Source organism: Silene latifolia, chromosome 7 (assembly GCF_048544455.1).
Source record: "Silene latifolia isolate original U9 population chromosome 7, ASM4854445v1, whole genome shotgun sequence".
NCBI lineage: Eukaryota > Viridiplantae > Streptophyta > Magnoliopsida > Caryophyllales > Caryophyllaceae > Silene > Silene latifolia.
In genome coordinates this window covers 87701517-87773605 of record NC_133532.1, presented here as the reverse complement: position 1 = coordinate 87773605, position 72089 = coordinate 87701517, and the positions used below count along the sequence as shown (strand labels likewise).

At 39.0% G+C, this 72089-nt stretch overlaps 1 protein-coding gene and 1 non-coding gene across 2 annotated transcripts; both read right to left on the bottom strand.

Annotated features, from left to right (window-relative positions):
• Positions 1–33447: 33447 nt before the first annotated feature.
• LOC141593651 (small nucleolar RNA R71) lies at positions 33448–33554 on the bottom strand. Its single transcript, XR_012521724.1, has one exon. It is a non-coding gene; the product is annotated as a small nucleolar RNA R71 (small nucleolar RNA).
• A 22422-nt stretch (positions 33555–55976) lies between these two features.
• On the bottom strand, positions 55977–63224 carry LOC141590333 (uncharacterized). Its single transcript, XM_074410931.1, has 4 exons — positions 62887–63224; positions 62069–62628; positions 61451–61933; positions 55977–56233 (listed from the first exon to the last, which is right to left on the bottom strand). Exons 1-4 carry the CDS (start codon positions 63222–63224, stop codon positions 55977–55979), a joined length of 1638 nt encoding a protein of 545 aa, XP_074267032.1.
• Positions 63225–72089: the final 8865 nt, after the last annotated feature.

Here is a 72089-nt window from a genome sequence, read left to right as displayed (position 1 = left end):
AATCGCATTGTTGGCAAATCCCGGAGCTTGGAAGGTCGGATTTTATCTTTCTTGATACCGTTGTGATCCTTGCGTCGAGGGTAAGACCTATATACCATTTTTATAGCATTTCATTAAAGTTGGTTAAACCCTAATTTGGGGATTTGGGGGTTTTGTTGTTTGTATGATTGGTAGTGATTATATGTTTGTATATTAGGAGGAAGATTCGTAGAGGAAGCATTTTGATATCAGCTGTGAGATCGTCTGATTGTTGTGCTTTCCAGGTAGGGTTTCCCTACTCAGTATTAGTTACATAATGTGTGGTGATTGTGCTGTAGTTAGTGATTGTTGATTGATTCAGACGGTTGTTGATGTTGTATTGTGATTGTGATTGTTTGTCTCTGGTTCTCGAGATGCGTTCTCGGCTGAGTGGAGTCACTTGCGGGAGTGGCTTCACGCCCTAGTTTCGCCCTTCGTGGAACCCGCCACGAAAGGGGATGTGCACATTAAGGGGACAGGGTTATCGCTCGGTATGATGAGCGGGGATTTGGTGGGTACGTGCAGTGCGGTCCCCATCGCAGGGTGGTCCGGTGGACGGTCGGTGACGGAGATTGATTGGAGTGGGTGATTGCGTGTGACTGCTTGAGCTATCTTGATTACTGTATTGTTGGTTATATAAATTGTGTGAATAGTACTGACCCCGGTTTATTGTTTTAAAACCTGCGGTGATCCATTCGGGGATGGTGAGCAGATATTGAGCACGTATGAGTTGAGTACTGGGATAGCTGGCATGTGTCACGATCTGATGATAGAAGTCTTCCGCTGTAGCTTAGTAGTTTTCATAAACATTTCAGTTAGATCAGTAGACAGTTGGTTTGAGAACATGTATACGTATTTTTGGTTTGGTTTTTGGATTGTAACCTTTCACTAAAGTATTTCTATTTAAACGTTGTTTCATTATTGTTTATTTGATTATCATTGCCTCGGGTAACCGAGATGGTAACATCCTTATACCTGGGTGGTCCTGGTAAGGCACTTGGAGTATGGGGGTGTTACACTTCCCACTCATCTTCTATATCAAAGGTTTCCTTCATGGGTAATTTGATTTCCTTCATTTGGCCAATTTGATTTGCCAACTCCTCACCATGGGTAATAATATTTTGAAGAACATTGTCTCTACTTTAGCTCTCCTCTAGCACTTGTTTGAAGAAGTTTTGTTGATCTCCCATTAATTGGGGAATCATACCTTGAATGTCAAAGTTAGGCTCATCGTTTTCTTGTGGGTGGGTGTGAAAGTGTTGTATTGTGGTGTTTGGAATTTATTGTAAGGCGGGCCTTGGATGGGTGGTTGTTGTAGATTATGGATGTGGTGATTTTGGTGGGGAAAAATTGGGGTAGTGATACGTGGACTTTATATAGTCTTTTTGGCCTATTTATGCACGTAATTCTGTGCTATTATCGTGGTTTTATGCTACGAAATGCCCCGAATATGCTACTTTGGTTTGTTTTGTCTTATTTGCAGGTATGAACCTAAAAGTAGTGAAATCGAGCCTTTTATCGTCCGTTTTGCATGCATTTGGAGGAAGAGTGAATTTGGAACGGAATTATAGCTATCTTGGGATGCGTGAAGCTGTTTCGGGAGCTAAAAGGACAAGTCAAAGCTGAAAACTAACGAACAAGTAGTTGCTGGAGTCATATTTCACTCGATCGAATACTTTACTGGTCGATCGAGTAGTTTTAGATCAAATAATCAGTCGGTCGAGTACTTTATATGGTCGATCGAACAGTTGCTATTTAGTGTTTACTCGATCGAGTGATACTTTTAGTCGATCGAATGGTTTGAGCTCGGATTTGCTCGATCGAGTGGTTCTAAAGCACTCGATCGAGTGGATTCTCTCACGGGCTTGGGCTTTTTAGTTTTATTATGTCATTAGGTTAAATAAATCCTATTTTCTTATAAATAGGAAGGTAGGACGTCATTTGTAAGACACCACCGTACCACACACTATCAGACGATGATTTACCACTGTTCTCTGTTTTCTCTCTTTCCGGATTTATTACTGTAACTCTTTCTCTTCCTTTTCTCCTTAATTTATTTAATGTTTATTATTCTCCCTTCCCTTGTTCTTACTCTCTTACTTATGTCTAGCTAATTCTCTTGCTAGGATTAGGGAAGTTAATGAATGAATGTTAATTGCTAATTAGGTTTATAGATTCGTCGTTGTTGTTTTAGTCTATGTTGTTAATCGCTGCTATAACTTTATCCTGCTAGTTGATTCGAAGCAATTAGCCTTTTAACTTTGGTAAGCCTTGACCTAGACCGAAAGGTTGGAAGGGGTAAGACCCGCAGTGAACAATAGGATGCTTTAGTGAGGGCGAAAGTTAAGCTAATAGCATTTTAGGGTGAATTGAGACCGAAAGGAGATATTCGTTGCCCCTTAGACCGACACATCGACTAATCTGTGACCTTAGCTGCAATTGACTGACATTCATTGATGACCCGACATCCTAGTTCCCTTCTCTTACTGTTAATTTCTGTTATCTTTATTTCTCTTGCCTTAGTCTCAGTAGCTTAGTTAAAACAACTAAAACCCCCATTAGTAACATTAGACAGACCGAATTTGACAAGTAGATAGTGACCGCCTCCCTGTGGAGATCGACCCTATTTACCGCTGACTTCTGTTAGTAGTAGCTAGGTATTTTATTTTTGGTACAGAAACGACCGTATCAAACTTTGGCGCCGTTGCCGGGGAGGCAACTATTTATTTACTTGTTTTATTTGTCTGTTTTCAGCCTCAAGGAATTTATTCCTTGAGGCAGTTCTAATCTTTTTCCTTGAGTGCTGTTTTGATAGGCCCTACAGGTCCTACCTAGACAGTTCTAGGTGAATGATCGTCAAAGGGAAGGCTTGAGTACCTTTGACCCGTCACCTATGTCCCATTATATGGCGCAGCAGGTGATTTACTGCGGGAGATGTGGTGTTGCTGAGCACAATGCAGCTTTTTGCATGGCAGAAAATTACGCGGTCTACGAGTTCAAGCTTTGGGGACGAGTTAGCCGTTCCTCTGCAGTTGTGCCGCCACATCTACCCTATCAACGGGACTATCAAGAGCCCCGTTTGTCTGGCCACCGCAACAACAAGTTTCTCCTTATATACGGAAAGAAGAGGTTGCGGAGCTGAAATCTTTGTTGGAAACACTTGCATCCGAAAGGCAAGAGTGTGATAGACGTATGGAAGCTCAACTCATTGAGCTGGAGTCTCAAATAGCTCAGATAGCTGCTGAGTCGGATAGCAGGCAACCAGAAGAGGTGTACTTTACCGAGAGCGGTTTTTCCCATGAAGAAACCGTGTTGCCCAATGCTGAGGATGATTTTTATGACTCGTATTACGAAGTTCTATCATATTTCAATACCTTACACGAGGATTTCAGCACTGCACAGCAAGAATCACTCGATCGAGTGACTTATATAAGTCGATCGAGTGAATTTCCAGAAAAAACGTTCGATCGAGCAGTTCAAAGCACTCGATCGAGTGAAAATCAGGAAGAAAGCTCTCGATCGAGTAGTAAGTCTACTCGATTGAGTAGTCTGGCCAGCGAGAGCATTGATTCGTCATGTGCGTTCATTTTCGATGATGATTTTGATGATGATAATGGATACAGTGAATCTCCCCTATTCAAAGCTGTGTTGGATGCACTTGAGGCTGCGATTTACGGGCTGAAATCCACTGAGGAGGGTGACGAGGAGGCAGCTGAGTCGGTAATTGCTCCTAGCACGGAAGAGGTAATATCTTCCTTTGTCAATGATTCCGTCATTGAGAGCGACCAACCCGAGGTAATAAACGATAATTTTATTATTGTTTGTTTAAATAGTGCATTGCCTCATTTGACTTATGCTTCGCATTTTAATGCTTTACCCCTTCCCAGTTGGTCATATAATTTGACGATTTTTCACCGTCCTTATCATTTCAATTTCGTTAATCTGAAACGGGACCCTACTTTTTGTCAATTGCTCCTGGGCTCCTCTATTTTGTGGATAAATTTAGGAGCTCTCATAGGAAATTTGTCAGGCTTAAACGAATAATTATTTCAATTTCCTATTTTATTTTTATATCATGGTGCTACTTATGCTCTTGTGTAGCACATGCGCAGATGTACGATCCCATGTTAAGAGCTTTGAGCTGTTTTGATTATGACTGATTGGAGCAGCTGTTGAAAAAGAAGGTCGAGCTGGGACCTGACTGAAGCTAGCGCTACCCGGAAGGCAATCCGGAGATTTATTTTTAATTGTTCTTCATTTTATTTCAGTTTTAATTGTAATAAATGGTCTTCGTACCATAGACTATTCAGTTATGCTTGTTTTGTTAGTTTTGCGGGCTGTTTTCATTACGTCTTTGCAGGAATTTACTGAGGTTCACTCGATCGAGTACTTTTTGTACTCGATCGAGAGCTTTTGCTGCTGTTTTACTCGATCGAGCACTCTTATTCCACTCGATCGAGTACCTGCAAAGAGAGAACAACTCGATCGACCACTATTCCTCTCGATCGAGCTGTTTTGGATGCCCTTTGACTTGGATTCGCTTCCTGTGATGATATTTGGGCTATTTAGCGACCTCCCACATTGCTGGCTGGTTTGGGGAGGTCCCTTATTCGCGCAATCTTGTAAGCTTTCCGTATTTACACTCTTTCTCTTTTAGTTTGCATTTCCTTTCCATGTTTTGGTACAATGAGGGCATTGTACGGTTTGGTTTGGGGAGGTTATGCATCCATATCTGTGTCTGCATCTTGTTGTTTATTGCATTTCTGTTGTCACGTTTAATTTCAGTATGCATTGTTGTTTATTTTCATAAAATTCAAAATCCCATAACAAAATTAAAAAATTGATAAAAGTGAAAAAAATTTCACGTTTATTGTTGCATATAGGTTGAGTCGGAACGGTGGATTTCAGTGATGAAATTGCACTGTAATTTGTCTTTTTGCTTAAGCCTTGCATTAAACTGTTATCTTTTAGCTATGTCTTATTGCATATCTACGAGTTAATGTTAAAATTTAGCTAAACGAATAGACTTGACCTGAAATTTTGGCGAGCTACTTATAATTTCTAAGGATTAGAGCCGTATAAACTGGTGCCATTTATGACCAGTTTCATGTAGGATTGTGAGTCGTTACTCCTTGCATAGCATGTATCATCAATTTGCACATATATGAAATTCAATTGCTTTTTGCCTACATACATTCGGGTTAGTGGTTGGTGTCACATGCAGGGAGGTGCTTACAATTTCCCTTTCTTTCATTTTTACCCATTTAACTCCACATTAGCCAAATTTGTCTTTTGACCCTTAGCTACATTCCAAATTTGGCCTGCCTTGCCAAGCTAGTTTAGTGTATGTTTATGCGGTATATATTTCATTGTGCCAAGTTTGGCTTGTATCTGTTGATTCGGAGTTGGTAATTTATGAAGAAAAGGAGGTTGATGAAAAAAAAATGTGAAAAATGAAAAAAAAGAATTCGAAAAAAAAGAAAAAAAATGTGAAGAAAAGAAACCGAAAAAATAGAAAAAAAAGAAAGGAAAAAAAAAAGAGTGTGTATTGTTGACGGTTTCGCTCCTATGCTTTATATCATTTATTGAGGAGTATTTTCGGTTCGGTTTGGTGAGTTTTGTGCTAAATGAAGGGCACTCGTGCTTAATTCTATAATTGAGTGAGAAACGGATGTTGTCATGTGGTTTTGTTTAGGTACTAGCTTGGCCACCTATACCTCCACATTCCCATAAATGTTTTGGCTTTTCTTACCCATTGCCTCACTTTACCATATTTTTGTAAGCCCTCGGCTGTGACAAGACCTTGTTTGGTTGGAATGTGTGTACGGTAGCTAGAATTGTCTATCATATCAGTTGCATGCATGTTTATGTGGGTCGTAGTCTAGGTGAGCGACTATTTTTCTTTCTCTCTTACATATATATGTTCACCCTTTGCTTCATGAGAGAAGAGTGACCCGTGAGAGTCCATCATTAAAGGTCTTGCAAGGTTGACAGTTCAGCTATTTTATAAACATCTCACAACTCGTTTGCATTTAACTGCTTTGCTATAAGTGTTAGTTTGCTTGCATTAAATTGGTTTAAGTGGGCATTTGTAGCTAGCTCTGAGTTATCTTTTCCGTTCCATTAGTTTGCATTTAGTTTACTCGAGGACGAGTAGAGGTTTGGTTTGGGGAGATTTGATACGTGCATTTGATATAGTCTTTTTGGCCTATTTATGCACGTAATTCTGTGCTATTATCGTGGTTTTATGCTACGAAATGCCCCGAATATGCTACTTTGGTTTGTTTTGTCTTATTTGCAGGTATGAACCTAAAAGTAGTGAAATCGAGCCTTTTATCGTCCGTTTTGCATGCATTTGGAGAAAGAGTGAATTTGGAGCGGAATTATATGCGGGAAGCTGTTTCGGGAGCTAAAAGGACAAGTCAAAGCCAGAAAACTAACGAACAAGTAGTTGTTGGAGTCATATTTCACTCGATCGAGTACTTTACTGGTCGATCCTGTAGTTTTAGATCAAATAATCAGTCGGTCGAGTACTTTATATGGTCGATCGAACAGTTGCTATTTAGTGTTTACTCGATCGAGTGATACTTTTAGTCGATCGAATGGTTTGAGCTCGGATTTGCTAGATCGAGTGGTTCTAAAGCACTCGATCGAGTGGATTCTCTCACGGGCTTGGGCTTTTTAGTTTTATTCCGTCATTAGGTCAATTAAATCATATTTTCTTATAAATAGGAAGGTAGGACGTCATTTGTAAGACACCACCACACACTATTAGACGATGATTTACCACTGTTCTCTGTTTTCTCTCTTTCCGGATTTATTACTGTAACTCTTTCTCTTCCTTTTCTCCTTAATTTATTTAATGTTTATTATTCTCCCTTCCCTTGTTCTTACTCTCTTACTTATGTCTAGATAATTCTCTTGCTAGGATTAGGGAAGTTAATGAATGAATGTTAATTGCTAATTAGGTTTATAGATTCGTCGTTGTTGTTTTAGTCTATGTTGTTAATCGCTGCTATAACTGTATCCTGCTAGTTGATTCGAAGCAATTAGCCTTTTAACTTTGGTAAGCCTTGACCTAGACCGAAAGGTTGGAAGGGGTGAGACCCGCAGTGAACAATAGGATGCTTTAGTTAGGGCGAAAGTTAAGCTAATAGCATTTTAGGGCGAATTGAGACCGAAAGGAGATATTCGTTGCCCCTTAGACCGACACATCGACTAATCTGTGACCTTAGCTGCAATTGACTGACATTCATTGATGACCCGACATCCTAGTTCCCTTCTCTTACTGTTAATTTCTGTTATCTTTATTTCTCTTGCCTTAGTCTCAGTAGCTTAGTTAAAACAACTAAAACCCCCATTAGTGACATTAGACAGATCGAATTTGACAAGTAGATAGTGACCGCCTCCCTGTGGAGATCGACCATACTTACCGCTTACTTCTGTTAGTAGTAGCTAGGTATTTTATATTTGGTACAGAAACGACCGTATCAGGTAGTAGTTAGGATTTTCATTGCATGAGTAACAAGGTTGGTTTGTGTTGACTTGCTCCTCAAACTCTCCATACCCATACCCATAGTCATACTCAAAAGATCCAACATACACTCTGTATGTCAAGTCTTGAGCCATCATTGCTAAGATAAGGAAACAACTACAAGCATGAAAACTACAATAAAATGGTAAGAACGAACCTTCAGGAACAAGTTCCTCAAGGTTAGAGAAAAATTAAAATAGAAAAACAAGTAAGAACTTAATCACATAACACCGTCCCCGGCAATGGCGCCATTTTTTATGTAGCGGGTCGTTGTCCGCCATCAAACACATTTATACCCAACTACTAGCATAGCAAGCAAGTCGGGGTCGATCCATGGAATGGGGGTACTCAAATTGTTTAATCTAATTGTAGTTGTGCTTGGGGTTGTCACAATTGTAATGAGTTGATGATTCTAATCTAATAGAAGCAATGGAAAGTAAACAAGCAATAAAAGGAAGGATGTAAACACATGACTAAAAGTGCTAGGATATCATGGATTCATAGGGGATTCATGGGAGTTGATCATACAAACATGTTCTCAATTATATGCAAGCACTTATTGTTGTGATGGGATCGAGTTGGTGTATAAGCTTACAATCCCTAAGAAGGTTTGGGTCCCATAGCCGAATCGATTAGATTGTACAACACCTACAAGTCGACTTAGTCCTTCCTATTCAATATTATGCATGGTCTAATGGGACTCGTGTAACACCCGCGAATTTTTCATTTTGACATTTAAAATTTATTAAACCGTTTAATTATTTTGTTATATATTTTTGAATTATTCAATTTAATTAATTTTATGTCAAACACGATTTTTATAAAAGTAATATATAAAAGCTCATTTATATAAAAATACGTATTATTAAATTATAATTTTGAGGCGTAAATTATATAAGAATAAATGTATACGTATTTTGGTCAGACAATAATAATAGTGAGAGTAATAATAATAATTCCCGTCTTAATTTCCGTATAGCATAAGACCGTCACATTTCACTTTGTACCTACTTTAACCCGGACCAACCAGAAATCGACAACATGCTCACCTACCCTCTTACACTCTACTTTTATATATATATATATATATATATATATATATATATATATATATATATATATATATATATATATTATCATTATTATTATTATTATTATTATATTATTATTATTATTATTATTATTATTATTATTATTATTATTATTATTATTATTATTATTATTATTATTATTATTATTATTATTATTATTATTATTATTATTATTATTATTATTATTATTTATTGTTATTATTATTACCCGCAAATCCACACCCCCCCTGCAATTCCCTTTTCTTTCTTTCTCCTTGTTCTTTCGAACACACAGCAACAAACAACATGGAACCACCATTTTAGTCGACCCTTCAAACTCCGATCCCGCCTTCGTTTCTCAACCAAACTCCATTATTTTTGTACCATTAGCTTCCTCGTCCCTTCCTCGTTCTTTTAAGGTAAGAAAGCTTCTATTTTGTTGAGGTTTCGAAAATACCGTCTTAAATGACAACTCGATTTCTTGTCTTAATCGACTCGTGTTTCCTCCTTTTAGCTGAAGACTGATGAGAGAATCCCATTTTGGACGTTTTTACTCGGAAATTCGTGAGGTTAAAGGTAACGGTGATAGGTTACTCGACAATGAGTCGATATTTTCGCCCTTCCTTACTCGTTTTATCTTTATTTATTGTAAAGCTCGAGTCTTTGTATGTTCCATGAATGGGGGTTGATTTTGTGTTGATAAGAGTCATTTTACACGACTGTTTTAGCTGCCATGGACCGTTTCAAACTGGATTCTGGTTTGGGGTGAGGTATCGGGTTACGGCGTGTGTTGTAACATTGTGCTGCTATGATTTCTGTTCCTCGCCCTCCTCTGAATTTCTTTAGGTAAGCTCTGCCTTGTCCACTTGTGCCCAATGCGCGTTTAATTCCGTCTTGAGTCGAGATAAATATGGTGGCTGGGATTTTGTTTTGCACTTTGGTAAGCTCTGCCTTGTCCACTGTTTTGGGTACAATCAAGTACGATTTTTGCGGCTGATTTGGGTGGTGGACAAGGCTGGGAAGGGGCAGATGGCTGGCTGTGGATTGGTGGCTTGGCCACGGCTTGACCATGTATTTGGGATAGTTTTGCAGGTTCACTGGGGACTGTTTTGGTGCCCCAATAGTACGGTCTTAAGTAGCCTTTTGGCCCTGTTTTGGGGACGGGAGATAGAGTAGTAAAGGATGGTTAGTGTGTATGGGAAACGAGCGTATATTTAGCGCTAGTTTAGTTGGTTCGAAATAATTAAATTTTCATCTCGTGTTTTTATAAAACGTAATTCGTTAATATCGTTCTTTCACATAATTATTTTGTTGGACTCATCCTATTTAGTTTGTTGGGCTCATTTAATTTTAGTAAATGGGCTAGCTATATTTGGTAATTTGGGCTAGTCATGTTTATAAATTGCTTGGTTTATTTAAAATATGATTAACTAACCATCTCGTGTTTTATATAACGTAATTCGTTAAATATCGTTCATTTTTATAGTCTTCTCACATGACTTATAATTTATGAAATACATTTGTTAATGATCTAATTTGTCTATGAAATGACATGTTTCCATGTTAATATGAGTCCAATGTAATTATTCATGCCCTGTGAATAGTAAAAGGTTTATCTTACAATTGAGTCATTTATAATTGAATGCTTGTTTAGCTTATTATAAATGGTTCATTTCCGTTTGTTTGCATTTTTATTCAAGTGACAAATATGGAAGAAATGGGTTACTTATTCATATTCATGATTATGATTTGGCATGAAATGTCTCCCTTGGTTTATCATCGGTTCATTACATGTAGTAGTCTCTTTCCAAGTTGATTCGTATCGCTTGGTTGAGTCGTGTTCGTTTAATAATGCCTTTATGCTATACCGTATTGCTTAACTTATCTTTACGCCTCTTTCGGACTGTCCTGCCGATTGTAGGTTTAGCTCATAACTTCCGCCTCTTTCGGACTGTCCTGCCGAGTGTGGGTTCTCGATTTCCGATTTAGGGTTCGGGTCTTAGATGCGGACTGTCATGCCGCATGTCGAATCGGGAACTGTGCTGTCCCGAGAGTCTGGCCAGAATTAGACTAGGACTGAGTCTTGGGAGTACCATTGTCGTCCTACCAGGGGAATTATATATTTATATATGAGTAGTAAAGGTCTTGCTTGGTTATAGATATTGGTATTTGTCTTTCATGTGTTGGTTGACTTGGTCCTATCGGATACTAGGGGTGAGCTATAAGCCCTCTAGTTGCGATTTGATCGTCGGGATTGATGTTCCTATCCGTTCTTATGGTGAGATGCAAGCCATAAGTATGAATGTGACATTAGTAGCCACGTCCCGTGCAATGTTTGCTAAGTGGCTTACCAAGTAATGGCTACAGTTTCTATTTTTTTAATTTGTATTGATTGATCCATACTTGACTTTTTCACATGATTCGGATTCCAATCTCACGTCTATGTTGTATTTCCTTGAAATGCGTGCTTTGGTGTAGATTACCGTATTCTCGTGTTTCATATTATTTAATTGTCTCACATGAATAGTTTAATCGTAATCATGCTAAGGTTGACTTATCTTGTTCCATCTCATTCAATTGTTGTGTTTAAATATAAACTTGATATTCTTATCTTTTGTAAGTATCCTATATGACTTACCTATTTTAGTTCTTTGTTATGTCCGTTTCGACATTTTATGGCTGGGAGAACCTTGATTTACTCTCCACTGACTGTGGCGTTCATGTTTACATGAATGACAGGTGGTGAAGATGCCTACGTGGGGAAGACGTGTGGGCTAGCGAGAACTACACCATTGGACCTTAGTTGCTAGTTTAGAAACCCCTTATATGTTTATTCGTGGGATATCTTTTTCCCGTTTTCTAGACTTGGGTTGTAATAACCTAAATTTGTCTATTGTTGTATTTGTTTCCTTCCTTTTGTGGCACCCGCGTGCTATTCTTTAACCAGTAATTTTTAAAAGTTTCAAAAATAGCACAAATTTCCGCTTTAATTTAGTAGTTATATTTTCCTCTTTATCGCGGGGTGTCACAGTTGGTATCAGAGCCTATGTTGCTCCCGACGCACACACGTGTACCCCAAACTTAAATTTAAACTTGACCTTAAATAATGAATGAGAGATGAGTAGAAATAAGGACCCAAGTTGGTAGTCTCATTGTGTATGTTTCGTGATAGGTTCTAACATGTTTGTTGATTGTCAATTATCTTTGTGCACGTGGATCAATGACCGTGAGCATACCTATGTGGAGATCAAGTCTTGGTGCCTATTGCCGAGAATTGAAGATTTGTTCAACCTTCGGAGAATGCTTCTACTTCCTCTTCATCGTTCTTGTGTACCTTGCCGTATTCTTTACTTTTAATGTCTACTTCTTCTTCTAAACTCTCTTCTTTTTTTCCTTGGGAGTTACTCTTGTATCCTCCCAACTTGTCCTTTGTTCCTTGTTAATCCTCCTTTAACACCTTTTAGATAGTTTTCTTTCTTTTGTAGGATGTTAATCTTGGTTGGATAATTTGGCTTTGTGGAGTTTGTTCGTGGTTGACCCATAACCCTTGGTTTTGAGAGGCTGTGATGTTAGAAAGACTAAGTAGTGTGATGTGACATGCTTAGTGATCCTTATATCTAGTTCCTTGGTAAAGTGAGTATAATTGATCGGTGCAATTCTGTGTGTTAAGTGTGAGTTGCCTATGATACTAAGGTTATGGAACTTGGCCTTGTTGTTTATACTTGGAAGTTTGAGTTGAGCTCTAAGTTAGCATAGTCGGTATACTTTTATGAGAGTTGTGATGACTACATGAACCATGTTAGGTGAGAGTTGTTGCTAGTTTTGGGATCTCATTTGGGTATCCATTTTGCGGTAATGATGATTAGTAGCCAGAGTTCTTGAGACGTGATTATAAGTTAGGATCGATAGATGTTGAGCTGAGAAGAGTTAGATGTTTTGGGTGGTTGTCTTGTGATTTGGGGAATGTCACCATCTATGCTTTAGGTTTCGAGAGTGTAACAAGACCTCTTTGGGATGATAGATTGTGCAAAATGACTTTTGAATTGGGATTTTGATTAAAGGTCATGCCATTTTGAGAAACTCATAGTTGACATTAGTTAGATATGAATATAGATTTGACCTTGACCTTGTGGAGGTTGTTTGTGGATGTTGGAGAATTTGGAGTGGTGAAATCACACTTATAGTGAAGTACCTTGTTTCATGGAATAGCTTAAGATGAAGTAACACAAGTGTTCTGAGGAAATCTTTGGGAGCTATGTGGTTATAAGTTTTGTGGTTAGGAATCTTTCGGAACAGTTCAGGATGATGTTGTTGTTCGAGATTTGAGTACCTGGCGTTTCCTTGTTGTCTAATTCCCCTTCCTCTTTGACCATAAGTTTTACCGTTCATACCTCCTTTCTTCGCTTCATCTTGCTCCTCCCTTGAGTTAGATGCTAGTGACCTATAAAATCTCTATCTTTGACCTCCTTGTTGATCTTACTTCAATTCTTACCCCTACGATGTTCATCATAGCTCTTTTTGTTGGTTAAGTTTGGACTCTCTTAGCTTACTTAGTATTTATGTTGTCTAAATTGCTTTTCATTTTATACAATATCTAAACTTTCAAGCTATCATTTTTTATTCGTTGTTAAGAATCTATGTTACTCTTACAAACCTTACCTATTTTAAAATTTGAAAATGAAAATTTGATTCAATTCCCGATTTGTTCTTTAAGTATAGACTTCTTAATCATGATTTTAAATGCTAAACCAGAAATTTCTTTAAATTTTATCCAATTTCTGTTAACTTTGATCTATTTGTGATTTCTTTGCCAAGGTGTGATGCTATCTTTTCACAAACTTGACTCCTTTTTTAGTTTAAAAGTGAAACTTTTATTTTTATATTGGCTTTTGTGAAAGAAAATTTGAGTAAATTACCTTTCCCTTTTGATTTTAACGTTGATCGGATGTTAGAACTCGTTATTGGAGACGTTTAGTAACTTGTTCTACGCTTGTCGGCGGATGATTTTTGTTTTAAATCTGTCTTTGACTTGGAAAGTTAACGTTCTTGTGTGCACGACAAGAGCGATTTCGTTCCATGAATGAGACTTACACTTTTGAAAACTCTCCGTTAATGTTTTTGAAAGTATTTTGATTTTTGATTTATGCAAATGATTTAATTTTCGATCGGGTTCTGTCGGAAAAAATTTTATTTGAAACTTTTGAAAGGATTTTGATTCTTACGATAAGTAACCTCTAAAATGTTTTGGTTACCGATTCCAATTCAAGTTTTATTTTTATAACCTTTAATTTCTACATTCAAGTTTCGAGGACGAAACTTTTTAAAAGATGGGGTGATTGTAACACCCGCGAATTTCCATTTTGACATTTAAAATTTATTAAACAGTTTAATTATTTTGTTATATATTTTTGAATTATTCAATTTAATTAATTTTATGTCAAACACGATTTTTATAAAAGTAATATATAAAAGCTCATTTATATAAAAATACGTATTATTAAATTATAATTTTGAGGCGTAAATTATATAAGAATAAATGTATACGTATTTTGGTCGGACAATAATAATAGTGACAGTAATAATAATAATTCCTGTCTTAATTTCCGTCTAGCATAAGACCGTCACAATTCACTTTGTACCTACTTTAACTCGGACCAACCAGAAATCGACAACATGCTCACCTACCCTCTTACACTCTACTTATATATATATATATATATATATATATATATATATATATATATTATCATTATTATTATTATTATTATTATTATTATTATATATTATTATTATTATTATTATTATTATTTATTGTTATTATTATTACCCGCAAACCCACACCTCCCTGCAATTCCCTTTTCTTTCTTTCTCCTTGTTCTTTCGAACACACAACAACAAACAACAGGGAACCACCATTTTAGTCGACCCTTCAAACTCTGATCCCGCCTTCGTTTCTCAACCAAACTCCATTATTTTTGTACCACTAGCTTCCTCGTCCCTTCCTCGTTCTTTTAAGGTAAGAAAGCTTCTATTTTGTTGAGGTTTCGAAAATACCGTCTTAAATGACAACTCGATTTCTTGTCTTAATCGACTCGTTCTTCCTCCTTTTAGCTGAAGACTGATGAGAGAATCCCATTTTGGACGTTTTTACTCGGAAATTCGTGAGGTTAATGGTAGCGGTGATAGGTTACTCGACAATGAGTCAATATTTTCGCCCTTTCTTACTCGTTTTATCTTTATTTATGGTAAAGCTCGAGTCTTTGTATGTTCCATGAATGGGGGTTGATTTTGTGTTGATAATAGTCATTTTACACGACTGTTTTAGCTGCCATGGACCGTTTCAAACTGGATTCTGGTTTGGGGTGAGGTATCGGGTTACGGCGTGTGTTATAACCTTGTGCTGCTATGATTTCTGTTCCTCGTCCTCCTCGGAATTTCCTTAAGTAGCACTATGCGTTGATTACTTGTGCCGTATGCGCATTTAATTCCGTCTTGAGTCGAGACAAATATAGTGGCTAGGATTTTGTTTTGCACCTTGGTAAGCTCTGCCTTGTCCTCTGTTTTGGGTACTGTCAAGTACGATTTTGGCGGCTGATTTGGGTGGTGGACAAGGCTGGGAAGGGTCAGATGGCTGGCTGTGGATTGGTTGCTTGGCCACGGCTTGACCATGTATTTGGGATAGTTTTGCAGGTTCACTGGGGACTGTCTTGGTGCCCCAATAGTACGGTCTTAGGTAGCCTTTTCGCCCTATTTTGGGGACGGGAGATAGAGTGGTAAAGGATGGTTAGTGTGTATGGGAAACGAGCGTATGTTTGGCGCTAGTTTAGTTGGTTCGAAATAATTAAATTTCCGTCTCGTGTTTTTATAAAATGTAATTAGTTAATATCGTTCTTTCACATAATTATTTTGTTGGACTCATTCGATTTAGTTTGTTGGGCTCATTTGATTTTAGTAAATGGGCTAGCTATATTTGGTAATTTGGGCTAGTCATGTTTATAAATTGCTTGATTTATTTAAAATATGATTAAATAACCGTCTCGTGTTTTATATAACATAATTCGTTAAATATCATTCATTTTTATATTTTTCTCACATGACTTATAATTTATGCAATACATTTGTTAATAATCTCATTTGTCTATGAAATGACATGTTTCCATGTTAATATGAGTCCAATGTAATTATTCATGCCATGTGAGTAGTAAAAGGATTATCTTACAATTGAGTCATTTATAATTGAATGCTTATTTAGCTTATTATAAATGGTTCATTTTCGTTTGTTTGAATTTTTATTCAAGTGACAAATATGGAAGAAATGGGTTACTTCTTCATATTCATGATTATGATTTGGCATGAAATGTCTCACTTGGTTTATCATCGGTTCACTACATGTAGTAGTCTCTTTCCAAGTTGATTCGTATCGCTTGGTTGAGTCGTGTTCGTTTGATAATGCCTTTATGCTATACCGTATTGCTTAACTTATCTTTACGCCTCTTCGGACTGTCCTGCCGATTGTGGGTTTAGCTCATATCTTCCACCTCTTTCGGATTGTCCTGCCGATTGTGGGTTCTCGATTTCCAATTTAGGGTTCGGGTCTTGGATGCGGACTGTCCTGCCGTATGTCGAATCGGGAACTGTGCTGTCCCAAGAGTCTGGCCAGATTTAGAATAGGACTGAGTCTTGGGAGTACCATTGTCGTCCTACCAGGGGAATTATTTATTTATATATGAGTAGTAAATTGCTTGGTTATAGATATTGGTATTTGTCTTTCATGTGTTGGTTGACTTGGTCCTATCGGATACTAGGGGTGAGCTATAAGCCCTCTTGTTGCGATATGATCGTCGGGATTGATGTTCCCATCCGTTCTTATGGTGAGATGCAAGCCATAAGTATGAATGTGACATTAGCAGCCACATCCCGTGCAATATTTGTTAAGTGGTTTTCCAAGTAATGGCTACAGTTTCTATTTTTTTAATTTGTATTGATTGATCCCTACTTGACTTTTTCACATGATTCGGATTCCAATCTCACGTCTATGTTGTATTTCCTTGAAATGCGTGCTTTGGTGTAGATTACCGTATTCTCGTGTTTCATATTATTTAATTGTCTCACATGAATTGTTTAATCGTTATCATGCTAAGGTTGATTTATCTTGTTCCATCTCATTCAATTGCGGTGTTTAAATATAAACTTGAAATTCTTATCTTTCGTAAGTATCCTATATGACTTACCTGTTTTAGTTCTTTGTTATGTTCGTTTCGACATTTTGTGGCTGGGAGAACCTTGAGTTACTCCCCACTGACTGTGGCATTTATGTTTACATGAATGACAGGTGGTGAAGATGCTTACGTGGAGAAGACGTGTGGGCTAGCGAGAACTAAACCCTTGGACCTTAGTTGCTAGTTTAGAAACCCCTTATATGTTTATTCGTGGGATATCTTTTCCCCGTTTTCAAGACTTGGGTTGTAATAACCTAAATTTGTCTATTGTTGTATTTGTTTCTTTCCTTTAGTGGCACCCGAGTGCTATTCTTTAACTAGTAATTTGTAAAAGTGTCAAAAATATCAAAATTTCCGCTTTAATTTAGTAATTATACTTTCCGCTTTATCGCGGGGTGTCACAACTCGAGTTGGTGTATAAGCTTACAAGTCTCATTGAACAGATAGGTGATGGGTCAAAAATGCAAGGATTCATAGGCTCGCATTTCATCAAACATAACATGTGCATAAGTTGAAATCACAACAAGCAAGCAAATTAATTATGAAAACATATTAGATTAAGCATGAATCATTCCCCATGTTGGTTTCCCCTAATTCCCCGTTAATCCTAGCTAGAAGACTACTCACTCATTATCAAGTTCAACATGTTAATAATGTTGTCAATCATATTAAGAAAGCAAAACATGATGAATAAATGAAAGTGATTAACAATAATTAAACAAGGATAAATAGAATTATACCTATGAAGATGATTCCAAATAATAAAGCAAAGAATAATAGAAGAAAACTTGATTGATTGATGAAGAGTTGTCAATTCTCCAATAATAACCCAATAATCTTCAATTACCCAATAATAAACTTAAATTACTCAATAATAAACTTGAACAATAATTAAGGAAAGATTAATGTGTAATTTTGTGGAAAGATTAAAGGATAATCTATTCTAATATACTCCTAATCTAATCTAAAAACTTGGTGTCTAGCTAGATAATACAATGGGGTATATATAATGGTATATCATTAGGTTAAGCAAGGATAGATTAGTAAATAACATTGCAAAGTGTTGAGTAGGGAATTGCAAGTCTCTAGGGAGATGCACATATACTTGGACTGGGATGCTCATCCTGAGTTCGGGATGCGCGGATTCACAAACAGACTATGATGAAAATGGCAAAGCAGCTGGGGAAGCGCGGATTGGTCTCAGGACGGGCGGATCCCGAGACAGCTTGTCTATTTGAGCTTGGATTGTAAAACGGACGTCATTTCCTCATCCGGACTCCTATTGTAGTGATTCAAAAGCCTAGACCACTTGAGTTTTCGACGCCGTTTCATCTAGCATACTTTCAAAGCCATAAAATCAAGTCGTTGTTTTGTTCCGAGTAATTTCTTCTTGTAATGGCTCCCTTTTCGTCATCCTTGCTTTTAAGCCTATGATCGTTCTATATACTCTTTATTCCTACATTCTTGGTCATCATTCTTGCCTCCTCTTCATACTAGTCCATCTAAGATCGTCAACAAGCTTCCAAATATGCACGGGAGACGGGAATTCCGCCTCATTGTCCTCTCTCCTACAAGTCATACAAAATGCACAATGAAAGCAAAGTAGAAAGGATTTGACGGATATAATGGCTGCAAAATGTTATAATATTATGCAAAATAGGCTCAATTAGGGGACTAAATGTACGTAAATAAGAGTCACATCACACATCCTTCTCTAAACTCCCATTTTAGAAAAGCGAATTATTAATATCATTTGCCATTTTTCATCAAAATGAAATGTGACAGTTCCTAACATGATTTATCTTGATTAACATCTTCATGTCAATCTATACACTTAGGTACTCTAAAGCTTAAAGTAAATCTACATTTGAGTAACAATTTTTTTGGATTGTAATGATATGGCTTGTATGCAACAAATTCGAATTGGGACAAGGTCATTATACCTTTACTTTCGAAAAATAACATATTAACAATAAGACATGTGTGCTTTACTCCCACTCTATCTCAATAGATTATAGTTCCATTACTTTCAAAAAGTAACACATTAACTATAAGACATGTTTGTGACAATCTACTCCCACTCTATCTCTTAGAAATACATCTATCTTCTTAAGAGATAGCTGTGTGAGTCACAAGCATATATGGTGAAGTAATAAACTTTGTCTAGACTGACGTATTAGCACATAAAAGGACCAGCTCTATTATGGCAGCTTGATCCATGTAATATGCGAGCCTAATCCATGTCATTTGTTAAATAGACTCTCTATTTTAGGTATCTTTTGGTTGACCATTCGTTTATAACGTGTTCGTTTTGGGTTGCAAATTTCCCAAAAGTGAGTTCGATAACTCAAATCGACTCATGTCCATGTTATGTACAAACTTGAAGCCTTAAGTCCTCTCATAGCTTATATGGGGTCTTATAATTGCTGTAGCCAATTGGTGTATCAAATTTCCCTTTTTCGAGTTCAAATAACTGTCTTTAACTTTTATAATCACTCCTTCTTATATCAAATAAGATGTGACATTAAGTCACAAAAGGCATAAGTGAGATTTAAATTCATGGCTTATGATCTAATTACAATGATCCCATCGTTGTAATTCTTTTATGATTAGATTAAGTCAACATAATTTATGTTTTGATATGATAGGTGTACAATGACAAGTTTTAGAACGAAAATTTCCATAAACCGAGTGACTTGGGTTGCAAACTAAGCCACTAAAAATCAAATACAACTTCTTGTTCTTGAAAAACTAAAGGAAATAAACTAATTTCCATGTCCAACTAGGAAATTAAAAGAGTTCTAAAACAACAACAAGTTCAAAATACAACAATGAAACGAAGACTAACATTATAAAGGCCAAGCATCCATAGGTCTTCTACTATGGACGACTACTCTAGCTTCCCTTGAAGAGCCTCCTTAGGCTTACTTGTCCTTGCCTTTGTCTTTGCTCGGATGCCCTTAAAAACAAGTTAGAAAGGGTAAGAATCAAAACTTGTATCAAAATACCAAGGTTGAGATCAAAACATAAATGATAGGGAGAATTTTATTTATTACCTACTGGAACAATCTTTCCAGCTTTGATATCTCCAAGATACTTTGGGCAATTCCTCTTCCAATGTCCTATGCCATTACAATAATGGCATTTGTCTTCGGAAGTAGCACCCTTTTTAGAAGAGCCTTTCTCAATTTCTTTTCCTTTTCCCTTGAAGGGAGTGGGTTTCTTGCTCTTACTAGCACTCCTCTTAAACTTCCCTTTACTCTTATTGTTAGTTGTGAGAACATCCTTGGTTGAACTAACATTAAGACCCATATCTCTCTCAGCTTGCACAAGCAAGTTGTGCAATTCATGGAGAGAAGTCTTCATGTTTTGCATATTGTAGTTTACCCTAAACTGCACATATGCTTTGACTTTGTTCAAGGAATGTAAGACTCGGTCTATAACAAGTTGTTCGGGAATGTCAACCTTTTGGATCTTAAGAGTCTCAACAAGCTCAATCAACTTGAGCACATGAGGGCTAACCTTTTGGCCCTCTTTGATGTTTATTTTGAAAAATGCGGAGGCTGCCTCATATTGGATTATTCGAGGAGCTTGCGAAAACATGGTCATAAGCTTGGTGTAGATCTCATAGGCCGTGCTTATCTTAATAGCACTCCTTTGAAGATCGGGCTCCATAGAGAAAATCAAGACGTTTTTGATAGCGGCCGACTCTTTTAGGTAGGCCTCATAGGCTTCCCTTGCGGCGGTGATTGACCTAGTAGTAGGAGTGGTGGGAGCGGCTTCGGTAAGGTAACGAAGCCTTTCGTCACGTTCCGCGGCCAAACGAAGTTGCGCATCCCAATCGGCGAAATTAGAACCATTCTTTTCAAGTTTGCATCGATCCATAAAGGACCGGAGCCAAGAAGCATTGGGGAGTGGTGGAGCGTTTGTGCTAGTTGATGCGGATGAAATTGGAGTCGTCATTGCAAACTAATCAAAATGACTACTAAATAGAAATGAAGGAATTATAAACATTTATCGTTTTAACAAAACTTTTTAAAACAAGTTTTAACATTTATATAGTGACCTTTACCCAACTATAATAAATGATTCGGAGACCCAAAATTCATATTAACTTGGATGTGAGCCAACGGGCCCTCTACATCTTTTACTAATATAACTTCGGTGTGTTAACCCTCTTAACCGATTCTACAATTAGAACTCTCGGTCAATGATTTTACATTAAATTCATCTTTAGCCCGAACCCTTTACGGCTACGGTTGCAAAATACCTTCATTAAGATCAACCAAATTTTCGAAGTGTAATAATTACTTATTACCCCACTTACCCAACGTCAATAGAAGCACCCCAAAAAATTGTATTGTATTTCTCATGAAATTTAGATTCATAGGCTCCTACTATTCATGATCCTCCAAAATCCCAATGTAGAAATCCTCTTTTGATTGCACCCAAAACAAATTCCTTAAACTAATATATTAACTAACTAGATTAATATACAAGTATCCTTAAAATGATTCTAATATTATCCTTATTACTACACTAGTAATCTTTATTTTTATTAGAATTTTCGGATGAACAATCTAATGTTTTCTAAAACATGTTTTAGAGAAAGTTGTGAGGGAAGGAGGTTAGAATGCATGTAAAATGAATAAATGGAGTAGCTTAGTAAGTAAAACTGAGAACAAAATCTCATTATAAGAGGAGGAAGGGGCCGGGTAGATGAGGCCAAAAATGCCAATGCATGGTATCTCCTTTCACTTTTGTTCTTCTTCATATAGTTGGTATGTAAGGCTACTTAGTGTAGGTATGATTATTCTAATTTTATCACATAAAATAATATCATCCACACTCGTTAATCCCTCCATTTCGGTCCATATGTATAAAATGGACTATTTTATTTTGTCAATTTGTCACTTGTCACACAATATGTCACATGTAGTATGTTACATGTTTTTAATTAATTTAATGCATATTTATCAAATAAATATCATTTTATATATTAATTACATACAACAAATTGACTAGTAATTCTTGATCACATAAATAAAATAGGTCATTTAATTATAATTCACAACATATTGTAATTATAATTAACAATTCATTCTTATCTCAATTGTTTCATAAACAATAATCAATTTTAGAAATATAATATTTTAATTACTAAAATAAATCTTATTTAATCAAATTACAATAAGATATAAATATTCTCTCACACAAATGAATTGTTCAATTTTAAGGAATTGATTAACTTGTATCGCCAAACAATTAATCAATTTGTCTATTAAGGGAATTGTCCTATAGGTGTGACCTTAAGGGATCAACTGATCACCACCGTCAAACGACAGTAATGTCAAACTCTAGTTAGCCAATCAATACTGATTAATGTTGATCAGTTGACTATATAAATGAATCATCCCTTACGTATTCTTAACTTGAGATTTATACATGTGATCGCACTATTGTTGAGAACACATACTCCAACACTTAGCGAGTGGTTCCTTGTGCAACAATTTTGGAACGGTCTATTTGAAGATTCCCGCAATATCCTCAATATGGGATCTAATGGGATGTCTACCGAAGTTGATGACAATCAAACATGGGCCAAAATCGAAGATATGGCGCTTCATAATTCACAATATAGTAGACCTCGAAAGGCTACTAGAGGAGGAAAGCATGAGGTAGATTCCATCACTCAATTGGGTGCTCAACTAAGTGCTCATATTGACACCATTAATTTGAAGTTTAAGAAGGCCATGGCTAAGCTTGATGAAGCTTCCAAATCACCCAAACAACATGTTAATGCTATGGTGGCATCATCCTCAATTCGAAGTGGAGTATGTGAAAGTTGTGGAACTTTGGAACATGACCAAAGTGAATGTAGGGGAACGAGTGAACAAGTGAATGCTTTCCAAGCATACAAGAGTGGGACCCCTTATTCCAACTATTATAATGAGAATACGAAATTCCATCCAAACCGTACATATAAAAGCCAAAATGTTCAAAACCCCCAACAACCATACACCCCACCTCCAATGAGAAATCAAGCTCAAAGACCCTTTTATTATCAAAGCCAAAGTTATGAAAATCAACCTTCATACAATCAATCAAATGACCAAGGGTTTGATGTTCAAAAAGCGGTCCTCCAAATGCAAAAGAACCAACAAGAATTTTTCACCCAAATGCAAAAAGATAGCCAAGCCAAAGTTATAACCATCAACAACATACTAGCCCACACCAAGATCCTAGAAACTCAAATGACTCAATTAGCATCTTCTAGCTCTCAAAGACAAAAGGGGCAATTAGCACCTCAAAGTAATCCCCCAAGACATGAAATGGTTAATGCCATCCATTTGAGGAGTGGTACAAGATATGAAGGGCCGAAGAGGCCAATTGATGAAGATGTTGAGAATGCTAGTGACAAGCAAAGAGTTGTGGAGAACTCTAAGGAAGAAGAACCCACCACCAATAAAGTTTAAAAGAAGAAGAATGAAGAGAAAGCTAAGGAAAAAGAGCCTATCGTGATTAAACTTCCATTCCCAAGTCGTCAAGTTAAGCCTAAGTTTGATGAACAACTTGGAAAGTTCATGGAGATTGTGAAGAACTTAGAAGTCTCAATCCCATTCACGGAATTGATCAATCATGTTCCGGCCTACGCAAAATACATGAAAGATATTCTTACCAAGAAGAAATCCATCCGGAAGCTAGAAACTATTGCCTTTACCAAAGTGAGTAGTGCTATTCTACAAGGAAGTTCACCTCTTAAGCTCAAAGATCCGGGGAGTTTCTCGATTCCATGCACCATTGGCGACACCACAATCAACAAAGCATTATGTGACCTTGGAGCAAGTGTAAGTATCATGCCATACTCGGTGTGCAAGAGGCTAGGAATGAGAGAACTCAAGTGCACCAATATTACGCTTTAAATGGCGGATCAATCAACAAAGATACCTTTAGGTGTATTGGGAGAATGTGCGCGTGAGAATTGGCAAGTTCTTCATTCCGGTTGACTTTGTTATTGTAGACATGGAGGAGGATTCCAACATTCCTATCATTTTAGGAAGACCTTTCTTGCATACCGCGGAAGCGGTGTGATACCGTCGTAGAGTACCAAAGATAAATTTATAATCCAAACTAGTACTATAGCTAGTGGCAGTCAGGGTCGAACCACAAGGAGGCGATGCAATTAATAGTTGTTTAATTTCAGTCTAAGGTAACAGTTTTGAGGGGGGTTTGATTTGAATAATTCTATAACTAAGGGCATTTAAATCGAAACTAAATTAAGGTAAATAAATGAGTAATTAAAGAAATAAGATAAAATCAAATATTTAAAAGGATGCTAAGATGGTCGGTTCACTGTAGTTTCGACGGCGGCAACTCTAAGTAAACTGTTTTGAGCATGTTAGACGGGAAAATAAAAAGTCCTCTCGGTCCAATTTAACAGGTAGCAACCTTTCGGCCTGAGCTACGGGTCCCTAGTCTCATTAATACTAACTTTCGTTCTCGATTAATGATACTTGCCTAAATTAACTTATCTCTCGATCTCATTAATTTAGTCGTCTTAATTAGGTAGTCTATCTCCCTTCCCTATCTTTCGATCTATCGGGTCGGTCAATTCCTAAGCATTTAACTAGTCGCGTGCACTCGATTCGTCAAAAATGGCAATTAAATTAATTAAGTCGAAGCTAATCTAACACGTGGCAGTCGATAGACCTACGGACCCAGTCGATCGACCAACAAAGTCAGTCGATCGACCAGAGCCCGCTGGCAGGTCACCTATCGTCGAAGCCGTCTAATCTACATATCCCCTACATTTTAGCACGAAGGGTTTAGCTACTCATGATGGTAATAACAACAACAATAAAATTTACGAGTAAAGCTATTGAATTCATAATTAAATTAACCAAATAAATAACTAACATGAAATGATAATTTGGCTTTGGGAAATCTAAACTAGCAATTCTAAACTACGGAAAAATTAAAGCAACGAATATGAACGAAGGAACATAGAATACCGTAAAGAAGAATTGAATTGAAAAGATCGAAAACCCAATGCATATGAAACTTTATTGATTAAAACTAATGAAATAATAAAAGGTTCAATTCCTGTGTATTGAACCCTAATTAATTCTGTATATCTCTCTGAAAACATCTGGTTACGTTATATAGATAGTCATACGTAACTTTATTCCTAAAACCTAATTACAATGGGCCTCGGAATTCTAATTGAATCTTGCGCGTAGAGTCGTGGGGTGGTCGATCGACCATACAGTCCAGTCGATCGACTGCTCTCTTTCTTGCAGACTTTTGTTCAGCATTCTGACAGTCTATAGGCCACGTAGGTCAGTCTATAGACCACTGTAGCTGGTAGTCCACTTCTAAATTCTCTATAAATCTATTTCCAGGCTTGAAATGCGCGCCAAGTTCATTTCTTGAGTAAATACTTCATGTCAAATAATATGCCAAGTACTAGGGGACGGATTCGGCTCGATTTCCGCTGGATTCTTCACATTTCTGCAATATTATACAAAAACACGAAAGTAGACGGAAATAGGGAAAATAGTAGCATAATCTACATAATTGAGCTCTGAAATGCGTGTAAAATAAGGTGTAAAACATCATATAAATGACATGCATCAAACTTCCCCAAACCAAACCCTTGCTTGTCCCCAAGCAAGAATTAGACTCGATCTTAGGACCTAATGGAACGAGTTCAATCTCAGAGCGAAATGCAACTATAAAGCCTAAACCAATTTAATGCAACAACTAACAATCAATTAGCAATATGAATCATGCAAACGAGTTATGTAGTCGTTAAAAACTGCTGAACCGTCAACTATAGAGACTTATCATTATGGACTCTCACGGGTCGCTCATATCATACAATGAATATAGGTGAATATATGTAAAGATAGAAAGAAGTAATATTGTAATGACTCTCACCTAACTACGACCTATAAGAACATGCCTGCAGTTTAATATGAAAGTGATCTCTACAACCATACATATGCATTCCAACCAAACAAATGACCATGACACATGCCGAGGTAAATATGGATATGTGAGGTAATGGGTAAGAAGGGGCTAAAATGAATTTGGATATGAGGAGTTAAAGCCAAGCTAGTAACTACAAATCAAAATTATAACAACATCCAACTTCTTGCTCAAGATTCAACAATAAAACCGGTGCTAATGATTAGCACTAATCTCACCATTTCCACAATTAGTCAACTCCCCATAAGATTCAAATACAACATGGGAGCAAATATCACCATTTAATAAAGACTTTGAATTATGCGATTTTGATTTTTTCCTTTCTTTTTCTACATGCTTTTCATTTTTTTCTCCCTTTTATTCTTTTCAATTCTTTTTTTTTCTTTCTTTCTTTCCTCCTTTCCAACATTCTCCCAAACATCTCATAAAGAGCAATATAACCAAAATGAAATAAATACATTCCCACAACTACCAAAACAAGCTCGGATAAGGTAGGCTAAATATAGTATGTAGCTTATGGGACAAAAAGGGCAATTTGGCTATGTGAGGTTTATGGGTAAAATGAGAAAAAAGGACCTCTACCACATGTGTCAACAAACCACAAACCGAATGCATACAGGTATAGAGTAGACCAAGTCCATGCTTATGCAAATTTATGTAACATGCCTCATAAGGAGTAACTCCTCACATTCCTAAATGAACTGGTCATAGATGTCACCAGTTATAGGCTCTAAAACTCAGAATATAATGTAGTTTGCCAAAAATCTAAGTCAAGTCTCAAGTTCAGCAAGATATTTGACGAAAACTCGTAGATATGCATATGTGATTCTACTAATAACATGTCAATTAGCAAGGCTTAGGCATAAACAGATGAAAATACAATGTCATTATCGAAAAACTACCGTTTTGACTCAACCTATATGCTAAAATAAACATGCATTGTTTTTGAATTAGTTTGAAATTTTTCAATTTTTTTTTTTTGAATTTTCTATATATATATAAGAGAAATGAAATATCAAATGCAAACTGAAGTGCAATAAACGTGAAACAGAAATGCAATAAAATATGTGAATGCAATGCAAAACCCTTCCCCAAACCAAATCACACAATGTCCCCATTGTGCAAAATCATGTAATGAAATAAAAGGGAAACGGGAATTTGCGTTACTATAACTAAAATTGACATAAAAGAAAGACTCGGAAACTCACAAGACTTTAAGCGCAGAATGAAACCTCCCCAAACCAGCGTGAGCTAGGAGGTTTCAGTGGCCAGCAGTGCTACCATAGGTACCTGAAAAGAAACAAAAGTACCGCGCGTAATTCCGAGAAAGCAATGTATTAAACGCAAAATTATGTGCAAAATAAGAAAATGGAAGAAAAGAGAAATGAATCGGAGAATAAAGTGGAGAAAAGACTCCCTCAACTCCGCAAATCGACCAAGCACAGCAGGGGAATGGTCGTGAACAGGTACAACAGCAGGAAGCGGTCGATCGACCATACAGTCCAGTCGATCGACCAGGGTGACAGGAACAGAAGCTCCTGGAGTCGCGGCTCAGTCGATCTACCATACAGTCCAGTCGATCGACTGGAAAACCTGCTGTAAGTTTCTGATTTCTTCGATTTAGCTCAATAAATTGAGCTAATGTGGTCTATGAACCTGCAAATACACATAATAACCCGCCCAAAAACTGCGCAAAACCCAAAGTAACAGTCTAAAGTCTTTAAATCCTAAGCAAACTTATTAAAGCGAAGTCTCGCGCACACCAAAGCAATAAAAAGTCTAACAAAAGTAATAAAATGTCTTTAAAAAGTCTTAATCGACTAATAGTTGATCAAGAATGGCCACGGAATGGCCCACTTGCTCGGCTTCTGGCTACAAGAGGTAGCCTCTATAGTGCTCATCTCCTCAGCGGGGTTCCTAACGACTCCAATATCCGCAGAACTCAACGGATCAACATCTCTAACATCTTCCCAATCAATGACCTCGTATGGCTCGTCAAAATCCAAATCGGACTCCGTCACTTTGACTGGCTCCTCATCTGGTTCCTCGTCTGTGCCATAGCTAAGACATCCTAGACCGCCTCTTTGAACGATTGGCTCCTTCACAACTGGAGCAACATGCGGCTCTTCCTTCCCCAAACCATTTCCTGCAATATCCAAAACAGAAGAATCTTCCTCCAATTTGCTCCCAATCTGGGGCGGAGGTGTCACAACAGGAATAGGCATAGGGGTAAGCATATCAGGCAACACAACATAAGATTTAGCTACATTGCAAGTTACTGGGTACATGGCATCCTTCTTCTTATAGGTCTGGGCAAAAATAATGGACTGTTTCCCTACCTTAAATGTCAATGTCCCTGAGCCAACATCTATAACTGCACCAGCAGTGTGCAAAAATGGTCTACCCAAAATGATAGGGATGTGAGCATCCTCGGGTATATCTAACACAACGAAGTCAACTGGAAAAAGAACTTTCCTATTTGCACAGGAATGTCCTCTAAGACTCCTATAGGCTGGACCGCAGAACGATCGACCATCTATACAGTCATGTTTGTGATTGCAAACTTAGTCAAACCCAACTTCCTAGCCAGACTCAATGGCATGACACTAATGCTAGCTCCTAGGTCACATAATGCCTTCTCAATTGAGAAGGTTCCGATATTACAAGGAACAGAAAAGCTACCAGGGTCAGCTAACTTATGTGGAGCAGTGTGAGCCAAATAGGAACATGACTCCTCAGTTAGTGCGACAGATTGCACAGTATCAAGTGACTTCTTTTTAGACAACAACTACTTCATAAATTTCATGTAAGCAGGCACTTGATTAACCAATTCTAAGAAAGGAACTTGTACATTTAAACTACGAATAACATTTTCAAATTTGTTAAACGATACTTGTTCCTTTGTCGGTACCAATCTCTCTGGATAAGGGGCTGTAGGAAGCAACTTAGCCCTCTCCTCTAGGTCTCTCATACCGGCATCAGTGGATTTAGGCTGAAAATCCACTACCTTGTCTTTGTTGTAGCTCGAACCTTCTTCAGACCGTCTCAGGAATGAACCATTAAACATCATAGGGTCATACTTTGGGACCGGAACTGACCCATCAGCATTTGGATCTTACCTCAATAATTTCGGAGTCGTCGTACCCCGAAATAAGTGGTCCCTCAAGTTATCTGGCATTGGAGGACGAAAAGGTTCAACTTCAGCAGCATCTTCAGTCGATCGACCATGTAGGTCGGATCGATCGACCGCTTCCTCAGACCAGAAAGCTGCATCTTTATTACGCGGACTGGTCGATCGACCAGGTATGTCAGTCGATCGACTGATATACCTACTGATCGTCTTTTTCTTGCTACTGTTCATTCCAGCCTTCTTCTTACTTGGTTCCGCCTCATCTTTTCCAGTAACATCCTCGACCATAGCGGGCCCATCAAGGGTAGACCCACTCCTCAAAGTAATCGCATTTAGAGTCTCTTTTTTATCCGGCTGCGACGGTAAATGCCCCGGAGCTCTAGTTGCACTCTTGCTTGCCAATTGGGCAATTTGACTCTCCAACATTTTTGTAGAAGTCTCTCTAGCTAGAGACTCCTTTTGCAACAGACCCGATAAATTCTGAACCATGTTCTTCAATTCAGAAATATCAGAACCATGAAATTGCTGCTGCTGAGGCACATAAGGAGGCTTTTGATATTGCTGCTGCTTATGAGGGGGCACATAGTTCTGCTGCTGCTGCTGCTGTGGACCCGGATTAAGGACATTTTGGTTAGTCCACCTCAAATTGGGGTGGACAGTAGAGGGATCGGGATAAGTACCAGTTTGCCTATAGTGTTGAAAGGCAGCACATGTTTCATTCGAACTAGTACAAAACTCCGAAACATGTCCCTCTCCTCCACATCTTTTGCATGTAAAAGGACCGTCTGAAACTGCGTTAACTTTGTACATCCCACCTTTTTGGGATCCCCCAAAATCTATCTTGTCGAATCTCGCAGTAAGGCCCTCTATTGCAGCTACAGCAGGAGATTCAGTTGATCTTCTCTGATTTCCCCTAGAATTCCCATGCTCAGCTTTATGGGTGGCCAGGTCATCAATGATTTTCCACCCCTTTGTCTCACCGCTATTTTCTTGAAATCTCCCATTAGCTGCAGCATCCAGGATAGCTCTCTGATTATCATAAAGGCCATTATAGAATTGGTTGCACAGAAACCATTTCTCAAACCCATGGTGCGGAATAGTTCGCACCAGTCTCTTGAAACGGACCCATGCCTCATGAAAATCTTCATCAGGACCCTGTTTAAAGCTTGTGATCTGAGCTCTAATCGCATTGGTCTTCGATGCAGAGAAATATTTCTTATAAAATGCTAGGGCTAGCGAATTCCAATCAGTAATCCCATTGGCAGCTCGATCCAGATCTCGGTACCACTCCCTAGCAGCATCACGGAGTGAGAATATGAAAATCGTCTCTTTTACTTGGTCCGGGGTCACACTGCACCGGGTGGGGGTATGGAACAACAATAGTCAATGAATATCTCCATATGTTTAGCTGCATCTTCAGTCGCAGCTCCCCCAAATTGGTTTCTCTCAACCAAGTTGATGTAGGACGGTTTTGCTTTGAATTTTCTTTCCGTCCCGGCTGGCAACGCGAATCCCTTTTAAAGATTCTCAGCTTTTGGCTCGGAGTGACTAGATATACTTGCTTCTTCAGCCATATCTGGAGATGTAACGGTCTCAGCTGAAGAAGTAGAAATAGGAGACGAAGGTGGATCCTCCTCAAATAACTCGTTCTCGTAGTAACTGGATATAGTACTCAGCTCTTCCTCTGTCGGCAATACTCTAGATGATCGTCTCAACTCACGCAAAGTCCTTTCGATCTCAGGATCTAACGGTCGTAATTCACCACCCTGTGACCTGCGCATAAGAGGAAACTACAAGTAGAATATGAGAATAGTTTAAGGAACAGATGTCCCTTAAACTAAGAGAAAGACAAAAATAAAAACAACTAAAAATTTAAACAATTGTTTCCCCGGCAACGGCGCCAAAATTTGATACCGTCGTAGAGTACCAAAGATAAATTTATAATCCAAACTACTACTATAGCTAATGGCAGTCAGGGTCGAACCACAAGGAGGCGATGCAATTAATAGTTGTTTAATTTCAGTCTAAGGTAACAGTTTTAGTCCCCGAATTAGCCTCGTTCCTATGCTTTTTAGTGCATATTTGGGTCATTTACTATCTTTAGTCCTTTGTTTTGCATATTCTTTGAGGTTTTGTTTCCTTGGTAGGAGAGGAGTGCAAACCTTACATTTTCATGGCAAAATGGAGCTAAATTGATCGAATCTAATGACCAAGCATCAAAGAGAAGAGAAGACTAGAAGGCCTTTGTACATATTATAGTAGATGGGCAATGATGAAGAAATCCTTGCATCTCCGACAAGATCCCGGAGGATTATTGGAGGAAGAAAGAAGAAAAGAAGAAAAAGAAGGCTGGGACGAGATCCGCTCGTCCAACCAGGCAGGACGCCCGTCCAACACTGCAAAAATCCGAGCGTCCTTCCCATTGGGACGCCCGTCCAGAAGCCTCCCAGGACGCTCGTCCAACCACCTGAGAATCCGCTCGTCCCGACCCTTGGACGCCCGGATTGTGTTACAGACCCACACGTCTTCTTCTTGCTCCATGAAAGATGCGCATATTTGTGAAAGACCGGCAAAAAAGAGACCCGCATCTTTTTCTGAGAGGAGCGATTCCTCAAGGACTTAATCGTCATTTAAGCCCTTAGTAAACCCTAATTTGTGTACCTAATCCCCACTATAAATACCCCATTAGTCTAATTAGATGGAGCATGTTCTTCTTATCAATCTTTAGTGTAGTTTATATCATTCTAATCTCTTCTTAATCTTGTAATCAACTTCTAATCAAATATTAATACAAATCTCATTTCCTTAATTTATCTTTTGTTCATCTTTTATTTTGGGTAATTGAAGATTATTTGGGTTATTATTGGGAGATTGACAACCTTCCAATCATTCATCAAGTACTTCTATTATTCTTTGCTTTATTTTGGAATCATCATTAGGTATAACTCTCTTAATCCCTTTTTAATTATTGTTAATCATCTTTATTTATTCATCATGTTTTGCTTTGTTAATATGATTGACAACCTAGTTAACATGTTCAACTTGATAATGAGTGAGTATTTTCCTTAACTAGGGTTAATGGGTAATTAGGGGAAACCAACATGGGGGGTGATTCATGCTTAATTTATTATGTCTTCATAATTTATTTGCTTGCTTGTTGTGATCTCAACTTATGCACAGGTTATGTTTGATGAAATGCGAGGCTATGAATCCTTTCATTTTTTACCCATCACTTACCTTTTCAATGAGACTTGTAAGACGTAAACCAACTCGAATCTCATTAGACCATGCATATAGTTGATTAGGGAGGATTAAGTCGACTTGTAGGTATTGTACAATCTAATCGATTCGGCTACGGGACCCAAACCTTGCTAGGATTGTAAGATATAAACCAACTCGATCCTATCACAACAATAATTGCTTGCTTATAATTTGAGAATATGTTTGTATGACCCATTCCCATGAATCCCTTGTGACCCCATGACACCCTAGTGCTTTTAATCATTTGTTTACATCTCATTTTAATCACCTTGCTTGCCTACTTTTATTGCTATTTAGTTTAGTGATCTTCTCATCTCAACCCAAATTGTGACACCCCTAGACACCGCTACTTGCAATCGAAAATCCTACATCAATACCCGTCCCTTAGGATCCGATCTTTACTTGCCTCTTTACTAATAGTAGAGTTGTTTGTGAAGTTATAAATATTGTTTTGGTCTAGGTGCTCCTAACGACAAGTAACCGAAAATTAAGCTCCAAGTGAGTCCGACCAAAAATGGCGCCGTTGTCGGGGACGGTGTTAACTTGATTTGATTTTCTTAGATTGTTATTAGTTGTGTCTTTCTTTGCCTTGGGGAAGTAAAACTCCTCAAGGTTTGTTCTAATTGTTTTCGAGTTGTTTGATATTTTGCATGTCTAGAAGATCACAAGGTAACTTGTTACCCATTGATCACGAAATTGAAAGGACTTTGACTAACAATAGAAGACTTGCTAGAAATACTTCGAGAGGTATTGGTGAGGTTGTAGATATTCAAACAAATACTATTGAGTTCATCAACCCTTTTGCAAGAGAAGGTGAGGAGAACCCAACACAAAATCAATCACAAAATCAACCCACAATGTCGAAGTTTTCATCACATTCCGTACCAATCGAGGAGAACCTACCCAATGGTACTTCCACACCACAACACTTAACCGGAAATTTCATTGCAAAATACGCATTTATCCAATTAGTCGAAAGAAGCCAATTTGGGGGGGGGGGGGGGTGCCTAGTGAAGACCCTCATTCCCATTTGGAAACTTTTTGTGATTATTGTGATGCGATCTCACAAACCGGTGTAAATCAAGACCAAATTCGATGGGTCTTATTTCCTTTTTCTCTAATTGGCACCGCAAAACAATGGTTGAAAAGCCTTGATAAGGCTACTCTTGGAAGAAGTTGGCTTTAGCTTTCTACAAAATATTCTACCCTCCGGAAAAGACTAACATGCTAAGAGCTCAAATTACGGGTTTTAAGCAAAGGGATGAAGAATCTTTGTATGAATCTTGGGAGCGATTCAAAGGAATTTGTCGCTGATGTCCTCATCATGGACTTAGCGAGTGGTTCTTGGTACAACAATTTTGGAATGGTCTTTATGAAGACTCAAGAAACATTCTCAACATGGGATCAAATGGTATGTTCACCGAAGTTGACGACAATCAAACTTGGAACAAAATTGAGGAAATGGCGGTCCATAATTCACAATATAGTAGACCTCGCAAGGCTACTAGAGGAGGAAAGCATGAAGTGGACTCTATTACTCAATTGGGTGCTCAACTTAGTGCTCAAATTGATACCATCAACTTGAAGTTTGAGAAGGCTATGGCTAAACTTGAAGAAGCCTCAAAATCACCAAAGCATCATGTTAATGCCATGGTAGCATCTTCATCAATCCCAAGTGGGATATGTGAGAATTTTGGAACTTTGGGACATGACCAAAGTGAATGTAGGGGAACAAATGAACAAGTGAATGCTTTTCAAGCATACAAGAGTGGTACCCCTTATTCCAACTATTACAATGAAAACACCAAATTCCACCCAAATCTCTCATACAAAAGCCAAAATGTTCAAAACCCTCAACCAACATACACCCCACCTCCCATGAGAAACCAAAATCAAAGACCCTTTTTCAACCAAAACCAAGGTTACCAAAATCAAACTCCATACAATCAACAAAATGATCAAGGTTTTGATGTTCAAAAAGCGGTCCTCCAAATGCAAAAGAATCAACAAGAGTTTTTCACTCAAATGCAAAAAGATAACCAAGCAAAAGATATCACCATCAACAACATCCTAGCCCACACAAAAATGTTGGAAACGCAATTGACCCAACTAGCATCTTCAAACTCTCAAAGACAAAAGGGGCAATTACCACCTCAAAGTAATCCCACAAGACATGAAACGGTTAGTGCCATTCACTTGAGGAGTGGTACGAGATATGAAGGACCGAAGAAGCAAGTTGAGGATGAAGTTGTGGAAGCTAGTGACAAAGAAGAAGTTGTGCAAAACTCTAAGGAAGGAGAACCAACAAAAGAAGAAGTTTCAAAGAAAAGTGAAGAAAATGCCAAGGAGAAGGAGCCCATTGTGATTAGACTTCCATTCCCAAGTCGTCAAGCTAAGCCTAAGTTTGATGACCAACTTGGAAAATTTATGGAAATTGTGAAGAATTTGGAAGTCTCGATTCCTTTCACGGAATTAATAAATCACGTGTCGGCCTATAAAAAGTACATGAAGGACATCCTTACGAAAAAGAAGTCGATCCGGAAGCTTGAAACTATCGCCTTCACTAAGATGAGTACTGAGTAGTGTAATCCTTCAAGGGAGATCACCTCCGAAACTTAAAGATCCTGGAAGCTTCTCAATACCGTTTACCATTGGCGACACTACGATCAACAATGCTTTATGTGATCTAGGAGCAAGCGTGAGTGTTATGCCGTATTCGGTTAGTAAAAGGCTAGGGATGGGAGAACTTAAATATACCAACTTAACACTCCAAATGGCCGATAGATCGACGAAGACACCGTTAGGGATATGGGAAGATGTTCCCGTGAGAATCGGCAAATTCTTCATCCCGGTGGACTGTCATTGTTGACATGGAAGAAGAATCCAATATTCCGATCATCCTTGGTAGACCTTTTTGCACACCGCGGGTGCGGTGATAGATGTGAAGCACGAAGAGCTTACTCTAGAAGTGGGAGATGAGACCATAACTTTCAATCTTGACAAAACCATGAGGGCTCCCTGTTTGCATGAACCATGCTTTATGGTTGATCACTATAGCCGGAAGGATGATAGGAAGAAGTCGGAATTCCAATGGAAAAAGAAAGTTGATGATGATCCATTCAATGAGCAAGGGAATAGCAACAATGAGAGCTTGAAAAGCTCACCCAAATACAACAATGAAGAGGATAGCCTCATTGGCCAAGACAAGAAAGAAGGAGAGTTGTCTCTATCAACTCAAGAAATTTTTAGTGATCAAGTAGACGAAGTTTGCGGTCTTTGGTATGATGAGTTCGAAGGGATATTCAATCCCTACATTGGTAATGCTATAAACCAAGACCATCATGGAGAACAACAAGTGCAAAGATCTATTGAGGATCTTTATCATGATAATGAACAAGCTTTCGACTACTTCTTCAAGGTGTTGAGTAACATCAACAACACCTTGAACATGCCCCCTTGACATCTCACATTGGATGAGATTTGGTGGAGTCCTCCCTAAACCACCATTTGTAAATATTCTGACTCCCTAACTTGCATTTCAATTTTTACATTGCATTTTTGTCATTTTTGGATTTATATTTTTGTGCCTTGATCAAGATATTCATCATTTTGAGAGAAGTGAGGGAGGGACTTATGATTTTATTGATGTGTAGTGCTTTATCTTAGTCTGGGGATAGCAATTGCCTAGGCTATTCATGCCTTTGTAGTGCCCCCACAATGAAGAACACGAGAATTGAAGAATGAAAATGATACGGGTTATGCAATACCCACGGATGGACCTGAATCCGTGTGGTCAAGGAAGAATCCGAGCGGCCAAGAGGAGAATCCGCTCGTCGTCAAGGAATCCGAGCGTCTAAGCTACAATCCGCTCGTCTAGCAGCGCTGCAAAATTCAAAAAACAGGTCTGGCACAAAATCCGAGCGTTTAAATTGACAATCCGCTCGTCCGATCTTGGACGCTCGTCTTACAGCAAAGACGCTCGTCTTTCTGCTGTTGAAATTTAAAGTTTCTCCCTGTAACAGAATCCGAGCGTCCTCCAGGAAGACGCTCGTCTCAAATTGAAAAATCCGCTCGTCCTTGCTGCAAGACAATCGTCATGTGGTGTCTTTTCCTGAGATAAAACACGAAGAATCCGAGCGTCCCGACCCTTGGTCCGCTCGTCCCCTGCTTTTGTTTTCAAACATAACGGGTCTTTAAACCCTCTTCCCTCATTCATTTTCATTTCTTCTACATTCAAACACTACCCACTACCCAAAAACCCCAAAAACCCTCATCCTCTACATCAACAAAAATCAAATTTCCTCAACCAAATTCAACAAAATCAAATCCAAACTTCCTCACAACAAAAATTAATCACTCTTTTAGCAAAAACAATTGATTCAAACACCAAAATCTTCAATCTTTGAGTCGATTTTTAAGATACAAAGCAACATTCTTTCATCTTAAATCGATTTGGGCATAACTAAAAATTGAAGATTTCAATCTTTCTTTGGTGTAATCAAGAATGGCAAGAACTAAAGGAGGTAACAAGGCACCTCCAAAGAAGACACTTTCAAAAAGGCAACAAGCTCTTCAAGCAAAACAATTGTCAAAAGCATTAGTAGTCCATGAGGCAAGGTTAGAGGTTCAACAAGGTCCCCCTATGGAAGCTACAACATCAACAACTCCGGTCATTGAGCAACTATCCAATTATCCGGAGGTAACTTTCACTTCCGACTCTCAAAGGGAGAAATTCATTCTCTTTGCTAAGAAAAACATCATGCCTACTAAGTTTATTTTTGAAGATGCATTGTCAAAATTGGGTGTTCTTGAATGAACCAAAACCTTCTTTGAGTCTATGGGATTGGGTAAATTGTTTACAATGAAGGAATTGACATACCCGTCCCTCACCTTAAAATTTTTGAGTTCCTTGAAACTCACAAGGGTGGAAACTAGAACCCACATCGAGTTTCGTCTTGCAAATGTTGATAGACGCATCACTTTTGGCGAATTGAGTAAGATTTTAGGCCTTAGCGTTACCCCGAAATATACAAAGATCCCCGACAACTATGACCCCGCTCCTCTTTGGGAGGCAATTTCCGGAAAGAAATTTGTGCGCTTTCATGATTCTCGTGCTCTATTAGTCCACCATCCGGGCATTAGAGTGTGGCATAAGGTCATTAGGAATACTTTGATAGCAAGAAATGGCACTAATTATTTTACCAAGCTCGATTGTGTTCTTCTTGAGTCGACCTTGAACATAGTAAGGGAATATACTAAGCCATGTAATGCTCTAAGACTTTTGGTTGAACGATGGCTTAATGTCGATTGTGGTAAAGAAGGCACCGCTTTTATTGTAAATGGAGGACTAGTTACCCATTTGGCCAAGCACTTTGACCCAAATTTCAACAAGGACAACACTTATGTGGCGGTTAAAGGAGGCCATCTCATTGATATGGACACCATGATTCACAAATTTAAGTGGGTCAAGCATGATTCTCTTGACACCAAATATGGGTGGTTAACCAATGAAGCTAGATCCTTCACCTTGCCTTCAAAGATTTGCCGATTGAATGCTTACCGACCAAATTACATTCTTCCAATCTCCGAGGAGACCAAATATATTATTCAACAACAAAGAGGCGAGATTGACGAGCCCTCCTCCTCCATTATCACCCCACCTTACCCATTTGAGTATCACGAATTCAAACCCAAGGATGTCGAGGTAGGAAATGACTACATGACTCTACTCATGAGGGAAATGCACAAGCAAGCTTACAATGATAGAGTGGATGCTTACAAGGCCCAATATCCGCCCCTCCTACATCTAGTCCTTTGCCTAGTTGGGCGGATAGGGAAGTCTTCTTTCCTAGCACCTCTAGTGGTGGAAGACCGGGTGGAGAGGAGAATGTTGATGAAGAAGGCGAAGAAGAGGAGGTTCAAGAGGAGGATCAAGAAGAAGAAGCTCTAGAAGAGGAAGAGGAAAGTGAGGAAGAACAAGGAAGTGAAAGTGGAAGTGGAGACGATTCCACATCTATGGAAGTTGAATATACCTCAAGAGAGGAGGATGATGATGATGACGATACGATGGGTGAAGATTAGCAAACTTTGGAGGCTCCTACACTCTTACACCTCCATCATGGTTTGTCTACTTCCCTTGTTTTTATTTTATCTTGATCATTTAGTTTGTGGAGTCCTAGCAACATGGAGGACTAACACCTTGGCTTCATTAACGTGTTCATTTTTATTGTTCCCAACTTGTAAAATCCAAAATGGCAATATTTAGTTTCATGCATTGCATTCCATGTGCATGAACTACCTCAAAATTCAAGACGTTAGAAATAATGTCTATTTTGGTTTGGGGAAGTCCATGCATATGCATTGGGAGCTAATTTAAATTATGTTCTCCGCCATAACAAAAACACTTGCATCATGTAGTGTAGCTTAGTATAGTTTGCATTTAGTTTAGAAATCATGCATATTCATTGCATAATGTCCTATCGTATTGGCCATTGAGGACAATGCCCATACTAGTGTGGGGATGGGAAATTCTAACATGACTTTTATTCAAAATCCAAAAAAATCAAAAATTTCGAAAAATCCAAAAAATTGAAAAATTGAAAAAATTAAAAAAAAAAAACATGTTCATTTCCTTTTTAGTGTAGTCTTGTATATATTGTTGTATATATTGCGTTTGTTCATGCTTGTTCACATTGATCGACTACGCCACATCTGAGACATGAGAATATTGAAGACCGCATGGTATAATCTTTCCAATCTCCTTTTTCCTCTTTATGTTAATGACTATGTGGCTTTATTTTGATTGATGCGGTATAAACAATGTGAATCTAGGACTTGCATTTAGAGTATTTGGCATATTAGTTGGTAGAAGCATATGCATTAGGATGTATATATGTTTGTTGCATCATGGCATATAGTTTGCATGTTAGAAAATTTTTGTGAAACCGTCTACTTGGGAAGCTTGACAAGTGTATATAGGCCCTAGTAGATGCTTTTTCTTCTTAAGACTTTGCATGTTAGAATACTTGTAAAACACCCTAGGATGTGTCATGCTAGTATCCTTTGACCCATGGATTAAGGCCTAGTCAAGAGTACCTTGTGGTGTGATAACTCCTTGGCTACCGTTTATTCCATGGTGACCTTGGAAACCATGCAACCATCATTCATCCATGTTCTACCACATTTTTGTCATCAAAGGGAATAGGCACAAAAATTGTTCAAAGTTTGAGTTCAAGCGTTGAAATGAAAGTAAAAAAATTTGCAAATTGCATCAAATGAAAAGAGGAGCAAAAATAGACTCCTAAAGCTTCAAATATAAGCACCCTCCCTACAAATGGGGTGACTTTGAAAATGTTCAAAAAGAAATGAAAAGAAAAGTTGAATTTGTCAAGTATTGAAATGCCAAAAATCAAAAGAAATGGCAAGAAATTGTTCTCAAATGTTATATGCCACAAGAAATTGGGGAAAAACAACAACAAAAAGCAAACCCCCAAATGAAACTCAAAATACTATCGATCCCTTTATCCATCGTATACATTTTTGTGCATGGTAGAGAGGGGACGACCCTTCTTCTTGTATAGGCAAGAGGGGGGATTCCGCGATCCTCCAGTGTTTCTAACACCATAGGGAGTCTATTCTTGACAAAAGCATTTAACGATTGAGGACGAAGGTACCCTAGATTGACACAACTTGGAGGTGATTTATTGGTATCCTTCTAGGCTTAGTAGATTGAAGAAATTGCATCTATGAAGGAGTGTGTACCCTTGACTTGCTTCCCCTTTAGATAATTTCCGCCACTTAGATGAGGAAAGTGGCTATTCTTTTGTAGATTCATCCATTACTTGATTTTGTGTGCTTTAATGCTTGGAAGTGTCGCCATTTTGGCAAGACCCACCTTGCCTTGCAAGAAGGCATCCTACCTCATGGTTGTCTTGTTGTAAGTTGAAGGGGCGGAGTGAGACCCGCTAATTGTCTCATGTCGTCTATATTAGTAGGATAATTTAAATAAGGGTCCTAGTTTTTGTCACCTCTTTACTCGGGACGAGCAAAGGTTCGGTTTTGGGGATATTTCATGTGACCATTATTTGAGCATAGTTAGTCCCCGAATTAGCCTCGTTCATATGCTTTTTAGTGCATATTTGGGTCATTTACTATCTTTAGTCCTTTGTTTTGCATAATCTTTGAGGTTTTGTTTCCTTGGTAGGAGAGGAGTGTAAACCTTGCATTTTCATGGCAAAATAGAGCTAAATTGATCAAATCTAATGACCAAGCATCAAAGAGAAGACAAGACTAGAAGGCCTTTGTACATATTATAGTAGATGGGCAATGATGAATAAATCCTTGCATCTCCGACAAGATCCCGGAGGATTATTGGAGGAAGAAAGAAGAAAAGAAGAAAGAGAAGGCTGGGACGAGATCCGCTCGTCTAACCAGGCAGGACGCCCGTCCAACACAGGAAAATCCGAGCGTCCTTCCCATAGGGACGCCTCCCAGGACGCTCGTCCAACCTTGAAGGCCGCTCGTCCAGCCACCTGAGAATCCGCTCATCCCGACCCTTGGACGCTCGGATTGTGTTACAGACCCACACATCTTCTTCTTGCTCCATGAAAGATGCGCATATAAACAAAAACCGCCGTTTTTGGTCTTCATGCTTGCTCCAGTTCGTGCCATCATCAACATGTCATCTTAAGGTATGTATTTCCTCTTGAATCCATTTGAATTTGTTGGTCTTTTGATTGATTAAATCAGGGTGAAATGTTTACCCTTAAAAAAAATCGATTTGGGCGTTTTTGATTGAGCCCATTTCGAGTGAAATTGATGAATGCATTAGGTTAGAAACCTGTTTAGGAGTATAGGGGTGCTTTTAGTTTGCGTTTTGGTCCCCGTTTACGTCCCCTATGCTCGAAAAACGTGAGTGAGGCGAAGAAACCGTCTCATTTCACAATGCCAAGTTTATTTGCTTGGGTAATGGGTCCCACTAGGTTGCATTGTAGTCGGGAAAGACCGTATTTGCCATTGTGGACCTTTGTTGGGTATTGTGGGCAAAATTGGAATTTTTGCCTTTTGTGACGGTCTTATGTCTGACAGAATAAGCGCTTGTTTGGGCTTGAATTGAGTCAGTTCGCCTAGAAATGGACCTCAATGGTAGTTTACGTCGCTTTGAGGCGTGATAAAATCACGATGCCTTGTTTTGGTCGTATTTTGAAATTTTGACCGGTTTGCGCTCAAATTGGCGTAGAAATTGCCGTTTTGAGTCGTAGAAAATACCCCATTGCATCGGGAATGTATTTTGGGTTGTTGGCGGACCTTGCGTGGGTCTTGGGGTGCCTTTTTTGTTGTGGTTCTTTTGACTCGTCTTTTGCTTGAAAAGAAGGGCGAGTCGTTTTTTTGTGCGTTTTTTGTAAATTGTTTTTGTTTGGTTGGATTTGGGCGGGATTGCCCTTGTTCTGCTTTGTAGGTTTTTTTTGGATTTGTCCATTTTACGTCGTCGTAATGCCGAAATTTCGGCTGACATTCTTTGTTTGCAGGAGAGTGTTCGTCATTTATATTTTACCTTGCATTGTATTGAAGGACCTTCTTGGCTGTAGGTGACGACTGCTAGTCATCAGGCTTTGTGGCGGATGGCTAACCGCTGGAGGGCGCTTGCTGGTGACCCGGCTGCGAGGGAGGCTCGGCTTACTCAGGTACTTTTTGTGTGTTATTTCTGTGTATTTTGTGTTGCATTTCACGTTTTTAGACCTTGATGATCTGTATTGTGTTTTGCAGGGTACCGCGGATCCGGCGGTGCTTGCTCAGGTCCGTTCTGAGTTAGATATAGCCAGGTCGACGATCGACGCCCAGGGGTTGGGGATCACTAGTCGAGACCAGGAGTTGAGGCGTCGTAAGGACGTGCTGCGGAGCCGAGTTGCGGAGATTTCCTCTCTCAAGGCTCAGTTGGCTGCGGCGGAGGAGCTTCACGTCGAGATGGAGCACGAGACGCTGGAGAGTTCTCCGGAGAGGGAGTCTGAGAAGATGGTGGTGTCTGCCTTGGCTGCGACTCCTCGTGAGACCGGGACTGGTCCGACGGGAGGCGCTGAGTAGTCGTAGTAGCTTGTTCGTGTCTTGGACTCTTGTTTATACACATTTATATTTTGCGTGAGGGGGTTTGTATATATGTGTTTTTGGATTGTGGTTCATTTTGTGATTTTTGCCTTTTTTGTGTGGTGTTTTGGAGAAGCGTTGTCGGCTGTCAGTTCCCCTTTTGCTTTGCACTAGTTCCTGCATTGTTAGTGTAGAAAACAGGCAACTGGTAGCACGTATGCATAAACGCAAACACGTAAAAAGCACTTCCAAGCGAAAATAATCACAGTGACTCAAAGTTAAAATTGAAATTTGAAATTTGAAATGATATTTTTGAAAATTTCGCGACAAGTCGTCACATTTGGACTTCAAAAGGAATTGATTTGAAAATTGAGCAATTAACTCGTGTCGTGAATTAAATTGCATCGAAATTGTTGAAATTGATTTGTGACTCGAAAAATTCAAACTCAAACCGCCAGGGGTGAATTTTAGAGTAGATTTTTGCGAGTGTATTTGATTTGATTTTTTGTGAGATCAAGACTCGGATTTGTGAGTGCTTGAATTTTTGAGGAAACCTGATGTTGTGTTATCAATTTTCGATTTTTATTTTTGCTAGGAAAAGTGCGAAAAAGCGAAAAAGTTCCGGAATTTCGACTGACATGGAAACGATCCGTCGTGGATCGGGGCGACTAGCCCTTCCCCCTTTTAAAAAAGAAAGAAAAATCCGTATGTTTAAAGCTGCGTCATGGAAACCGTGTCGGAATTCGTAAAACGCAAAAACAAGGAAATGTGAGTGTGAGGAAACACAAAATGTCCTGGGCCATCCCGAAGAGGCGCGAGCATTCCGGCGGTAGGTTTGAGGTGTCAGGAGAAAACAAACTTTAAAGGGACAATTCAAGGTGGGAATCCTTAGAACACGCCTAAAGAGGCGCGAGCAGCTTGGCGATAGAAGCCAGCTCTCCCTTTTTTCTGAAAAACGCGCTGATTATTTTGTATAAATAAGGATGTTTGTGCTTCATTGTTTCATCATCCGAAACAAAAAACATCTCTACAAAACCTCTTCTTCTTCTTCCACAAAAATATTTCATGGACGCCTTTGAGAATGCGTTACGACAATGGTGCCGGGAGTTGTCGCCTCCCGAGAAGTATCAACTCATTTGCAAGGGAGTTGGTCAATTGTTGGTGCTCCGTCAAGTCAAGGTGCAATCCTCATTTCTCGAAGCATGCTCTCGGTTTTGGGATTCGAAACACCATGTTTTCGTTTTCCCGAAAGTTAAAATTTGTCCACTAGCCAAAAAAGTTGGAGCCACTGGTGGGTGGCCGGATTGTGTTCCGGTGCTTCCTCCGACTCGGTTGTTCTATAAAGACAAATTCCGTTCAATGTTGGGTTTGTCGACAAGTCAAGTCAACTTTCTCACTTATCAACATTTTCTTAAACCGATTGGATGCCAATGTTTCGGAGGTGTCTAGGAGAAGGGCTCTTGCCTTTTGCCTTGTCTATGTATACCTCTTTGTTGTTGCTTTGAAGAAGGAAGGGCCGAAATGCTATGGTAGCATGACTCTTGTGCATGTTGTTGAGCAAATGGAGCATGATAGAGATCCATCATGGTTGGTGCTTGGCGAGATCATCCAAGCTTTGGACAAGAAGGGCTCTTGTGGAGAAGCTCTCCCGTTTGGATCTCCAAGGATCCTCCAAGTGTGGGTATTGGAGAGGTTATGGTATGTAGAGCCTCCTGTTGATTCTTCTTCTTATTCCTTCCATCACCTTACCGTGAGGAAGAAGTTGTACTCGGATAGTTTTGCTTCCACCGAGGCCTATTGGGCCGCCAGATTGGCGGAGGTGGGTGGTCCTCACATCCGATGGGTGGTGCCATGGTGGCACTTGAGGTCCTTCACGGGGTTTCCCGCTTCGGGTGCTAGTCCTCGTTATTTGATAGTGGTGGGTTTGAAGGTTGCTTCCTTCATTTATCTCGAAAGGCTCATGAGGTAAATGAGGCGTCAAGAAAAGGTGCCCGCTCAAGATACCCTTGTTCAAGAGAATGTTTTCCGGAACTCCAAGCTTGTGGAGGTCTTCGAAAGATGGTGGGCCACTCGGCCGCTTCGGGATGTACCAAACCACGTTGCCACGACATGGGTGACTCCTGCTTATGTCAAGTGGTCGAGAGCTTCGTCCTTGGAAGAGAGGTCGAAATACCGTAAGGACGAGGTTGTCGACTTGAAGTATCGAGAGGTTGGCAAGGCAAACCGTGCTTTCTTTGAGGATTATGTTGATGGAGTTAGCCCAGATGTGATGAGGCCACCAAAGAGGAGAAGCTCGGGTCCCAAACATGTAGTGGGCCGTGCATGGGCTCGTTTCGGGCCGAACATGGGTCTTGCAATAGACCGGAGGCCGTCGCCGTTGTAGATCCATTGAGGATCCATTCCGAGGAAGAAGTCCATGCTAGGGGGCCAACTAGAAGAACAAGGGGAAGATGTACCCTGAGGGAAAAGGCAAGGGTAGAATGGAAGAGTGAAGACCTCCATTACCCACTTTATTATTATGTTATATTATTGTTGTGAGTTTTTATTATGTTGTACTAGCTATATATTGTGTGTTTTATGCTAGTTTTATTATGTGAGGTATTTTAGTGGACACCTTAGCTTTGACAAGTGGTAGACTCGTCGAGCTTTATTTGTTGTTGAAATTGTAATCCCTCCCATTATTAATTAAATAAGAAGATTGCTCGTGTCGAAATGTGAACGCTTGTTTCTTCCATCCATTTTGTAAAGGCAATTCGGCTTGAATCGTCCTAAACATTTGCACTTGGGAAAGTGGGATTTTTGTGGGAAGGGAGAAAGGCTTCTTTTTTTGTATTTTTTTGGGGAAAGGGAATGTTTTCTCCTTTCTTTTTTCTGATGGAGATGTTTTTTTGTATGTGGGGTTTTTTTATTTATGGGGATGGTTGTATCCTTCTTGTGTAAGAAAGAACTGCCTACGTATCCACCTAAAAAGGTGAAATCAAACCATGCTCGTAGTTCAGGGGTTTTGGCGGTTTTGATTGGGTTTTGTGGTTGTATCCCTCATGTATAAGAAGGACTGCCTACGTATCCACCTGAAGAGGTAAAATCAAACCATGCTCGTAGTTCAGGGGTGTTGTTGCCTTTGACAGATCAAAGGACATTCGAAACGGGCATGGTGCCGCAACTTATACTCGATAAAACATGCAATTTCAAATCCGAATGCGCCGAGGAACTTGACTTGAAAAGGGTTAAGGTGGTCGCTCGTTGTAAAACTAGGGTTAGGTCATTGGTTGCTACGGTTCAAGGATAGTATTTCTTAAGTTGGTCTAGGTTGGTCGGGTTTGTAAATTCCTCCCCGTCTAGGCCACTCAGTCTCACTGCGCCCTCCGAAAGTATCTTCTTGACCAGGTATGGCCCGGCCTAGTTGGGTTTGAATTTTCCCCTCGGATCTACGGGTAATGGTGCTCGGACCGACTTGAGGACCAAGTCGCCTTCCTTGATGTTCCTGGGTTTAACCTTCTTGTAAAATGCCCGTTGTATACGCCGTTGGTATAGCTAGACATTGTGCAAGGCGTTGAGTCGCCGTTCGTCTAGAAGAGTGAGTTGTTCGCACCTTCGACGGGTCCATTCCGCCTGAGGGAGTTGACTTTACAGTAGGATGCGTAGAGAAGGGACCTCTAACTTTACCGGCTGAACCGCCTCCATACCGTATCGGTGTTCGGATGGAGGTTCGGTATCCCCAAAGTGCGAATGGGAGTTTGCTCGGCCAATCGCGATAGTTGTCTTGCATTTTCTTGATAATGGTGACAAGAGTTTTGTTAGATGCCTCCACCGCTCTGTTGGTTTGGGAATGGTAGGGGGATGATCGATTTCGTTTGATCTTGTATTTGTCCAGCAAGGTCTGTGTTTCTGCCCGGAAGTGAGAGCCTTAATCGCTGATGATTTCATGGGGCACCCCATATCGGCAGATGATGATGTTTTGGATGAACTTGGCCACTTGTTTGGCGGTCAAGACTGCATATGACTGCGCTTCTACCCATTTGGTGAAGTAGTCGAGGGCGACGAGGACGAAGCAATGCCCATTAGTGCCTATTGGGTTGACTTTCCCGATGATGTCGATGCCCCAGGTTGAGAAAGGCCAGGGTGATGTCATGGTGTACAAAAGGGATGGTGGTACGTGTTGTATGTTGGGGAAGATTTGGCAATTGTGGCAATGTTTGACGTAGTTACGGCAATCAGCTTTCGTGGTGGTCCAGTAGTAACCTAGCCGCATGATCTTTCGGGTAAGCATCATTGCGCTCATGTGAGGGCCACATTCTCCGTCTTGAACCTCTCCCATGACTTTTTTGGCTTTGTGATGGTCAATGCAAAGGAGGAGAATCCCTTGGGGTGTTCTTTTGTATAGTTGATCTTGGTTTATCACGAATTATGATGCAAGTAAACGGATGGCTCTTTGTCCTCTTGGGTCAGAGTTGGGAGGGGATTCATTTTTGGTTTTGTAGTTGAGGATAGCTTGGTACCAGGGTTCGACATGGCTTTTCTCGTCGTTGTTAATGGCACAAATGTGAGCAGGTTCGCTCCTTCTCTCGACACATAGGGGCATCGATGTCATGTCATCAGGTATATTGATGATTCCGACAAGTTTTGCCAGGGCATCAACAAATTGATTTTCTTCTCGTGGCAAGTGGAAGTAGTCGATTTGGTCGAAGAACTCGGCCTCTTGATTGATTTTCACTCAGTAGAGAGCTAAGCTGTCACTTCGGATTTTCTATGATCCGGACACCTGATTGATGATGAGTGAGGAATCGCCGTGGACTCTCAGTCTCTTGATGCCAAGTGTGATGGCTGCTTGTAGGCCGATGAGGCATGCTTCATATTCAGCGGCATTGTTGTTGACGGCAAAGTCTAGCTTGACTGAGATCGGAACATATTCTCCCTCGGGTGATCGGACACCTTAACTCTCCGATTCAAGGGAGGTAAGGTGTCCTTCAGGGGATTGAGGGGTGTTGAACCATATAGCCTATATGTTTGTGTTTTGATGATGTCAAGGTGTTTTATATTTTATATACTTGTTGCGCGTAATCGTTTGTCTAAGTGTTTTAGAATCAACTTATTACAAGCAAGCAACAATGGAGATTGTGATGATAGTATGAAATGTTCAAGCCTCTATTCAAGATCAAACAATATAAAGATTCATTCAAGATTTAAGTGAAGACGAAGTCCGTCTAAAGATTAATCAAGCTTGGATGATGACGTAGCCTATACTCGAAGATCTCCTTGAAGATTAGAATAGTATAGATGATTATCTCGTAATGATAACCAAGAATGAGTTTCTTGAATTGGTAAAGTTATAGCTTTGCAGCTATAACATTACTAGTAAAAGAGCTCAATGTTATAGCTCCCCTACTATAACATTGAAATGTTGAGTTTATTATACACGACTTATAGTGTTTCAAAATCTTTTTGAAAATTGTTTAAAGTTTATTTTAAATGTTTTGATAAAAGTATTTATTTATTTAAGCCCGGTTTAGTGCGGAGTTCAGTTTTATGTTGAACGTTGACTAGTAGTTGTTTTGGACCAACTTATGAGTTGGACCTTGCTAGTAATTAGGGTTTCAACAAAACCTCTCTTAAAACCTAAATTCTAACCCATATATTGAGCTAGGGTTTGCACGAGTCACGAGGCTTACGAGCCGTGACATCTCGTGTTACCTAGGGTATATTTGGTAAAGATTTTATTCTATAATAATATCTTTACATATCTTATATATCTTACTTAATATATTTGTTTATGATAAAAGATATTCTTGTTTTAGAAAATCTTATCATATCTTAGAATTTATAGTAAAGATAATATTTGAATAGATTATATTCTATCTTTTCGAATATTCTTTATTATCTTTTAAGGCTTTTAGGAAAGAGATAATAGAAGATATGATTTCTTAACATATCTCCTTTATTCGGCCAATTAGTGTTCTTGTAAACTGAATTGCCCTACTCTTTCCTTCCTATAAATACTTTACTCTTTACAACATCTAAAGTAGAGACCTTAAGCATAAAAATTGATTTTAATTTTACAAAGCAAACCGTGTGTTTTCAGGCAGAAAAACCGATTTGTTATTTTTGAAAGGTCGTGTGTTTTAAACTTGTATACTCGTTCTTATTGTTATCATTATAAGATAATAGAGCTTAGTTGATTTCTTACTTGTTCATTAACGTGAACCTTTGCAAGAATCATTAGTACTTTCTTATTAGCGTAAGTTAGTCACTCGAGTATTTAACGGTACTCATTGAGTTACAGCTAGAGTTAGTTGTACGAGTTGGTTTAGTAAATTTGTAATCCGTAGAAAGGTACTAAATTTATTAATCGAGAATAGTGGACGTAGGTTTCGACTTGTGAAACTGAACCACTTCAAAAACCGTGTGTCTCCTCGTTCTTTCGTTCGTTTGCATATTTCGTTTTACATTCAATAGTTTATTAGTTAAAGTTTAATCAATAAACTTTAAATAATCAATTACATACACATAATCGAAAAAGCTTTCAAAAGTTTTAAATCCTCAATTCACCCCCCCCCCCTCTTGAGTATTTTGGATCAATAGACTCTTCAAGGGGTAAACACGGGAAATAACCCTGGCGCATCAGAATGCGGTTGACTGTGAGGTTGGGAAACGGGTCACAATCAAAGGGCGTTTATTCATCGGTTATGGCATTCACAGCTTTAAATCCCCACATTTCATTGTCATATTCCTCGATGGCTTGGGAGGCTATTCCCTTTCTCATGACGGCTTTGATCGGGGAAGCAGGAATCGTGATCGTTTTCCCGTTGAAGGGGACCCTGATTTTCTGGTGGAGAGTTGAAGTAACTGCCTTGACGGCATGAATCCAGGGACGTCCCAGGAGCATGTTGAAGGAGGCGTCGATGTCGACTGCCTAAAAACTGGTTTGCCTTTCCAGTGGTCCAGTTGCGATGGTTAGAATGATAAGCCTCGCGACCTTACGACCAGTGCCATCATAGGCACGTACTCCTTGATTGGTTGGGACCAAATCAGCTTCTTTGATGCCCAGTTTATGAGCCGTTTTGAGAGGAATGACATTCACCACGGATCTGTCATCCACAAGACCCATAGGCACATTCTTTTTGAGGCACTGTACGGTGATGTATTGGGCCAGGTTGGGGTTGGCTCCGAAGGGAGCGATATCTTCGTCGGAGAAGATGACCGGGTTGCTCAAATCAGGGACATCCCTTGTCATGTGTGCCACCACTTCTTCCGGGGAGGAGTTAGAGGGCACAGTCAGTTTTCCCAAGGCTTATAGTAGATCTTGCCGATGCTCGAAGGATGTAGCAATCAGTTGCCAAATTAAAATTTCGGCTTTTTCTTTCTGCAGTTGTTTGAGGATCGAATTCTCGAAGCCTTGGGTTGAGTATCCATGTTCGGGATAACTTGGTCATTCGTTGTTGGAGCGACCGTTAAATTGTTCGGGTTTTGATAGGGGCTTCCGGACAGGGTAAGATGACCGATCTCTTTCACCTACTTAACCTTCCCTGGGACGATATAGACATCTTTAACATCATCTCTCCAAATGCCATTGATTTCGGGATACCGAGGGTACCTTTGAGGGGTATTTCTCGGTGGGTAGTTTTTGTGAGGGAAATTTTTGTGAGGGTAGTTTTTGTGAGGTTGATTATTGTGAAGGTGATTGTTGTGGTTATCGTGAGGTGCATGCAAGAATGGTCGCGGGAGCAATCCATCCTGGTGAGGGTAGTTTTGGGTGCTCGGAGGACCTTCCCACGAGCGTGGTGTTGGAGGATTGAAAATCAGTCGGCGGTAAGCATCGTCAAGCTGGGTAATCCTTTCGGAGAGACTGGTTATAGCTTCCTCAACTTGTTGGAACATGGCAAGCATTGTTGCGGCACTGAACACAAATACCCCGTCCGAGGAATCTTTCTCCAGGGCATTCACCTCGTCATCAATTGGTAGGATGAGGTGTGAGCATTCCATGGTCGGCTCATCATCGAAGATAGCATGGATTCCCAAAGGGTTTGTCTTGTTATTTGGTTTAGTCGGTGGAGGCAAAGGTAATTCCCCTTTCTCGATCATGTCTTGGATGATGTGTTTGAGCTTGAAGCAGGTTTCCGTGTCATGACCTTTCCCTTGGTGGTATTGACAGTAGGCATTAGGGTTCCAGAAGCGGGATTTCTTAGCATCAGACGGATCCGGGGTAGGTCCGATCGGTTGTAGCTTCCCCTGGTCTATAAGCCTTTTTAGGGCGCTTGCATAAGTTGACCGTATATTGGTGAAGACTCTATGGGGGCGCTTAGATCTCTTGGCGGTTGGTTCAAGGAGGTTGACCTCATCAATCTTGTTCGTCTGACAATAAGGGCGAGATCCGGTTGATGTGGATCTGTGGTAGCCTCTACCGGTGGTTTTGGCTAGGACACCCTTTCGGAGGTCATCTTCAATGCGTGTCCCAAGGATTTGCAGGTCTTGGAAGGTCTTGATGTTTTGGTACCTTAGTAAGTTGGCGTATACCGGGCGTAGATTGTTGACAAACTTTTCTACCAAGGTTGACTTACTCGACTTGCTGACCAACTGAGTGCTTACCCTCCTCCAACGGGTTAAGAACTCGGTGAATCCTTCCTTGTCATTCTGGGTTAGGACCTCAAGAGTACGGGTATTGGCTTAAATTTCGACATTGTCGGCATATTGCTTAGCAAACTCAACTGCGACCTCATCCCAGGTATTAAGGTTCTTCGGGTCAAGGGAATAGTACCATTGGCGAGGGATCGGTTCCAAGGATGATGGAAAGATCCGGGTTAAAAGTTCATGTTTAACCCCTTTTATGGCCACGTAGTCTTTGAAGGCTCGAATATGATTGAGTGGGTCCCCCACTCCCTTGAATATGGGCACATCAGTCAGGGTAAAGTTCTCGGGTAGTTGATCTCCAACAGGTTCAAATCTTCGGTTGTTCTCAAGATGGATATTGTTACCCCGGGCTAGGAGTTGTTCTTCCAAGAGCTTGAGCCTTTTCTCAGTTTTAGTTAAGGGCGGAGTGTTGTGCTCTCCAGTTTCTTTGTTTTCCAGGGTGTCGATACGGGTCTCGACATGATCCAGAGTGACCTTAAGAGCAATGAGTAGGTTGGCTAGCTGAGCAGTTGTGACATCCCTGTTGTTATCATTGTTGTTGTTGGACGAAGTTGAAGACGGGGCCATGGTTCTGAGGCAGAAAAACGGCTCACATTACAACTCAAACCCACATGGTTCAAAGACTGAACGCAGACAACACAAGGGACGAGACAAAGAACAGACTCACAAGACGAGGATAACCGTGTGTGGTACCTCGGTGCTGACTCGATTTATTACGTGACGGTATTGACCAAACTTTTGACACGAGTCCAACGTAACGGCGTGACGCCATTAGACGAGTCTCATGGTGAGACGACTCATAAGTAAAGACCCATAAGTACGTTTGCTTCGACTCGAACGACACGAGGCGGAATTGGAGTGGTGGACTGAAGTTTTCGAAAATAGAGATTTTCAAAAAGATTCATTTGTCGTTTTATGGACGGCTTCCGAAGATAGGGATCTCCGCAAGTCGGTCAGTTGAAAGGGTTGACTTAAGTTTGTTTGCAAAAGACGGTTTTGAGTTTGAGTCGGCTCGGAAAACAATGTATTGTTTCCCAAGACGGTTTTTGAAATTCAAAATTGCATGTTTTGAAAATCGGGTTTGAAAAGTTTGAAGAGATCTCGAGGACGGTGTATGGTCCTCGGGATCCCGAAAGTGTCTCGATAAAAGGGTGTGTGCTTTTCTCGGGTTTTGAAAGAGCAATTGTCGGCACGAAAAGGGTTAAAATTCGTGTCTAGACGCGGCGATTATAACGACGTAAAAAAGTGATTTGAAATGGTTGTAGAAAACCGAGTTTGAAAATCGTCATTACGACGGCCTAGAAAGGCGTGTTGAAATGGATATAAAAAACGAGTTTGAAAATCGTCATTACGATGGCCTAGAAAGGCGTGTTGAAATGGTTATAAAAACCGGGTTTGAAAATCGTCATTACGACGGCCTAGAAAGGCGTGTTGAAATGGTTATAAAAACCGGGTTTGAAAATCGTCTTTACGACGGCCTAAAAAGGTTTACAACGATCGGGGAAAGACCGAGGTTTGAAACGGCCATTATAACGGCGCAAAAGGGTGTTTTTTGAGAGTTTGAAAATGACACGGAAGTACTTATGATCAAGTAGCACATAAGCACTCACAGTTTCTTTATATTATGCATTATGCTGACACGGGTTTTGCCTTAAAAGGAGGGTGCCCTAGCCTCGTGCTCGAAGGTGATGAAAGCTCTTTGATGGAACAAAAATGTGTAACGTCAATGGTATGCTTGACTCAATCAGGATTCGAAACGCGGGGATGAGAAAACTCACGCCGACGAGACGAGGCAATTGGTCGAAAAGGGTTAGGTTGTGGGCCCGGACAAGGAACCCGACCGTGACCGTAATATCAATTAATGCATTCCAACCAAGACCTCGTTCGAGTCTCACCATCTAGGGATCACAAAGACACAAGTGTCCTAGTTCTCCCCAGCGGAGTCACCAATCTGTGGACACAGCCACCTACACGCCCAGCCAATCTGTGGACATACAACGGTCTTTTGAAAGCCACGCTCAGCGGCGTAAAAATGCTTTTGACCGGATAGTTTTAGATCGGTCGGTTTTGTCTCGGCAAGGGTCTCGAAACGATTAGAGATGTTTGGAGTCACCACCAAGCATTTGTGGGATGCTTGGAACCCGTTCGAATCCACTTTAGCCCTCGGTCAAACGAAGCACAAAGTAGTGTTTGACATAGGTACTAAAGATAAGGAATCGTCCCTCTTTAGCATCCTCTCTCTAGAATGACTCTCGTACGCCCTGGATAAGGTCGTCCACTATCCAAAGTTTCTGAGTAGGAGGTGAAGGTATGTATTGGGAAGCCCTTTAATCAGACACCCAATCCCGCCCGGGGTAGCGGCCTCTACTGATCGATCTTGGTTGGTTGAATGCAAAAGTTGATAAAACGGTTTAAATGCATGAATGCGCATCCAATAGTTTAAACCTAGCATATGAGAGCTTTCTAAGTTGATTGATTTAATCCAAGTATCAAGTATAAGATGTCGAGTTAGATTTATGATTGATTTGCATGCAAGACGGAAATTAAACATCCATTTACGGAATTAGGTTTATGGTGCATAACGTGATCCATTTGTCTTAGTAAGGCATTTTGGAAATACGATTTTTGAATGAGCAAGTTAGTCCTCTGATCCATCCTATATCCGGGTTAGCCGGAGTCGGGATCATCCTAGATTAATGCTGGAAAGGGAACATACCCTGCACCAGGCAGCCAGATGAGGCGCGAGCCTATTGGCGATATAAGGGGGTCTCCCCTGGTTTCAAAATAGGAAAAGAAAAGGCCTGTTTAGGCGCGGGTCAGTCAACGGTATATGACGTGTTCTGACCATTGAAAAACGTTTATAAAACGTGGTGAGAAATGGGTATATGAACCCGTTTTGGTTTGAAAGGACCGTTTAGGCCGTAGTTGTGTTGATTTGAAGAACATGACTTGAATAATCATCATTGTTTTGACGGTATTCGATGTCGGGTTCGACTTTGTAAGCTTGACATGAATAGTTTTGAAAATAATTATGAACTAATTGTTTTAAGTTCATTTGAATATAATTAGTCAATACTCAGCATCGTACTCGGGTTAAAATCCGACATGGTATGTAGAACCAAGGATGACTTTGTGTTGGTGACTAATACATTTATTTTGAAAATGTAAAGAAATGATGAAAGGCTTTAAAATACATCCCAAAATGTAAAGAAATGAAATAAAAGGTTTTAAAATAACTTTTAAATGTAACTAACCAAATATTATCACCGAAACACGGATTAAACCGTCATGGTATTGAGAACCAAGGGTGAAAAATGTTTTATGGTTAAAACTTGTGAAAAATGGTTTGAAAATACTTGAAACGGTAAAAACCGATTACAAATATGAAAATGAAAAATAGAGGAAAAGAAGATACCAAACACGGATTGGACTTAAGGCTGGGCAGGGTGCTTTAGGCGCGAGCCTATGTGCTACGTAAGTAGCCTCTGCCTCAACCAAAAAGTCCGGTTTGTCTCATTCTTCCCATGTTTTGGACCATGTTATGCATGATTTAGCATGTTATAGTCATGAAACAAGTAAATACATGATAAAAGAAGGATATTTACACCCTCATACTTACATGCTTGGCTTATGGCGAGAAACCGACGTAAGTGTATCAACTCGTTTTGTCAGAAAAGACTCGGTTTAAAACCGTTTTAGTATGTAAAAAGAGTGTTTTATTAAGTTTAGTGATGGTGTAGTGGTCGAGATGGTCGGTCAAGTGATTTAATGCACGATGACGGTACCAAACAATGTGTAAGGCTTGTGTTTACGATCGGTAGGTCGTAAACACGTGTCGGATTATTACTTAGGAAGTCGAGTCTAGAATTTTAAGGGAGAAAAGAGGGGGCGGACACTCGCGTAAGTTCTCAAATGGTGGCAATTGAGGGGTATTTATAGGAGAATGAGTGGTTGTGTGAGTTTTGAGCGACGTGGCCACCTGGGCTGCTCAAAGAGGCGCGAGCCACGTCGCACGTCCTTGAGGTGTCTTGTCGCTTTCACACAAATGCAATCATGATTTGTTCTATCCTAGGATTTGTATGCACATGTTTGATACTTGACCATACATGAATCCGGGAAATCTTAACATGGAAGCATTTGAATGGTTTGTTTTTTGTGTTTGACTCGGTTTGACTCGTTGTTGGAGTCGAGATTTGAATTTTGAGTCGGTTTTTGGTCCAATGTCGGTTAAGACTCTAGTTAGTGTCATTGCAACCCCGTCATCATGCATTAAACACTCCAGGTACTTTTGAAAAGTTTTGAAAAGTTTTATTTTCGAAATCGTTTTAAGTTTTCCGACGTAAAGTTGTACACGAACTGTCGATCAAACGCCGCGATTCCAAAGCATGTTGTAGTCCGATAATCATCGGGTGTTTGTTGGAGTCTCAGCAGATACCGGGTATCTACAAATATCCGTCCCTTGGGATCCAACCTTTACTTACCTCTTTACTAAGAGTAGTTTGTGAAGTTATAAATATTGTTTTGGTTGGTAGCTTTTGACGATGAGTTTAAACCGAACCAGTCATAATCTGGCTGGACTAGACCCTCAGGCTAGTCAGATGATTGGTGATGTGACGGTGTTGGAGAATTGTGTCTGTGTATTGTTGTTGTATATCTTATATTGTGTATGCAGTAACTGTCCTCGTTTAGTTTTTTAAAAAACTGTAGTTGGGCAAGTATGATTCGGATGCGCGAGGGATTAGTTGGGCATGAGTCATCAAGAGTCACTTAGAAGTCTTCGCTGTTATGTCGAACATTTATTTTCTTTATTCGGTTTGGTTTTTGGAACAGTTTTATCGTACTTTACAGTTTTGGATTTTGTCATGTAATCACTTTAAACTTATTTATTTAAAGTACATTCTTTGATGGTCTATTTGATATATATTTCCTCGGGTAACTGAGATGGTAGCACTTTCATGCATTTGGTGGTCTTGGTAAGGCATCTTGTTATATGGGGGTGTTACATAAGATGTGGGTTCGACGCTGTCACATCGATCTCCTGCCAAGTATCAATGATCGTCAACCTTTATGTATTGTATAAAATGAAGAAATGATTCAACAAATAGGAAAATGCTCACCACAATCGGCCAGTAGGCCAACCATCTCTGCACAAACTCCGAGTACTCCTGGTCTGGATGGAACAGAGCATCACCACTTGACCCAGCCAAGTTAGCCACTCTCTCAGCCTCAGTTGGATCCCTATGTAACACCCCCTTCTTACCTGGCCAAGGTAATGGAAGAAGGTTAGCATCTCGGTTTCCTGAGGCTGTGAAATCGAAGTTGCAATTAAGAAACAATTAAATATAAATAAATTATTTAGTGAGTTACATAACCATGAATGAATAAACAAAAGAATACAACTCATGACCACTATACATAACAATCGGGATGGAACAAGTCATCGATAATGCGACAATTTTACGAGTTAATTCCAAATTAAATCATAAAAAATAAAATGACTTCAAAATAAAACATTTAACATTTTCGAACATATTCCCATAGTTAAAAATCAAAAAATTTCGAGCCAATAAATTCAAATAATATTTATTTGCAAAATAACCATATTTACCAATTTTTATCAAACAAAAATCAATTAACTAACTAAATTAATCACATTAATTTATAATAATTACACTTCTAAAAAATATAACATTAATGTGGTTATTTAAAAATAAACATGCATAAAATTAAAATGCAACTTAATTAATTAACTCTTAATTAAAATTAATGCATATTTACTCAATTTTACGCAATTTTATGTGGTAAAATTTAATATTATCCCATAAAATTTTATTAAAATCAAATTTTCGACGCATATCATCATACGATCAGATTATATACATGCAAGACAATATTTTGTGCAGAATCTAATTTTAACAACAAAATATTCATTTTCTATCAATTTATCTTATAAACTTAAAAAATCGTCTTTAGACTACAAGCATGTATGTAACAATGCTCTGATACCACTTGTGAGTATTTAGACACTCATTAGACTCTTCTAATGACAATAAAATTAGTAGTTAATTTATGTGTCTGTCTAAATCTACATGCATGCAAGAATATAAGAAGACAAATTCCTTACAATGGTGAAAAAAGGCAATATAGGGCACCACAAAGGTTTCCTACCTTTGTAGTTCTTGAGCTAAAAATGATAAGGATGATCCTCTAAGCTTTAGTACCCAAAGTTGAGTACCTCCTTTGATTGCACCCAAGATTAGCACAAATAATACTAATTTTATTAACTAGATAATATTAGTATAAAACCTTGTTGTATATAACTACCAATATTATTACACTAATAATATTTGATTTATATTATAGTTTGATATTATTTTGTGATGATTATAAGATGAAAATATGAGGTTATATTGAGGAAAAATTTAGTATTAAACCCCAAGTGATGGACCGGCCAAATAGAGGTGAATAAAATAAATTTTACATCAGTTTTTTATCCCAAATGATGTTGCATGAGGTGGGTATTTATAGAACATGAAATGTAAAGAATTGAGTAACATTTCATGTGCTTCTAGTAAAACAATTTAACAATTGTTGGACATAAAAGTCTTTCATAAAACCGGTCCATATGGACCTTATTTGGTCCATTTCGATTTCCCACATTTGTCGCACAAATGCTTATAAGTCTTATATTTAATTATCTTATATAATTAAATATTAATTTGATTATTTAACACTTAGATAAAAAAAATTAACAACTAATGACCCCTTAACTATTAATTAATTATTAGACCATTTTATCAATATAAAACGTGTCTTAAGAACCCTTATTAGCTAATTGTACAACCGCTTGTAAATATAGTAGCTAATTACCTCCGCCTCACAACTTACACACATACCGTATAAAATTAATTAATTAAATATTAATTAATAAATTCTAATTAATATTTATTAATTAATTATCATATAATTAAATAATAAATCTCCTTGGCCCGAGTTCGTAACTTGTCATCAAATAATACATTCACATGACTTATAACAAGTCAACTAATATAAGGAATTAATTAAATCGTATCTCATACAAATAATTAGTTTTTCAATTTGGGCATCATCCTATAGGTGTGATCTAATGAGATCAGCTGATCACCGCCGTCTTAAGACAGTAATGTCAAACTCTAGTCAGCCAATCATTACGGATTAACGTTGACCAGCTGACAAGTATATAAAACATATAACCCGAATATTTTTTTTATGAGATTTATTGAGTAGACGCACTATTGAGGAGGACAAGACTCCAACAGGTTAAATGTCACATAACTGGTTAGAATGCATTATAACATTTTAGGAAGCAATTACATGAAAAGGGGTGAATTAATGAAGGATTGAGCATTGTGACATATTATCCTTTGTGTGATTAGATGATTATTCTTGTTGGAAATTAATTGTGTTGTTGTTGTATTAATTAATTGGTATTGGGGGATTCTGGAGTATACTTGGTTGTTGTTTTTGAAACGAAAGGCGGTTGGAAAACCGTCTTCCGCTTAAGTCACCTCTTGGAGCTTCCCAGTCCAAGGGGGACGTGCACATTTAGTACTTGATATTTGGAGGGACTCGTGTGATTGAGACACGATGTCTGGCAGGGGACTCGAGTCGCTCTTGGGCGCGGTACCACGGATGTGTTCCGAGTACCTAATGTTGGTATGTGTTGTTGTGGACGTATCACTGGCATCAGTGATGTGGAGGTGAGAACTTGAAGTATGATCTTATGCATTTCATACATAGGCAGGAATCATGGTTGGTTGTCTTAACATTTATTACATAATCATTTCGTCCTTCTTAGTAGCATTCATTGAGCATTTGTATTATTAAGTTAACACTTGGGTTTTAAAATATCTGTGGTGAACCATATGGTGATTTTCGCCCATATGGGGAGCAGTGTCTGACAAGTAGCATGCATATACACGGTTGGAGGCTTTTGGAGAGCGATCTCACTTTTTAGATTGTCGACACATTAGCTAATCCTGTTTTCGATTCGATGACTCATTTTATTCTTTTGGTTGTACTAATTTGGAGGGCTTGGTACCTCCCTTAAACATGTAGTATTTGTATCTTTTAATTTAGCCACTTATCTATGTCATGTTGTTATTAACTAAGTATTGTATTAAAGTACTCTACTTCGTTTGTTCGCGCTACAAACTTGTGAAATCAAGTCTTTTGACACTCCCATGCGTTTGGGTTGCCTTGAGGAAGGATCTCGACTTATGGGGGTGTTGCACCCTTACACAACATCGAACGCGCCATGCGTGACCCAACGTACCACTCTTGTGACACGTCCACACGGTCCTCGTCTATCCCCTTTTTTATTGGTATCCCGCCCTTGCATTTTGCCATTTTATATCATCCTCAGCATCGTCAAAATGTCTTAATTGCAATTTAGGAGTAAGTAAAGCACCTTGCTTCATTCCTACGTTCATTTTAAAGTTCTTGCTTTGAACATTTATTTTTTGCACAATTTTATTCGAACTATGTTATGGGTTTGATTTTACCTTGACGGTAAATACGTAGCCAATCCTTTTGCTGGGATACAACCCAATTATATTTATTTTTAAATGTGCAAACTGAAGGACAAATACTTTTATATTTCAAATTCGAAAGAGTAAATAAGGACTAGATGAAAGCTTCTTAGCTAAAGTCAACTGTTTATTCAAATAATATAAAAATGCTGAAATTTTAAACTTCTAAGATAAGGATTCTAAAAATCCACCCTTTTTATTACAACATTAATAAATAATACTAATAAGAGACTTAGGCTATTCTTATGCTTCCATCTTGCCCTTACCTTTGTCATTCTTGTTATCTCGACGTCGAGGGGGGGGGGGAGGGGGGCTTTGCTACTTTGGACCGAATAACCAACGATCATTCTCGTGGTCTTGCCTTTGCCATTCTTATCTACCACCAACTTCTCAGCAGGAGGGGTTCTTTTAGACTTATTCTTTGGACGAACAGCTCGGAACCCACAAGAATATGAATGTAGCAAATGTTCCTTTGAGACCAACGAAGAGCCCATTCACGGCAATACTCGGAGGTGTGTGCCAACGGTGTCTGTGGTACAGTGTCAAGCTTTGGAATCTTTTGCTTTAGGCCAACATGTCTCAAGAGCCTTTTCGAGAATATATGAACCATGAATTCAAAGCCAGGAATGCAGATAGAATGAGAAGGGTCAAGGGATAATACTCCTGTCAATGATTTGAGATGCCACCATGGGACGATCCACTTGATCAAAGGTCCTCCTTCACTCTTCAACTTGTTTTCCCAACAATTGCAAACTCGAGTAAATCAACCATGTAGAGCCTCGTTGTCATCACAAGGGACAGCAAGCGATATCCATGTACATCAACTAGGGGCTCGATCAATCAAACTCTTACCATGAGCCAGACCTACAAGATAAAACAAGAAACCGTCTCATGAGGGCCCATGGCCAAAAAAAAAAAAAGAACGAAAAAAAACGAACGGAAAAAAAGAGGAAAAAAAAGAAAAAAAACGAAACGAAAAGAAAAAGAATAAAAAAGCCTAACTTTTACCTATAAAATAATGGGACTCCTAAGGTAAGGTAGCTCGTGATTCGCCTTTCTATTATCCAAACTGAGGATAATCTCTCCCAGTATCAAGCAATTTGGGCTCTTGCGCAGCGTTATTTGTTCAATTATTCCAAGAAAACGAAGATTTCCTCTCATTTCAGAGTCAACATGGCCCTTCAAGATGTAGCAGTGTAGTAGGCAAAAAACCGAATGCCATGCGCCTCGCAGCATACGTTAATGTGGGGTCCTCCATATTGATAAATAGGTCTAGCAAGTCGAACATTCTCACACCATTAGGGGTCACTAGACGGTCAACTTCGGCTTTGGTCAGTCCTTAGAGGTCCCTAAATTTTTTTAAGTATCCTTGGAAATTAAGAGGCAAGACTAGAAGATGTTCTGAATCCCATCCACCAATTGCAGCTATTTCTTAGGGAAAAGGGCATATTTTGCCTCCAGGGAAGGAAAATACATGAAAAGTAGAATTTCAATACTCAAGACAAGCATCTAAGAAGGGTTTTATTACCTTTACTTGTTTAAGGCTAATGATGGATCCGATGTAGAAAGCCGTCATGTCATGTTTTTCCACATTTCAAAATTCGTTCGTGCCCTCCTTGAGTAGGGATTCAAAAGCATCCATGTTTAGAAAAAAATATTTTGAAGTATTTGATGTATGCCTCGGAAATAGGGAAGAGAATTGTGAAGATTATGGCTATACGAGCCCTCTATATAATTTTTTTTTTTTTTTTTGCAATAAAAGCAAGCCATATATTCATCTATTAAAAGGAATAGAAAGGCAATCTTACAAAAATGTGAACCAATATAAGCTACTAAACTAGCTAGAGACCCTACTATTTCTTCCTCTATATGTGATTGGGACACATACAATAATCTTATAATTACTAGAAATTGAACTTTCTTAATAATAAATTCCACACTATGCTCCAAACCTCTAAATATCCTAGCATTCCTTTCCTCCAAAATGCTATGCACCACAGCTCCTAGACATCCTAGAAACCATTTGGTTTTCCAGTGTCTGCAAGTACATCTATTAGAACTCCAATGCATCTCATTGCTGAGACTATTCGTACGCCCAGAAATCTTCATCCATGAGAGAATTTTTTGCAAAATTTCTTTGGAGAACAAGCACTTAAAAAATAAGTGTGTGTGATTCTCATTGTCAGTCTTACAAAGAACACATCGATTAACCAGTTGTATGCCTCTGCAGTTTAGTTGATCAATGGTGGCTAGTTTCTTCTCCATTGCCAAGATTAGGAACACACTATTCTTAGGTTGTATTGCTCGTTGCCATACTGCCCTTGCCCAGCTAACAGGATTCATACATTGCCTGAACTTATCATACAGCAGGTGGAGCTGTAATTTACCCTGATGAACACAACTGCTCAGGAACTTCTTAGCTGTCTGAATGTCCCCTGTGTGTAGCAACAACTCATCTCTAACCTTCAAGATATTGCGCTAGCTTTCAGAGTGGTTAGTTTTGGATGGTGCAGTCCATATGCTCCAAGATTTGATGTTATATTTCAGATGCCATTCAGACCAGAGGCTACCTGATTCCTCATCTGACTCCCAAATCCATTTCCCCAGTATACATTTAATCCAAGCCAGCACTTCCTTTATATTGAAACCACCTTCCTGATATGGTGCACAGCAGGACATCCAACTTTTCATTATCAGTTTTCTGCACCCTTCCTCAGAATTCCATAAGAAATTTCTGCAAAATTTGGTAATTAGGTTGATCACTTCTTTAGGTATCTGCAAAGTGGAGCACCAATATTGTTCCATGCCAAAAATGACAGATTTCAACCAACTTATCTTCCCTGCAAACGAGAGCTTGTAAATAGACCAGTGTTGTAGAGCTTTTTGAACTCTATTGAGAAGATCAGCAAACATGCCCTTGTTCAATTTCCCATCATTTAAAGGCACTCCCAAATATCTAAAGGGAAAATCTCCATCCATAAAACCTGTTGCCTGAAGTATCCCCTTCTTAATATCATCTCTAACACCTCCCATGTAAATATTAGTCTTCTCAGGATTAGCACACAAACCAGACATTTTTACAAAAGAATCAAGAGCTTGTGTAACAGCAGCAACAGATGGAATGTCACCCCTGACAAAAAGTATTAAATCATCTGCAAAAATTAAATGATTGAGCCTCACTTGCCCATATTTTGGATGATATGAAACTTGGGGTTGCTGATGAATGTGCCCAAGTATGCGAGATAGGATTGATATGCTCATAACAAAGAGGAAAGGGGAAAGGGGATCTCCTTGCCTCACTCTATCACCATTAATCTTTAAACTGAACTAAGTAGAGGAAATACACCCTAGTATCCAGTCCTTAAATTTAGGTGGGAAATTATAGTACTGGAACATCTTGTTTATGAATTCCCACTGAAGGGAATAAAATGCTTTCTTAATGTCCACTTTTATTAAGCATCTTGGAGAGACCCATTTTTGTCCATAACCCTTCACCAAGGACTGAGTAAGCATGATATTCACAAAAATGTTCCTGCCTTGAACAAAAGCCCCCTGTTCTTTGCCCACAATTTGTGACAAACAAGGTTTCAGACGAGCACACAATATCTTGCTAACAGTTTTATAGAACACTGTACAGCAAGCAATAGTTCGATAATCCATCACAGTAGCCATTACAGGTTTTTTGGGAATTAAAGCAAGTAAAGTGACATTAGCTTGCGTAGACATTTTCCCCGTTCTAAAGAAAGACTGAATGGCTTTGTAGAAATCTTCCTTGATAGTCTCGCGAGATTTCTTAAAGAAATGTGCAGAAAACCCATCATGACCTGGACTCTTGTTTGAATCAATAGACAACACAACAGTCTGTATTTATGTCTATGTAATCTCCCTACAAAGCCCATCCCAGTCAGAGGTAAGAATCTTAGTCCCCTTCAACTCAGCCATAGAATCACAGTTGACAGCCACATTTTGACCCAACAGCCATCTATAGTATTCAACAAAAGCTTGATTCACATCCTGAGTTCCAACCTTCTCAATCCCCTGTCTATCCATTATCCTTCCTATAGTAACCTGATGCTTTCTTGCAGCAATGTTGGAAAAATAATAGCTAGTTGGAGCATCATTATATTTAACATCCTGAATTTTTGCTCTTTGTGTCAGTGAGCTCCTCTCAGTTTTCTTAAAGATCAAATACTGTTGAAGCAGTTGTTGTTCCTGCTCAAAAAGTATAGGATCCAAGGGCCTCATTTGGAGCTGAATTTGGCAAGCTTCTAGGTCTCTTTTAGCGTCCTGCACTTTGTTAGATATCCCAGAGTAGCTAGTATGATGAAACTTAATAAGACTCTTCCTTACATGTTTCAATTTTCGAAAAAAATTGAACATGACATTACCTCTCACAGGTAACCCCCAAGCCTGCAAAACCATAACATCATACTCTTTGTGATCTGCCCAACAATTAAGATAACTAAATTGTTTCCTAGGCTTATAACTATCCTACACATTGACAAGGAGAGATGAGTGATCTGATATCCCCGAAGGCAGGACATGAACCTGAGTGTTAGGGTACTCAATCAACCAAGAAGGATTACTAAGTACCCTATCCAGTCTAGACCAAACACGAGCAGTGGCTTCTCTTTTATTAGTCCATGTGTATTCACAACCAAAGCTATGCAAGTCATCCAAAGTACAATCCAATAAACATTGATTAAAAGCCATCATCTCAGTGACAGATGGTGGATTAGGGCCAAGTCTCTCCTCCATATCCCTAACAATGTTGACATCCCCCAATATAATCCAGTTGGTAACCTTCCCTTTTAAACTCCTTAGTTCATCCCATAATCGTTCTCTATGCCCAGCATCATTGCTACCATAAATAAAAGTGATGAAAATAATTTTATTGGTCCCATTGTTCAAGATCTCTAGGTGAATGAATTGATCATGAACCAGAGCAGAAACAACAGTGACCCTCCTAACATCCAAAAAAACCCAAATCCTACCATTATAATGATGAGAATAATTATTTATGATAGTATAAGTAGAAAATTTCTTACTAATATCAGCTGAATTATTCAAACGAACCCTAGTTTCCAGAAGCCCCAACACTTCTATTTTATTTCGATAAAGATAACCCTAACTTCCAATTGTTTTATTGGGTCATTAAACCCCTAAAATTCCAAGATGAAATAATCATGTCCCCTGGATCGGGTGGGTCCCCACCGCAAATTATCCACTATATCAAGTATCCTCCAATGTCCCCGTTTCCTGCAAAAGTGTGAAATTATTTGCCACAGAAACACCATATTCTGTAGTAGTAAGGTCTATCCCCTCCTTTTCAGGCATTCCCCCAGAAACAGAGCACTTTTTGCCTAGCACAGTGCATCCTGAACCCACCTCTTTTTCATCAGTGAGAGATACCTTCTCTGGAACAACAGATGAGGAGCCAAGCTCTGAGCTCCCCACCTCCTTCCCAACAGAATTATCATCCACCAACTTAGGAGGTATATGGCCTAGCAACTGGCATTCTGAGCTAAGTGCTTCTGCTTCAGGGAGCCTGCTAAGATTTCTGCTGTGTGACAGTTCTATACTCCTGCACAACCTCCTTAGCTTTCCCCTTTTCATCAAGCTTCTTGTTAATCTTGGTGAATTTGCGGTGTTCTTTTGTATGCCCCAATTTCCTGCAACAATGGCAATAATATGGCAGCCACTCATAAATAATTCGTTGTGTTGTTTCCCCATGATAAGGAGAAGTCAAAGTGACAGTAGTAGGCAGGTCATTTGATACATCCACTTCTACCAGAAGACGAGCAAACAGTAGCTTAGATTTGTGGGTTGTTGCTAAATAAGCAAAGAGAGGCTTCCTTACAATGCTAGCCATTTTGCTTAAAACCTTCTCAGACCACATAAAGGGATCTAAATAAGGAAATAAGACCCACACTGGAACAATAGACACAGAATCCATCTCCTTTGAAAATTTTGGGGACCATTGCTTTAGAATTAGATTGCTTAAGCCCATTGTCCATGGTCGCCTTTCAACAACTCATTCATATCCTCCTCTGAGCAGAAACGAAAGCTGAACCAGCCTTTTTTATAATACTGGACTATGGGACGAGTCACAGTAGTCCAATTTTTAGCAACAAATTCATCAACCTGCTGTATTTTTGGTTTAGAGCCCAGGAAATTCCCCATAAGGGTGTTCTTCCAAAATCGTATTTCCTCCATAACATCCTCTTCCTCAACTTCAACAATTTTGGTATCCGCACTTTTTTCACAATAATGCAAACTCATTCCAGGAGATGGTTTAGTTACAGAACTCCAGGTTTTTGCAATTTCTATCCCTAATTAAGTGGGGGGGGGGGGGTACAATAGGAGAGGACACGGTACCTGCCATGTTCGTGGCCGCCGATTTTTCCAGTTGTCCCGTAAGGTTGAGCAATTGCGCCACAGTTGCAGTTGCACTTGGAACTGGGTCATCATATTCTTCCGTAACATCCTCAACAATCGAATCATCCAAAGCTGTCGCTGTCACCATAACCACAGGGTTCTCAGCTGCCAATGTTTCCGCTTCAGGAATATAAACTCCAGAATCCACCACTAATGTTGTTACATCAGTTTCAGAATCAGTAACACAAGGTTGTTTATTCCGGCGAGTTTTTGCCATGATCAAGCTGAAAGAAGGATTTTCTCTTTCCATGACTAAAAAACGTTTAACTTTTTCTAATTCGTGATATACGAGCCCTGTATTTATACTATTCAGCCTTTCTTAATTTTGCTTTGGAGGAAGCCTGCTCAAGAGATGACGCAGCAAATGTTGCGCCTCTTTGAAGAATCGCAGCTCCTGTTGTGCCTCTTCTTGGGGTTTGTTCTCTACCAATCAGCGTGAAGGAATTTCCTAATTCCATTTTAGGTATGATTTCATATTCCTATAGAGAGCAAATTGATGCTATACGGGTTTTCGGGTATCTTTCCCAAATTCTTGTCCTATCCAACTACAGATTTATTTTTCGAGACGGGATTCTCATTTCGAGACATTTTCCGATACGCGATCATTTCACATTTTGGCTGCCAATCACACTTACCAATTTTATTTTCTTTCTTTTTTTTTGGGGGTAGCAATCCCTGTCACGCGTCGGGTCATTTTGTTTTTACCTTTTTCGGGTACCATTTTTACTCACCATTTCACATTTTGCCCATTTTCGAGCACTATTTTTACCTTTTTGACGGGGTCAGCTTCACATTTCGCTATCTAGGCCCTGTTCGTTTTCAAAACCACATGTACCTAATTCACTTCCACTTTCAAATTGTGTATTTGATTTGTATTTACTTCTAACTACTTTTTGCGTAATTTCTTTACGAATTTCGGTGGCATAACGGCCGAAATATTGTCTATGTCAAACGTGTTTTTAAGCTAACCTGCAGGTAAAAATGATCCATACCCGTTTTCTGATAAAAACCATTGTCAAACGTTTTAACAACGCTTTATAACCATTGTAAAAAGAAGTCATTGTATTGGATAATATTTTGGTGGGAAAGTAATAACAACGGTTAATGAAATAAAACTGTTGTTGTAAGTATTTTAAAAACGGTCTATACCCGTTGTTGTTACATATTATCCGTTGTGAAAAGAGTGAGTGGGAAGGTACTAACAACGGTTTTATGTAATAAACTTGTTGTTGATAGTAATGTGCGCATTAAATAGTTTATTAGAAGGAAAGTAATAACAACGGTTTTGCTAATATTAACCGTTGTTATTGTTATTTTTTTATTTTATTTTTTTAAATTACAATTTCATTGCATTTCTTTCCGAAACTTGCATCAATAATTTACAGCAGCAGCAGAAAATAACAACGGTAGCAGCATACAACAACATCAACTATACTATATACAAACTAGCACTTGTGCTATACCTAGATAAAATCAACGATTTCAACTAAATTGAAATTTCGACGAACTAGTAAGGGTGATGTAATTTCTTTCGCTGCTTGATGTGTCAGGGTTGGTGATACGTGCATTTTATATAGTCTTTTTAGCCTATTTTATGCACGTAGTTCTACGCTTTCATCGTAGTTTATTGCTACGAAATGCCCCGAATATGCTACTTTGGTGTATTTTGTCTTAATTGCAGGAATGAACCAGAAAGTAGCGAAATCAAGCCATTTACCGTCCGTTTTGCATGCATTTGGAGGAAGAGATAATTCAGAGCGGGAAATATAGCTGTCTTGGGATGCGTGAAGCTATTTTGGGAGCTAAAAGGACAAGTCAAAGTCAAACTAACAAGAATGATGAGCTGCTGAAGTCAAGTTTCACTTGATCGAGTGATTTATTACTCGATCGAGTGGTTTTAGGATGAATAAGTATTCGATCGACTAATTTTCCTTTCGATCGACCAGTTCCTTTTATGCTTTTGCTCGATCGAGTGCCTTAGTTAGTCGATCGAGTGGATATTGTTGACGGGCTGGGCTTTTTAGGTTTAATTCCGTCATTAGGTTTAGCTAATCCTATTTTCTTATAAATAGGAAGTCAGTTTGTCATTGTAAACTCTCTCACACACTCCACTTCGCTACTTTTCTTCTGTCACTTTCACTGTTACTTTTATTTCTTCATTTCCGGACTTAATTCAGTAATTCTTTCTTCTCTTTTCCTCTTTAATTTAATTTAATGTTTATTATTTGTTCTTTCTTTATTTCTTGTTCTCCCTTAATTATGTCTAGCTAATTCCCCGTAGTATGTTAGGATTAGGGAAGCCGTGGTAGCAATGTTTTAACTGACTTGAATAGGTTAGACTTGCGATAGGAATTGTATTAGGCAATTTAACTGTTATCCGGTCGAATGAATGCATGCAGGAGACCATAAATCTAGTTGACCCCGACCTAGATCGAAAGATTGGAAGGGAAGGCTTGCTTAATTACAATAGGGTATTGCAGTGAGGGCGAAAGTTAAGCTGTTTACGCTCTAGGGCGGTTTAAGGACCGAAAGGTGACGACCATAGCTCTTCTTATCAATAGTTTAATCACCTCAGTATTCCCGATAGTATAAGATCTGATAGCTGCCACGGTGGACCGACTCTTAGCATACTACCCTTCTCCTTTTGTTAATTTCTCTTTTTCATTTCCCTCGCTTTAGTCTCTAGTTAGTTAAATCAATTCAACCCCCATTGTGACATTTAGACAGATAAACAGACAAATAGATAGTACACCGCCTCCCTGTGGAGATCGACCCTACTTACCGCTGACTTCTGTTAGTTCTACTTAGGTATTTTATTTTTGGTACGAAACGACAGTATCAGTTGGCATATGCCACAACATCTCATTTACTTGTTTGTTTTGAATATCATTGAGTGGATTAAGATGGGCGCGCTGCAATACATTTTTTCGTTGATGAAAATGCATGATAAATCTGGCTGCCTCATTATCCGTCATAAAGCACTTTCATCTTTTGGAAATTAGTCTAATATTCTTACGCATTATCCTCACGCCATTGACATCACCGCCGCGTAAATTTTGGAGGTGCGCCAACAGAACACGAAGTGAATTCGGATAAAAAAAACAGTTGAGCCCAATATTTACATACCATGGCCATGTTTGCCTTATCCGAACAGCTATCAAGAAGATGAAGATTTTTGAACTGAGATTTGGATCAATTACAACATCATATTGGGAATGGTTGCAGCTGCTATTGAACTCGACTTCTTTATGTTGACCTAATCAACCCAGAGCATTATCTGTTTTTGTTTTGACATAATCTGCATGGAAGAGTTCTCTATCTACATCCAGATTATTGACTACCCAGCCTTTGCACCAATTTTCCATATTTTCCTGTATGCATAATGGTAGAAACGAGATTTGGATCACTTATTACATCGATTCCAACACACAAAATAAAATAAGTGACATTTTTATGTATGCATATTGCCATTGTTTTATGATGGTTAGATTTTATTTACATGCTAAGTAGGTAACATGTTACTTAATGGCAATTAAATAAGTTAATTAAATAATAGAAAATACAATCAGCAACATCAAACAAATCAAAACAAAAATATAAAATATTTAGAGATATACTTGATAATAAAGAGAAAGAGACGATGAGAAAGAGACGACGAAAATGAATACAACAGTGACGGAGATGACAGAGCGACGGCGAGGGAGAGTATTGACGGCGAGGGACAGTGTCGACGGTGAGGGACAGTGTGCGGTTGTTTGTGTGTTTGTGTTCATGTTCGTATGGTATTCTGGTGTTTTTTTTATTTTTCTATATACTTAATGTATTGACAACGATTTTGTATATTATTAACCGTTGTCAATACTATTGACAACGGTTCTAACAAAGCAACCGTTGTTATTACTTTCATTATTGACAACGGTTGTAGTTATATATCCGTTGTTATTAGTATTGACAACGGTTTCATAAATTAACTGTTTTTATTATTTTTCACTGATTTGCGCCAAAATAAAATAACAACGTTATTACGTATTATGCTTTAAACCGTTGTTATTACTTCATCAACGACAACGGTTCTTTTATACCTAACCTTTGTTATAAGTAATTACAACAGTTCTTTGTCTTGTAACCGTTTTTATTACTTCTAACTGAATTCCGCGAAAATAAAATAATCCCATTAACAATGTTATTACATTTTTGCGTTAATATGCGTTGTACAAGGGGCGTTGTTATTGCCTATATTTGTAGTAGTGAGCAAAAGGTACACGGACATTTATATATATATATATATATATATATATATATATATATATATATATATATATATATATATATATATATATATATATATAGAGAGAGAGAGAGAGAGTTAAGATCCGGTGAGAACGAACACTCGGTGAGAACGAACTATCCAGCCCACTATTGATAACAAACAACACTATTAGCCCACCTCAATATTAAGAACACACTACCCCAAAGCCTAAACCCAAATATCGTTCATCCTAATTTACCATCACCACCATGATCCGACGACCACCACACTTGTCATTGATAACGAGGCTCCGTCACAGACCACCATTGACAAGACACGACAACAGACGATTACCGTGCCGCTTCTTATCGCGAATCCCAACTCGCCCTATTCGCATCCGAACCGCCCTACTCAGCCTCTGTTGCCGACGTCAGAGCTTCGGTAGCCACCACCAACTTCGATTAATCAGCATAATTGAATCAAAATGGCATGCTCGATTGAAGAATAGAATGTGCACGTGTTGCAACCAAGGCTAAAAAAGTCGAAATGCCTCCAATTGAGTTTCAAACAAGTGATTATTAGCAGCTAGATTGGTAACATACTCGTTTCTTTTAAACTATTCGAAATATTCCGATGAGTTAATAGTGGTGTTATTCAAGTGTATCTGATTACTATATTAATGTATCTCAAACAAATTTTAATGTACCTAGAAATTAATTTTGTGTATCTATGTTAAGATACATTAAAATAGTCATAAGATACATTAAAAAATGGCGTAGATACATCGAAATAGATGAGGAACCTACGAAAGAGACGAGGTGAGGTAGTTGTCGTCGGTGACGCCATGAAATTATAGCGTCATCTGGATTGATGACAGAAGTGGAGCACCATTGCCTGGGCCTGGCAAACGCGATATTCGATCCAATTTTGCCTCCGTCAGGATACTCAGGTCATCCGACGACTCTCGCCGGAGTTGTGTTTGCATCAGGGATGTTCGCCGACGATGGTGGTGATTGACGTGGGCGGCGATGGTGATGGGTGGTTATGGAAATATGAAGGGTGTTTATGTTTTGATGAGGGAGGGGAAATGGCGTAAGGTATCTGAGAGAATACGTCGGCGGCGGTTAGGTTGTGCTCTGCCAAGGTGACTGACGAGATGTTGAATTTGATTGAAAGTGTTGATCGGGGTAACTGAGTGAATCAGAGAGTTATTAGGTTTTGTTTTTAATTTTGTAATTGGGTTTTAATTATATAGTGAGTGATCGTTCTCACCGAGTGTTCGTTCTCACCGGATCCTAAATCTATATATATATATATATATATATATATATATATATATATATATATATATATATATATATATATATATATATATATATGTTGATGTGGGGATTTGATTGTATATCGACGGGGTTGAAAATCGTTTAAAGTCGTCACCAAATTTAAGGAAATTTGGGAAACATTTTGAAAAATGAGATTTGAGTTCGTTGTTGAAAGTACGTGATGGGAAGTTCGTTAATAAATCCCCCAACTTCGGTTTTATGTAATAAACTCGTTGTTGATAGTAATGCGCGTGTTAAATAGATTATTGGAGGGAAAGTAATAACAACGGTTTTGCTAATATTAACCGTTGTTATTGCATTTCTTTCCAAAACTTGCATCAATAATTTACAGCAGCAGCAGCAAATAACCACGGTAGCAGCATACAACAACATCAACGATACTATATACAAACTTGCACTTGTGCTATACCTAGATAAAATCAACGATTTCAACTAAATAGAAATTTCGACGAACTAGTAAGGGTGCTGCAATTTCTTTCGCTGCTTGATGTCTCAGGGTTGGCATATCCCGCAACATCTCATTTACTTGTTTGTTTTGAATATCATTGAGTGGATTAAGAT

Coding starts and splice junctions, on each gene's coding strand:
- LOC141590333 (XM_074410931.1), bottom strand. CDS start 63,224: ATGTCTACGCAAGCTAATGTCACTTTACTTGCTTTAATTCCCAAAAAA. Junction 61,934..62,068: donor GGAGTCAGATGAGGAATCAG/GTAGCCTCTGGT, acceptor TGCTACACACAG/GGGACATTCAGACAGCTAAG. Junction 56,234..61,450: donor GAATGCTAGGATATTTAGAG/GTTTGGAGCATA, acceptor TCGATTTCACAG/CCTCAGGAAACCGAGATGCT.